Below are 70,116 nucleotides of genomic sequence, written 5' to 3' on the forward strand. Positions count from 1 at the left end.
CACGCTATGACCCCATTGGTCCATTACCTGGTCACGACCCTGGGTTTGGAGTGCCACTTGGACGGCGGTCAGTGAGACCGACTGGGAACAGACCTGCAGATATCCGGCGAGGATTCATTTGACATTTGGCACATCTGTGCACGTAACATTACTTTTACAAAAAGGCACATAAACATCTTCAAGCACTCAATAAACACTGTAAAACAGCTCCAGTGTTTTCTTCTATGGTGACTTGTGTCATCTTCATTTTTTTATTTTGTTTACAGTGTATTATTGTTTTGTTTGTTTATTAGATATAGGGCTGAGAACTGCATGGAAGTAGAAAGTAATTTTCTTCATGTATTGCCCTAATACTCATGCCATATTTAGGCCCAGGCTACTAGACATACTAAATGGTTGGTCACAGGTAGAACAAGGGAAAATGCCTAAATATTAGATTCAATAAGATTAGGTGGCAATGTTGTATTACATTTCTCATATCTAAATACGGTGAAATCATTAGAATTATGGTATAGAAATGTGAGCTTCATACAAGCATTAATGCAAGTAAGGTGCATTATTATGTCATTAATAATCACACACATACAGACAGCTTAATACATAAATATTACATTAGATTAGGTTCAACTTTATTGTCATTGTGCAGAGTACAAATACAAAGACAACGAAATGCAGTTTGCGCCTAACCAGAAGTGCAAAAAAGCAGAAAAGTGCAATGTGATATACAAAGTAGCCTATAGACAGGTTTATAGTGCAGTGTAGACAGTAATATACAATTGATTTACAGAAGGTGGTTTAGAGTAATATAAATTAAATATAAATATGTGCAGTGTATTAGCATTTACCTTATAAGAGCAGAATAAATATGGCTATGTAATATGAACAATGTATTAACATGTACAGATATATGCGATGTAGATTGCATACTACTTACTACTATTATAATAGTAGTAAGAATAATAGATATTCAGTATGAACCAGACAATTAATCAAAATGTATTCAATATTTTGGATAATGATCTAACCTTTTGACATTTTGTCTTAGGACAAAACCTAGGCTTAGCAGCCCTATAAATTGCACATCAGGCTAAACATTTTTGGGCATTGATTATTTGAGATGTAGTCTAATGGGTGGGATTAATTGTTGTTAGGCTAGAGTGTAATAGTTTAACCAACCTAGTCTTAGGTTTTTAAGTAAATTCTTTGAGGGAATATGAGCAAAATCCAGTGTCTACGTCAACAGAAAAACAAAATGCTATCTCTAAAATATTGCAACAGAAAGTCGCGTGCGATTGTGAAGTGTCTTGGCGCGTGATCTAAACAACATCACCTCGTGCTTCGGTGTCATCCTGAAGTGACACATTAACCGCGTAGGTGATCGTGGGCAAAGGAACACGCGCGCTGGCGTAGGCCTACTAGGTAGTGAATTACCTTTATTATGTATCGATAATTTGATATTAGGTGCAGGACCATATAAGTTAATTTCGCCGGGCGTCTCCATATGGCCAAATCGGTAGAATTGAAACGTGTAAATTGATATGTTGCCTCTTGCCCTTTAAGTGGTTCTGTTGTCCTCCGTTACAGGAAGTGCGAGGGGTGTTCCCGTCGCAATTCCAGCTGATCTTATACGGCAGACGGAAGTGAGTCCTCCTAGTCTATGTTTTGATACTGCTTCCTCCGAAAACTATTGTCATTTCTGTAGTGTTGCAGTGACAGAGAGAGGAACACGTCTATATGAAATATCCTGAGGAATAAATATCGAGGGATTTCTCGCTATTATAAAGGGGATCTCCTGTCCCCATCCACCACATCTCGTCGTGGAGTGTTTCTCCCTCCCGGGTGATTGCTCTGTAGCTGAACTGTCATGCGATCAGAGAGGGGATGGCATCCGTTCCGAGTTATTGTAAGACAGTCGGGACAGTGGAGGAGGAAAACGGTGACCTGGACCAGTCTCTGCAGCAAATGTTGAAAGCTATTGCCGACGAAAGAAATCGCCTCAACATTCGGCAAGAAATAAGTGGCCTCGGTGAGTTTTTAGCCTTAATATGCTAATGCGCTTTTCATCATCGTCCTGTCTCTAATTTATTTTGTTCCACCTGAAGTTGTAGCAACAGATGGAGTGTTACGTTGTGAGCATGCTCAAGTAAAAGCCGAACATTAGGAATTATTCAGTTCATAAGTAGCCTAGTCTATTATCAGCGTTAGCAGACTGCTGTAGACAAAGCTGACAGGGAACAACACTGACGTCATTTTCCCCAGCACGACTCCCTAGATGTGCATTCTATGGTATCTAGTTGGTTGACACCTGTTTTGTAATGTTCGATTTGTCTTTGAGGAATAGATGCAGGTCTTTGATTTAATTTAGTTAATAATCTACAAGTAAAGATAGGAAGGAACATGGTGTGAATTGTATTCGCCACGATGAGGATCTGGAAGCCACCCTCGGGTCAAGATGGCCTAATCTCACAAGCTAGGCTGTTTCATTGCAACGCTGAGATGCTCCACTTACAAGCACCAGGTAGCCTATTATCTACTTAGAGCTTCTGCAAACATCAGGTACAAGTTTATATCCGCCAAGTACAGTTTATATCCGCCTGAAAACTAGATTACAATTGTAGGTAGCCTTGTTGAAGGTTGGGCTCTGACTGTGAGGAGACATTTGAATTTTGCATTTAAAACCAGTATGAATACATCTTGAATGTAGCTTATATTTGTAGTCTACTTGTAGACTAAATAACCATGTATTATAACTGATCAGAATAGGTGCCAAAAACTGCAGTCCCAATCGAAGTGAACCTTTGTCATTGTAATCGCATTTTGCTTTGTTGACCAGGTGTGCCTGTTCATTTGATGAAAAGTATTATCACATGAAGGGCATTCCACATGAAACACCACATAGGTCATCCAAGCCACTAAGCTCATGAATAAAAATTAATTGAATCACAGGAATCGAAAGCTGCTCATGGACATCTGTTCTGCAAAACAACAGGTACACGCACAGTGACCTGTCAATGGGACATTCAGTGTCAGCACGATGCACTGTCTAGTCTACATCTGGTGTTTCTTCCGTTACCAAAACCAAGGAAGCATGTGATATGAACACTAAAGTCCTGGCAGACACACACAGGCATACATTTCTTTGGTTACTTGGCTTGCCAGATTTTTTAAAAGCCCAGATTTGATTTGCTCCATGCTGTGCATGGAACAAGGGAAGCATACAGATGCGAAATGTCACATGTAGCCCCATTCCGTGGTGATCAGGGGTGTGCTTGTTGGTCAGTGATTTGAATGCAAATAGCTGGAGGCTGGTTGGTGAACTTGGTCTTGTTTCCCTGTGGGAAAACGCTCAAGCAGGCAAATGGATAGATTAAGTCTTGGGTTTTCATACAAACTGCAGAGAACGTGAGGCATCTCTGGAGTACACTGATCCCCATGTAGACATTACGCTGCATGATTGTTATATTTAGGATTATAAACAATATATGTTTACGTTCCATGTTGAGTGCAACGCTTGGATATTGCACATACCTCTAAACTATACCACCAATCCACCAACGATCTGCACAGTCGTTATGTTTTGAAAATGGCAAACTGAGGCACCTCACTGTAAGCAGAGCCTAAGTGGAGCTTCGACTTCACGCGAGAATCTTCATCTCTGCGACCATCTCATCTGACCCTGCCTTTCTGACCCCACATCTGTGGCCGCGTTGGGTCTGAGTTCTGGGTCATGCAATGGGCCACTGTCTGCCTTTGCGGAAGGCTATCTGCCGGTGCCCTTGACATCCCCCTGTGGACAGCACTGCAGTGTCTGTAGAGGAGCCCACGTTGAGTCGGGAGCTCTGTCTGTGCATACCAATTACCCAGTCCAGTGACTCAGGGAGAAAGTCATTTAGGAACCCTTTCGCTTGCGGGGCCCTCTGTCTGGGTAATCGCCATGTCTTGGCTAAAACACAACATGCTGTCCTATGCGTAGCATGGAGAAGGAAATGCCTTTGAGGCTTTTTCCTTTTAAAGCAACACCAAAGCACTTTTCCTCTGTCGCATCATGCATGCTATTTGTTTATCCAGCACTGGCTTTGGAAATAATGATGTCCACAGACAAGATAGAGTATGTTGCATGATTTTATGAAAGTATGATGTGAGAAGCAAGTCAAATTTGTAGTTTCTTATGTCTCACTTTATCGAACTACAGGTCCGCTACCCGATCTGGCAAACTTGCATAGTGCGGTTATAGCCGATAGAGGGTCGCGAATGCAGAAGTGCCGATCACCCTGTTACGAGTTGATGAACCACTGAAACGATTTTGGAAACATTATTTTAGGGTACAAAAAACTCTTTGGTGTTGCTTTAAGTACAATGTTGGTTAGAATACACAATCTTACAGACCACTCCCCTTGTGAACCATTACACATGCTATTCAGTGTTTCCCAAAGAATTGAATTCCATTTGTGGTGGTTGGTTTGCAGAATTAACTTTGCAACAGTTTTTAACAAATTAGCACAGCGTGGTTATGATGCTAACCAAATTAGTTAACCAGCACAATTTAGTACAACCTGGAAAATCATTGTGTGGTGGTCAATGTTGATATTGTGGTGGGCCGCCACAAATAAGTCAATGTATGGGAAACAATGCTATTACTGACTAGTGTGTGTGTGTGTTGTTGTTGTTGTCAGCCTTGGGCATAGGGTTGTGGGGGGAGATCAGGCTTTCTTTTTCGGGTGGACAGATGGATGGGTGGGCCATCCCTCCCACTGTGGTGTCCTCCTGGTGGTGCTGTGGCAAGCAGCGCTCCCCTGCCATCCAGACCTGACAGCGCCCTGTGGCGGGCAGTGTTCACATTATCCCTCCAGAATTAAGTTTTTCCCAAAACTGGGAAATGGGACTCTGAAGTGAACAGAAGTTGAGCTCATATCTACTCCAACTTCTTTCTCTCTCACTCACCCACCCGCTCACTCAATCACTCACACACACACACACTCCTTGACTGCCTGAGTGATTAGCCTGGATGGTTTAACAATGGATTATTGTTAAACCATCCCTGTACCCCAGTAGAATCGGGTCTGCTAGCTAGATCACAAGCATGCTGTCCTTAAATCTTTAATCATACACTCACTGCATGGTACCTTAATTATACCCTGCTAGTGATCACAATAAAGCACATTGTCACTGAGGGGGTGCATCCTTGTTCTTTGTTAGAGTGCCACTATACCCAGTGGTGGTACCCAGTGGCCCATGCTTGTTCTTTGTTGGATCACTTGGGTTGCTGTGCTCACTGGTGATTTCATGATCACATGAGGCTTGGCTGTGGGACTGTTGTGAAATGTATCACCAGAGGTCCTCTGAAGCAGTCATAAAAACTAGACATTTGGGTGTCAAAGAAACATCATTTTGAATCCATGTTGCCATCAAAAAAGTATGTTGACGTTTCACTTCGAATTCAATGTTGCCGTCCAGGGCCAATTGATATGCCATCATTGAGCAACACAGAATGGTGTCCAGACTGACCACTTCTCTCACTCTTGACATTTTCCTCTTGGTCTTTGACTCCCTTTCTGCCCTAGCTCTGAGCAATCTCAGCCAGAGGGCACTTTAAAGGGGTAATTAAGGCTTACTGGACCGGACACTCACTTGGTATACGGCTGACCGAGTCTGGCTTCTGACCAGTGCCACCTACGCCCCCGCACTGTGTGCCCATGTTGTGGGCCAGACCAGTAGTAGAATAGCTCAACTGTTGACACTTGTCTATGAAGTCCACTAATGGATGTAAAGATGGAGGATGTGCATTCAGCCTTCAGAGTCTCTACACTCTTCCCTACTTCTTGCTTTAGTTCAGGTCATTGACTCACAGTGCTGTGACTTTGTGCACTGCTGTAGGTGACTTATAAGAAAGACTGAGTACAAAGCTGCACGTCCTGTAAAATTGTCAGGTGTCTTTTATGAGTCACTGGCTTTTGGCTGAGCTTCAAGATGCTGGTTTGATAAATTTTAACATCTCCTCTCCCCAGCCCCGGTGCCAGTGCATTACGTAAGAGCAACTGCTAAAATATGTAGAAATAGCACAAAGGTACCTTTAAAAAAAACACTCAACTCGAGGAGATAAAAATAGAAAAAGTCTTTTTTTGGGACTTGGCATTGAGCAGAATTACATTTTAACTGATGTGAGGGGGGTCTATATATAGGCTGCATTCATCAGAGTCCTGGCTGGGGCTGCAGCCAATCAGCCAGCACCTCCTGACTGCCCTTAAGGTGGGGAACTAGAACCCAAGAAAGAGCTATCTGAGCCTGATGTCTTCATCAGTAATGTCTTCATCAGTATAGGACAATCATTCATTCCCCGATCATGGTCTTTGGTTTTGAAATCTCTGACTGATGCAAAGTTAATTATTGCATATATGTAGTTGACTTTTAGCAGTTGTCCCTGAACTTGAATCTAACCAATATGACCAACAACTATGGTGGACAGTTTTTAAGTCATGGCTCTGTGTTTTTCAACACGTATTCAGGTCCTACCCGCCACAGCACGACTTCTCACACTTGACATTTCTGCTGGCGTGGTGTCACACGTCGCGTTTCCCCTTTTCCATCGCTGACTGTTGAGACGAACTGTTCATTTTCCCACATGTTGCGCTGACACACTCTACTACACCGATTGCGCCGTCAATTTCTTTCGCTTTTTCTGCAGAGTGAAAGAATTGGGATCGGACGGATGGAAGTCTGAAATGACTCCTTGGAGATGAGATGGAATCTAATCTGCCCCCTGATTGTTCAATGGCTCCTAGCTGCAGAGTGGGCTGCACTTTGTCATGTCTTGTGCAGCCTCTTGGTGGTGATGACATGTCATACTGCTTAAATCAAAGTCCAGTTAAGCATATAAATGATATATGATGATGATGATCTATTGGCTATATATAATGGTGTATAGAGCAGACCTTGCAGACCACACCTCATCTCACCATTTAGTGTAGCCTCACCTGATTTTATACAACCTAAAACAAGAGCATTGATAAGTTTCATTTTTATTCACAAACTAATTTAATATTCGTGTCCATTAATTGATGAAAAAATGTCCCACTTGTTGCACTTATTAGCAGGTAAATGGAAGTCTTTTTTTTTCGTCACAGGCTAGACTGTATAATAGAACACTTTGTTCCCATTTTTGGCCAAGGGAAGAGTTCTCTGCCATCGTGCTAGACTGACCTCAGAATCAGAAGCATATATAGTATTAATTATCCACTCTGATGTCTCACTGGTAATGAGTTGGGAGTGGGGGGGGGGGGGGGGGTGGGGGGGGCAGGCATTCGATCAAATTAATGAAGCTCTACTATCACACCGTGTCTGTCTTTTGGGTCTTTTTACACAAAAAGTTGCTGTATCGTTTCTATTCTCTTTGTTCTCTGTTTGTGTCCCTCCAGATATTTCAAAGTCTCCCATCTCTTTTCATTTCCTCTCTACTATAATATGCTAACACACACACACACACACACAGGCACTAATGATCATTTTAGTTTTAGTGAAGAAAAGAGCCATGCCTCAACAGGCAACAAATGTTGAAGCTTAAACAAGGAGGCCCTAACTCTACTTGAAGTGCTCAGTTCACAATATCCCTGTCTAGTTGTAGTGTGTGTGTGTGTGTGTGTGTGTGTGTGTGTGTGTGTGTGTGTGTGCACGTACGCATGCATGCAGCATCAAGTAGATTGCCCAATGGCCTTTCAGCCCCTTTTCGCTTCAATCCACTACAGTTGCTTTCCCTGCACATTGATGTCTGGAAACCTACAGCAGCCCCCCTCTTTCCACCCCTCCCCTGTGCCCCTGTGTGCTCTCCTTCTATCCATCCATCCATCCCACCACCCACCTCGGCCCCCTGCACACCCTGTGCGCGCGCACGTGTGTGTGTGTGTGTGTGTGTGTCTGCATCGTTAAACTGTTTACCCATCTGCTAGAACAATGCTCAGTGTCCTGCTTTGCTTGCTGTCATCGTGTGCTGATGACCCAATGAAAGGGTAGGAGGGCGTGTCTATTGCCCAGACAGCTTTTCTTTGTTCTCCCCTCCATCACAACCTTTTCCCTGTGACGTATGTTATATCGTGTGTGTGTGTGTGTGTGTGTGTGTGTGTGTGTGTGTGTGTGTGTGCGCACATGGAGGGGTTGAGAGCTTAAATATTTCATATTCACACAGTCAAGCTTTCACGAGCATGGCCTTGATCTTCCTGTTTAATTCATTGGCCTTCCTATAGTTGGCTAGCCCCTCTGGAATGAACTGGAATCAGGAGCCTTGTGTCACTTCCTGTTCTTCTTGTTTTTGTGAAGAGAAGAGCAATTTGTTTTTGCTGATCTTACCCAGTTTTTTTTTTTTTATCCTTCTCCGCCTCCTTTGTGGTGATGCTGCGGAGGCTTCATATTGAGCCAGTTTCTCAGCTCTCCCGTTATCAAAATTATTGTTGATTGATTGATTTGATGTAATGCAAACATAAACACTTGTTTGTTATACATTTTTTATTCTTTTAACACAAACACTTTTAACACACACACACACACAAAAAAGTGTACTAAATAACAAATTGTTTCTATTTACAATCAGTGTACTGTGCTACACTACATATAAGAGATTCCCATTGGCTGAATTGTAAAAAGTACATTTGGTCACGGCACCCCCCAACCCCCCCCATCCCAGTTCAGCCGCTCTGTCCTCTGAGTCTGTAGGTGGGGTGGGAAAGGAGAAAACTCTGCTCCAGCACCTAATTTAAACAGATCGGCCCTCGCCAGATTGCGCTGCTCTCAGCAGCCCGCGGAGCGAAATTGACGCGTGGGAAGGGTCGGATCAAGCGGGGCTTGAGGGAAGGGGAAAAAAACAAACGCTTTCTGCCGCCGCGGCTGCTTTTTCTCCACCCCAGCAGGATGGAGGTTCTCCTCCGTGAATGCGAGGCTATCGATTTAAAAGGGAATGGAAAGAAAGATCTCCTTGAACTTGATAAGGGGCGACAGCGGTCAGAGAGCCCTGATGTGATCTGCTTGATGGTGTATAGTCCTGAGTGAGTCATGGATGATAATAAAAACATTGTTCAAATTGATTGAGCCGTAGAAGTGAGTGAGTAGGCCTATGTCTTTGTCAGGGCCAGTAGACACAGTGGCAGTGCACATACAGATTTGAGGTACTGTGGTGACTACAGTGAACCTTTGTTCTTGATGATCTTTCCCTCTCTCTCTCTCTCTCTCTCTCTCTCTCTCTCTCTCTCTCTCTTTCTCTCTTTTTCTTTCTTGCTTTCTTTCTTGCTTTCTTTCTCTCTCTCTCTCTGCCCCTATTCTAATTCCTTGATATCCGTTGGGGACCCCTTCAACTTGGCATCACTGACTAATCCAATGTTGCAGGAGTGGAGTCCTTCGGTTTTCGCGAAATGTTTGGAATTTTCTTTCTTACCTAGAGAGGCTACCACCATCTCTCTTTCTTTCTTTCCTGTCTTTTCTTTTCTCTCTCTCTCTCTCTCTCTCTCTCTCTCTCTCCCTTTATAACCATCTCTGTCTTCCTTTACTTGGGCTATCTCTCCAGCCCCCCCCCCCCCCCGTCTCATTGTCTGGCCCTGTTTTATTCGCTCTCTGTGACTCAGAGTGACTGCTCCGGGGATCGTCTCCTCCTCTAAGATGGCTCAGCCTCCTGCATGCCTCCATCAGGGACTGTCTGAAAGCCAGCGGATCTGCATTTGTTTGCGCTCGCTGTTGTGCACTCAGTCAGGCAGGATTAAGAGGCTTACGGCGGAGGCCCTTTAGTGTGGAAGGCCCAAGCATCACAGTCTGCTTTGGTGGTCTGCAATTAGACGGATGTGGACTAGAAATAACTTGACTGTGGCAGCCATATACTGTTGTAATAGATGCTGCTGTTACTATTAGTTGCCACTACTAGGTAGATTCATGGAATGTTATTGTGGCACAAACTTGTATAAACAGTTGTGTCTAAACAGTGTTATTATTATTTCAGATGCATAACTCTGTTTTCATTGCCTGTGTTCTTAACCAGGGCATGTCAATTTGGATCTTTTCCCTCTTTCTGCGTCCATGCTTCTCTAGTCACCATCACTAGTGATGTGTTCGTATCTTCCTGAGAACACACACACACACACACACAGGCCAACCTCCTCTCCTCTCCTTTGTAAGTGGTCCAGAAGATGGTCCCCCCAGTCTCCTGGTTGCTGCGTTCACTGCCAACGTGAGAATGAAAAGAAAAAGTCCAATAATCAGTGCGGCAGAACTCATCGATCTCCTCACTCCACTGCCCACATGCGCTCAGCCAATTACACACGGTGTTTGAGTAAAGAAGTGCATGGACTCACAGGGCCTTTCACAGATTACATTAGCAGTATCCCCTTTTAGAGAGCGGTCATAAAACCTAATGATGCGTGGGGTGGCGATTCGTGGTGGTCAGCCACACAAGAGTGGATTGGGGAAATCGATATCAGTGGGCGTTTTGTTTTAAACCGAAATGTGCTATTGTTTGCCTCTGTTAGTTAATTTAATCACTTGAATGGCTTTGATCTATTTGCTATGTCTAGTAACGCATAAACGCTGGTTGCCATCAATAATATATTGTGTAAACACAGTCAGCTATGGTGTTTACTTAAAGCAATACAATATAGTTGTTTTAGCTTAAAATAATGGCTTCAAATTCATTTTGATGCCACACTCGCATATGAGAATGGAGTCTCTGACATTGCCACTGCACGCCTGGAATCTGCATCTGTTGTACTGTACATTTCTTTTTTTTTTTTTTTTTATTAGGAGAAAAAATATCAACACAAAAGACAAACAAGTAAACAAACAAAAACAAATGTGGGAAAGGGCTAATTAAGGGACCAGGCCCGCAACAACTCACGCAAGTCCAACTACACCCACCCCGTTCGAAAAGGGTCCAGGCTGCTGCGTGTTCAGCTCCAATACCCAGACCCCTCTCCACGGAGTGGGCCCTGACGGACCAGCGTAAGGAACCTGTCCCTCCAGAGGGGTATTTCACAAAGGCAGAATTAAGACATCCAAGATAAGTGATAAAGCGAGGTTTGACATGGTGTTGTCTGGTCATCCTAGCTCAACTAGTTTCACTAATGCCAATCCAGGATGAGTAGGAGCGACTATGTCAAGCCAGGTGTAAATAATTCAGGATGTGTGCGTGTTCTCGTTTCTGCTCCAAAGTGCCCACGGTTGGAATAAAAAAGACGCGAAAAATAGCGTCATTCACACAAAGTGAACCAACGCTTTTGATATAGACTAACAATGAAGTAAAGTTGTCCTTTTTGGAATGGGCTATTTCTGTAAAACAGCAGGAGTAGGCGTGGTAGACCAACTGAATGCAAATTTACGTATGCACCCACGTGTGAGTGCTTCCTTGTCTCGGCACGCAACGTCATTAAGAAAGCGCTTGAAGCTCGCAAAGATGCACATAGTATGATATACCTTAATATTATAGTTGAAAATACCTTCGAGAACCTGCCCCTCCACTTCCAATCAACTACAGTAGGCTATTCATCAAACGTCTATCAATAAAATAAGCAAACAATTGAGTACCTAGGCCTATGTTAATAATTATAAGGCTATCAAGTAAAATAATAACGGTAGTAGGCAGACAATCTGTTTTGTTTTGCGAGCAAATACATTTAGCAAATAGTTTATAAATGGAATAAAGCTCCTTAAAAATTAGCACGGAGGTCTGATGTGAATGACAGCTAGCTGAACCAATAAGACGACATAATTACCATTAGAATTAACTTAGCTTGGCTGTTAGCCTGGTTGGGACCAGGCTAGGTGCAGAGAATAAATCCCCATGGTAACTTATGTGCCATCTCTTTTGTGAAACCAAGTCAAGGCTAAATTCATCCAGGATAACCTAAAAATCCCAGCTTAATCCCTTATCTAGGTTTTGTGAAATACCCCTCAGGTCGCCCCCACAATGAAAGAGGACAAACAAACAAAAAAAGCATGCAACAAAGAATGCAACTGTGCATTATGGCTTAGGAGCACACACACACACACACACACACACACACACACACACATACATATTTTAGATATAAAAGTCAGCCATTTGCACTGTACGTTGTTGTCATGAGTAGGTGCATGACTCTTTTTAGGCAAATTGAGTACCCACTTAGCGCTAAATGGGTACTAAATTCGTTGAAAAGTTTTTTTAGTGTAAACTGTGGACAGAAAGACAACTTGTGATTTAAGATGTTGGAGTAGGGGATTTCTGAAAGATGGTGATTTGACAGCATTCAACATTGGTTGGCTGTATGTAATCAGATAGTGCTCTCTTATAGTACTTTGCAGTGTGGGGTGCAAAACAATGAAAGCCTTTTCTGTGTGACCCCTAATCAACTTTCTGTTCAACATTTGTCAGGACATATTCTGTTTCAGAATCTGTTTTACATAGACTTCCCTCTAAGTATAGGCCATGGTGCTTCCATTTTGTGCTGCGTTCAGATGAATTTCAAGTGTGCTGTCTCTTTAAGAGATCAATCACGTAGCTGTGGCTCACCACACATAAATTGCATTAGATAGGAGACCACAGGGAAGATGAGGTTTGGTGAGATATGATTCTTAAGAGTTTTTTTTTTTTTGAGAACGTATTTTGCCTTGATGCGTGTATACAGCATTCGTCTCAGCTAAGAGATCATTTTTGGGGGTATTGATCATTCAAGTGACTGGTTATTTTCATAATGTAGGCTTCAATGAGTTAGGAAGGATCATATTTTTTTTTCACCTGCCCTTGACCACTATGTAGTACTTTAATGGCAGTCAAATAAAAGTGATATTAGAATCACAAATAAAAGTAAATGTCAAAGCTTCACTGGTTGTTTAAGATAAGGTTGTAGATCACTGCCGAGGTTGAGTTACTTCCTTAAACCCAAACACCAGTGCCAGTAACACTAATCTGTGAACTTCACATTTGGCGTTTCAGCCGTTTCTGTTCCACATTTCACATTTATGGAAATTCTAAGGCTCTTTTTATAGATTTCAAGGTTATTGATAATCTCCTTTATGTCTAAGTGCCCCCTTTGACCTCTTGTTTAAACACAGGCCACACACGCTTAGTGAGTCATTTACAAATGCTGCTTGAGAAAAAATTTAATGATTCAGAGATCTATATGAGATATGAGCAGTATCGCTTTTCCGAGAGAAATGGTAAAAACCTAATGATACGCAATGTAACTATGTGATTCTTGTTACCTTTTTAACTACAGATTTTGCCAAGTTTATGTTTCTACACCTTTTCTTTACCTTTGCATATAGCTCCTAATAACAAGGTAACATACTTGACCCTAATGCACACTAGCACGGCTCTGTAATATTTGCGGATGTCTTTTAGTTTTTGTGTAGATGTGAGGCACTATAGTGGGTTCAGACCTCCATAAGTCCTCCGTGGTCACTGGAGCCCTTCCCAGCTTGCAATGCTCATCACACACTTGAGATCTCTTTCATTCGATTCTGATTGTTATGACTGGAATTATGGGCAATTTGATTGCCTCATCAGTTTCTTAGGGGAAAGCAAGGCTTCCTGATTTAAAAGAAGATACTTTGAACTGGATTTTGGGCCAAGTAAAGAAGAAGCCAAATGAGCATTGCTGGTAACAATATGCCCTATAGCTCTGATGGCTATAAAGACAATGAAAGCCAAGGTCATGACTGCAATTATAAACATCACTTTAAATAAACACATCAAGGAATAACTGCTTACAATGGCAATATCTAAATAGATATCTAGTAGATAGTCAGTCTGGAAGTATTTGTGTAGTCAGTGTGGCTTTGACACATGCAAGCCAGAGGAGCAGAGCCAGGTGATCTGCTGTTTACTTGAGTTTGCTCATGCACTGTTCTCTGTTTCCTAAGAAATCAATGCACATCGCAGATACCCCAGGGGCTCAGAATGCAACTGTGCATTATGGCTTAGGAGCACACGCACACGCACACGCACACGCACACGCACACACACACACACACACACGCATGCATGCACAAATAACTGTCACATGCAATCACTCACTCACTCACTCATGGTCACATAGGTTAAAATGATATCTAGATGTTTAGATTCCATTTGTTGTATTAATGATCAAGTCCATCGCCAGAATTACACTGGTTAAATTCACTAGGAATATTCTACTGGGGCTGCTGTGCTTTGAAAGCACTTCTTAGGTCAGCATGAGGTCATTATACGTTCAGAGAAATGTTCATTTAGTTTAGTGGTGCTACAGAGGTTGATAGTTTTGTAGCACAATCCTCAAAATCTTTAGCATTGGTATAGCGTACACTCTAGAAAACATTTTAGATAAGGTGTCATCGGTGCTAAATTACCTATAGCACAGACTGATTTTTTGTAACATGTGCTATATGTACCACTTTACAACCCTGATGTAATGTAATGTAATGTAACCCTACTAATGAATAAATGTGCTTTAAACATATAGCCTAACTGTAAAGGTCTGGTCTTTATGAACTGTGTTGTGAGTCTGTGTGCTCAGCTCAGCACTCTCTTTCATATCCTCTTGGCTCCCTGTGGACCACATCCTGTTCTCTTTCTCTCTCTCTCTGTCTCAGGGCTTTGTGGCCTAACGAATAGCAAGGCATAAAAGGGACAGGCTGCTTCAGTGACATTTACACCAGATAAGAGAAGAGCTCTCCGCTGGAAAATAACTGCTTGTAAATAGTTAATCAGCATATCCTCTCTTTTTGTGCTAATTCATTGAAACTCATCGTCCTCATAGAGTTCTGCACTGTGCATTGGGTTTTATTTTCCATTTGAAATGGCCAATTTTCAGTCAATTAGGAGATGCACTAATCCAAAGTGACTAAGAGCATTGTACAGATATGTTTCTCTGAACTATGAGTGGCGGAACCCATGAAGTTGATGTTGTTGGCATTGTGCTGTGTGCGTGCGTGCATGCGTGTGTGCGTGCGTGCGTGCGTGCGTGCGTGCGTGCGTGCATGCGTGCGTGCGCGCGCGCGTGTGTGTGCGTGCGTGGTTGATGATGTGGCAAAGCTGAAGGTGAGGCAGTGAGAGGGTCACTATCACTTACTGCAGTCAGTTGCACGGCGGGGTATCATAAGCCACAGCAGCCTCTTGCCTCGAATGGAGCCACAACAGAGTCTGACATCCCATAATAGCCCAGCAGCTGTCTTCTGTGTATGTCACCAAAGCAGCCCCAGTTTTTCAAAGTTTGTTTTATGTGTGGTGGTGACAGTTGTTTTTATTATTCAGACTGCCTTGACAGCCCGAAGTTCACAAGGTGAAGATGAGTGCAAGTGTGCTATATGCCACAGGAATAGATAAAAGCTGTAGCAGATTTGATCATCATAGTGTTACTCCAGTGCGTAGTGTGTTTTTGTTTGTTCACCTCCAGGTGGCGCTATAGAGATAATGTCTTAAAAGCTGTATTTTTATACCGGAAAGGAAAATGATTGCTGATGGGACAAGTATGTTTGGGCTTTATGTGTATGATGAATATAAAATGTCTGCAACGTAATTAATACACCCTTGGTTATTTGTCCATTGTTCAGTTATTTTTTCAATACCATTAGTGCCCCCCCCCCCCCCCCGTGGTTATGCGCAGCAGTAAAATGGCCACCTGAGTCAGTTGTGTTGAGAATTTAAATGTTGAATGGCACAGAGCTGTAATTCAGCACGACAGCTTGATTATCTGCTTCCGTTTCTCAAATGACATGGTTAGTGCATCTCTTCCATATATCAATCTAAATGGTAGTGGTCCGGGGTGCCGTGATGGATGACTTGTCAGATGGGAGTCTGCTTTTAGGTTGCTCTTTTGGTTATCATGTATTTGACTTTGGTTAGTGAAGTCTCCCCCGATCTGCTGTAAATTGTGTCATAGAAAACTACTTCAAAATGTATGTTAGCTGATATCATTGAAAGTTCCATCTCTTCAAAGACAAAGGACTTCTTTTGGATTTATTCCACATACTCAGTTTGCTTTTCATAAAGCCTCATGGATATCATTTTCCCCCTGATGTTATGCACAATGTGATTTCCATGGTTACAGCCGTATCGATTGGATTCAACGTTTCAAAAAGTTAATTGAGGAGCAGCGGCTGTCATGTCCAGTGTAACACATTGGAACAGGTTGACCTTTAACTGCTGTTTAAAGAATGACAGAAAGGACAGAACCTTTTGCTGCAAGATATTTTTCTCCCTCTGTAAGCCAATGTACCTGTGCAGAATTGCAAAGTTTTACTTTCATCAGATTATAATTTCTTGTAGATGTGCTCTTGTGATTCAGGTATAAATCCCGTGCCCCTCTCATCTATCTTTCAGCTAATCTAATTGCAGCTAGCATTAAAGCAGGATATTAAAAAACATGTTTGTTTAAGTGTAGGAGGATGTGAGACTCTCAGTTGTCTGTAGATACTATAGACTAAAAGAAATGGACAGAGCCACTACAGAGTGCTTCAAGTGAAGTCGATTTGAACCGGTTTTCAGTTCCCTTGGTAGACAGCTGGGTTGTGGTTGGAGCGCTCCATCAATGCTGCGATGTAGTGCACCACCTCAGGATTTTACCTCATCAGACAGAGACACCTGCCGCTCAGCAACACTGTTGCCCGGCAACCAGACAGAGGATGCCAGTGTGATTTGCTGAGGGACTTCCCTTGTTTACATTGTATTTTTTAAAGTGTAAGCAAAAGTGGGTCTGCTGCAGATGATAGAATATGTCTTTTGTGTCAAATGAATCAATACCTTGCAGAGTATGATGTTCTGTTTTCTATTAAAAAAGCTGTGTATTGTAAAATGACTAATAATTAGCACCTGCAATGTGATAATCTAATTCTACCATTTCCTTGGTTACCTACATGTATTGGTGCAGGCATTAATGATTCTTCCAAAAACTCCTGAATGCCCTATTTTGTCATTTCTTTACTATAAGTCTATTTATGTATCCTGATTTTAATGTTCTCTTTGCTCTCTGTTGATAATGTCACACAAAATGTTAAGGTAGAGCTGTGGCTGTGTAGCTCTGAGAACCCCAGGCTGACCAGTCCAGTCATCCCTCTCTGTTCAGGGTGTTTTAAGGACGACCGCATTGTGTTCTGGACATGGATGTTCTCAACGTACTTCATGGAAAAGTGCGCCCCCAGGCAGGACGACATGCTGTTCTACGTGCGCAGGAAGCTGTCCTACGTCAGTGCAGACAACACCGAAGGCAAGAAGGTAAGTGGGAGACCACTGAAGCTCTTAACTCTCCCTCTTTGCTGTACCCCATAAACAGCAACAGCTACCTTGCCAGGGTTGCCACTTGCTGCTTTTGTCATTGACTGCACCCCACGGGTATATACCAAGTTAGTGGACACGGTTGTATAGCCAGGAGGAGATAACTTTGCCAATTGTGGTTGGTTAAAGAATCATCTAGCAAAAAATGAAGTGTGTGTATGTGTGGGACTGAAAGATACAACAGCACATAACTTTACATCGGCATAGATGATTGCACAAGACACTATAAGAAAATAGCTTTTAATGAACAGTTTGTACAATTTGACATTAGTTAGTTATATACTTAACCAGTAAATAATTAGCCATTTGCATGTATTTCAGTAATACAGCATGGGAACCGATTGAGATGTAGTTACTCTGACACAATTGAGTGTGTTGCAATAGATCGCTACCCCAGGAAAATGAGGCAGGTGAGTTTAAGAAATGTCGACTTTGCACTGAAGTATTTTACAGTATATACTCAAAGGAAGGAACTATTGAATCAGTACCAAAAGAACCTTTAAGATCAAAGGTTGCTTTAGGCTGCAGTCTCTACTACAATAGGGACACGGGTCTCATTTTCATAGAGATTGATTTTAGGGAATATTTGTTACCTTTCCAGTGGTGCCAGCTGACACCTTTGTCATCGACTGCACCCCAGAGGTATATACCATTTGGACTGGCGTAATAACAAGAATTATACCAGAATGCACCCATATGTGTTCGTGCACAGTTTCCTGCCCAGGAATCCTGGTCATTATCAAAGGTGGAGAACTTCTGCCCGCTGTGATAGGTTAAAGAATCACCTTGCAAAAAAAATCAATAATTGAATGAAATTACTTCAATTTATACAACTGTAGTTGCAATCTTGCAGGAATCACATATAAAATCTGGGATTTGTTTTCAACTCATTTTTATATGTAAAATTAATTTATGAAAATATGACTGAAAGAAATACACATTTACAGCTACTGTTATGCGATTTAAAAATAGACATTTCCTGAGTCTAGTTCTGAATAGTTGTGGGTTCAAAATGTAAGGCTGCCAGGGCAACTTTGATGGAAATACGTGATGAAATATCAACAAATACAACTAATGTAAATTGCATTTAATGCTAATTGATTTTACTATTTAATTTAGGAGATTTATGCACATTTCACAAGTATCAATACTAAAGTCCTTATAGCATTCCCTGCTCAAAATTCAAAATTCATATTAAAAGGTTGCATGGAAGCCCAATTATAGATATATTGTGCTGAACTGGATCTGGAAAATAGACTCTCTCATAACATGTAGATAGACATTTATTCAAAAGCTCACCTGCTCCACCGTTCCTGAAGCCACTGACATGCAGTCTGTATCCATCCACTTCAGCATTGATGGCCTGAGGGGAGATGGAGAAGGAGGTGTAGTTGGCATAAACTCTAGCTTCATTGAAGTCCTCCATGTCTACCCTCAGCTCATAGTTCTTCCTCAGAGTCAGCAGGTGGATGGTCTCGAGCCCTAAGTTAAATAAATACATTTATTTTGAAATGACACATTATATATGGGGCAATTCCACGGAAAATTGACTTTTTGTCACATCCATAACGCCAGTGAAATGCCTTGGCATTTGTATGATGTGAATGATAACATTCATTTTTTGTGCATTTCACATTTTATTGGCGTTATGGATGTTACAAAAAATGTAATTTTCCATGGAATTTCCCTATGGTTCAATTAGGATATATTAGTTGATTGTAATCATAGATACGTGGCCTAACTGGTAGGATTGGTGTGCTCATACCCAGCCAGTATTCTCCGGCTGCATCTCCAAAACCATTCTTGTACTGATCCCATCCTCTGTAGAAGTTCACTGTCCCGTCCATCCTTCTCTGAAACACCTGCAATCAGAGATAAAGATTCAGTTTAGAGTTTACAGTTTTTACTGATAAAATGAACACAATGATACACAATAACAGTGTAATTCCAAAGATTTGAACTAAAGACAGAATTGAAATATTCAGTTGTACGCATGTTGTCTCTTACTGCATTGTATTACATTCAAGCTGTGTGGCTCCAACATGGTTTTGATTTCACATAAATCCTAAGACCAAGCCATAGTGAATACATTTTTGAGACTTTTTGTGAAATAGAAGTAGATCAAGAATAGATCAAGAAAAGATAATCATATACTTCTTCCATGGTATGTATAGCCTGGCGGGCCATCCTATATCATTGAAATGTATAGTCTGGAATCGAGCCATTCACCTCGCTTAATCCAAGGGGCGGGCAGAGAATTGTCTTTCAAACTGCCTAGGCATGCAATAGGCCAGCGCTACGACCATATCCGTATCCGGTCAGCAAATACATCCTTCTTCGAAAGGAATGACTTAAGTGCATTGTGTTGCTCAACTTTCAAAGAAAAGCACAAGTCCAACTCCTCCAAAGTTGACGTCAACTCCGATTCAAACAACCGCTCTTCGTTCGCCATAGCCACCTTCCTTGTTGTTCACCGTCGCAGGACTGTCGTTATCCTGTTAAGCCCGCCTTAAGACTCTCTAACAAAATAGAGCGCTGTGATTGAATAACATCCACGGTGTTAGCCAATAGAAATTCCTATGGTTTGCTACTAGACGTACAGGCTGAGCAAATTAATTTGCCGGCGCTAGGGTGCGTCTAGATTTCTAGGCTATGGTATGTATGAAGGAACTGGTAATCTGTCATCTGACTGGAAGAATGCCATCAGATAAAACTTACTCAAATTACACAAATTAAACAGGTTTGTTGTTAAAAAAAATACCCACGGTCCATTTTCCAAATCAAAACATATTCCCTAAACCCAACTTAAATACTCTCATGAGAATGTGGCATCAAACAAGAAGAAGATTAAACACAAAAAATGAGTACCTCCTAGAAACATAGTTTAGCGAAGAGATTAAAAAAAGGCGTACTCACAGTCCATTTTCCTCCCTCCGTGTCCATGTCACAGTAGACATAACGTCCAGAGTTGGGTCCTGCTGGGTAGATCCTGTAGACCCCACTTCTCCCAGAGCCGTCATTGTAGATATCAGCGCAGTCCAGAGGCTGGAACATGAGAGACTGCACCGCTACTGGGAGCAGCACACACAGAGCTAGAAGAAGCTGAGGGAAACGCATGACCTGTTAGTTTTCAATGCATTACAAATAAACAGCATCATGGTTAAACATTTAGAGTTTAGTTTTTCCGGCCTTACTGTCATTCTTGCATGGAGCTGAAGTGCTTGCGTATCTTCGTAAGAATGGTCTTGAGGAGTGCGTTGTGTTTATGAAGCTCGCAAAACATGCCCATAGTCACATGATGACTAGACTACCGTAAATTACCGTTTATCATTCCATGAACGTGAATATCCTCCATTATCAGGTCCAAAGTCCGCTGGGGAATTTATGGAACTAGAATTGACTCCCTCATTACTGCCTGACACTGTTAGTTTAAAACTCGTCAACAAATCAGAACTCTGCACTTGCAGTGCCGTAGCAACTAAAATGTTATCTCCACTATGAACATCTGCTTTGGTACTGAGAATAAAGTGAAGATATTTTTGACTCTGAAGAACGTTAGTCAGTATGCCCGAATAAAAATCACTTTAAGCATTGAGTGCTCCGGTCCTGCTCCTTGGCTCTTGTTAGACCTTGGATATCCCTTTTTAAAGTGAAGATATGTTTGCATAGGGGGAGCTGTGGTTCAAGTGGCAGCACTGTATCACATTTGGGTCTCAGTGCCCATGGGGTCCCCGGTTCGATTCCGGCCTGCGGTCATGTCCCAATCCCACCCCATCTCTCTCTCCCATTCGCTTCCTGTCTCTCCCCACTATCCTGTTGATATAAAGGCAAAAAAAGCCCAAAAATATACTATGCTTGCATAGACAGGAAATTATCCTGGACTAAATGGACATACTTTGTGGGGACGTGATGGTACTGTATCATTTTAGTTTACCTGTGTTCATTTAGCAGGTGTTTTCTATTCAAAGTTGCTTACTTTACAGTTTCACATTTTCAGCATTGGCCTATGTACTCCCTGAGAATCAAAACCATACTGCTATATTTAGCTAATGTTTTTTAGGGCAGTGATTAGGATGGAATTAGATGGCATTTCTCCAGGTCAGTAACGTCTTCTGGGAACACAACCGGATGTTTATGAAGATTGCTTCCTTCTCGCCGACCTTTGCAGCCATTAGTGAATTTATAATTGTTATCACCCCTCGCGTTGATGTTATTGTCTTAACGTGACTGTAACAAAATCATTAAATTTTATTTTTTTACCCATGTTATGTATATGAGGTAATGTAAGTTAATGGGGGTGCAGTATGGGAGGTGCATTGGTGCATTGGGGGTGCATTGTACTGCACAACACTTTCCATTTGTTCAACCTCCCATATTGATATGTCTTCCAGATTCTTTTTAAATAGTCAGAAATAGCACAAATAGAAAAAAGTGTTTGTGTTCTTTTACCTACCTATAGCATGAGTTCCTTATTTCATTGTAGCAGCATAATTTCTACTCTCTTAGCACTATGCTTAAAGCAGCAACCTGGTTCATACAAATGCCACTATTGTAGAACCCTAGCATACAGTATATCCCAAGGCTGATAAAAGAACAAGATAAGTTGTCATAAAGAGGATTTGCCTGCCATCAGTCAAATTGTGTAGACGTAGCCTCTGTTATGTCCCATAAAAACCCTAGCTTCAATATAACTCACCAAATTCCACTTGTGTATGTTGTAGTGGGTTATTCAATTTAATTAGTGCTGGACAAGTTACTTCAATGGTTCATGCCACCATATGAGATTCAGTGATGCTTCTTGTCAGCCACACATTGAATTTATTTTAATAATAAATGAGCTAGGTAAAATGTGTATGTATTTTGACTTGGAGTATGTGTTGCATTACATGGTTCAAACAAGCAGAATGAAGCAGTTTTTTCCATTGTGTTTATTGGATTTTTTCAAGAACACAATAACAACGTTTCTTATAAAATCAGATAATAACAATAGTTCTAGTGAAACACACTAAACTAAAAGGCACAGAAACACTCACAGATACAGAGGCAAGTTATAGGCTATGATTTCAGTTAATTGGTTTCACTATTCCAGAAAGCCTCTAGTGCATCACATTAGTGCCCTAGGAAAGTGTGTACCCTGTACAAACTCAATAAATAAAGTATTAGTTATAATAACTAGTAGTTATAATACTAGATAGTTATCTACTGTAGACAGTAAGTGTTTTCCTTTGACTGAACAAAACAGTTTTTTTTTCCAAAGCCAAGAATTCCATTAGATTGTCCAACCATCATTTTACACTTGGTCTCAACATAGATTTCCATATATTTCTATGTCTGGTTATTCTATATTTTCTCCTCTTAAGATTACTGTCCTTAGGTATGAGTCTCCAAATGCACATTCTCAGGCAAAGAGAATGATTCGCCTCCTTTAGATGGATAGATCATCCTGCCTCTCTCAAAAAGGCATATATCTTTGCACATCCAAAGTCAATGCATAATTGCACATTTATACGCCATTAAAATGGATCTGAAACTGTTATTACTGGATTTGAAAACTGTTATTGATTATATTACTCAGAAGAATCTGTTGAACATAAGAGATCATAACCAGAAGTGTTATTGAAGGTTGTAATAGTCTACTGTACATTTGACAGTCTACAGTTTCATTTGGTAAGGTTTTTCAGGTGTTTATTGTTATCAGATTAACAACTACTCTACACTACGTAGGGATACAGGTCTCATTTTCATAGAGATTGATTTCAAGGAGTAGTAGTTACTTTTCCAGTGGTACCAGTGGAGGCCTATATCAGTGACTTCTCCCCACAGGTACAAACCATTTGGATTAGTATACTGGCAAGACTTAAACCAAAACCCTCCTCTACGTGTTAGCGCACAGTTGTTTCCCCAGGAATCCTGGTCTTTATCAAAGGTGGAGAACTTCTCTCCGTTGGCGTAGGTCAAAGAATCACCTAGCAAAAAGATTAATTTGATAAATGAAATTAATATATTTCATTTATTAATATATAGACACAGAAACATAAGCAGACACATACAACTGTTGCTGGGCTTGAGGCAAATATATAAAAAAATATATACATGTAGATAAATTTAGCTCACCTGCTCCACCGTTCCTGAAGCCACTGACATGCAGTCTGTATCCATCCACTTCAGCATTGATGGCCTGAGGGGAGATGGAGAAGGAGGTGTAGTTGGCATAAACTCTAGCTCCGTTGAAGTCCTCCATGTCCACCCTCAGCTCATAGTTCTTCCTCAGAGTCAGCAGGTGGATGGTCTCGAGCCCTAAAAGATTTAAAAACAAATGCAGAAGACAGACAGAAATAGACATTTTATATTTGGCATATTAAGGACGTACTTGTTTATACACAGGTTGATCTGATAATCCATTATTTGAAGCATGTGACACTTGATACATATGCCATTATACAGTACTTCATGATAGTACTGCTGAAAGTAATTCATGAAAAGTATTTTCATACCCAGCCAGTATTCTCCAGCTGCATGTCCAAAGCCATTCTTGTACTGCTCCCATCCTCTGTAGAAGTTCACTGTGCCGTCCATCCTCCTCTGAAACACCTACAATTAGAATGATTATATGAGAAGTCTGAGGAGTGGAATTGATTTAATGCATGTAAATCAAAACATATTCCCTAAACCAAACTTAAATACTCTCATGAGAATGTGGCATCAAACAAGAAGAAGATTTAACACAAAAAATTAGTACCTCTTAGAAACATAGTTTAGCGAAGAGATTAAAAAAAGGCGTACTTACAGTCCATTTTCCTCCCTCCGTGTCCATGTCACAGTAGACATAACGTCCAGAGTTGGGTCCTGCTGGGTAGATCCTGTAGACCCCACTTCTCCCAGAGCCGTCATTGTAAATATCAGCGCAGTCCAGAGGCTGGAACATGAGAGACTGCACCGCTACTGGGAGCAGCACACACAGAGCTAGAAGAAGCTGAGGGAAACACATGACCTGTTAGTTTTCAATGCATTAGAAAAAAACAGCATCATGATTCATTTTTTTAGATAAATAGAGTTTAGGTGCAATTCCACGCAAAACTGTCATGTCCATAACGCCAACTAAATACCATGGCATTGTGTTGGCGTTATAGATGTGACCGTTTTGCGCGGAATTGCCCTTAGTTTCATCTGCCTTACCTTCATTCTTGCATAGGCGACGTGCTTGTTATATGCTTATCTCAATACAAATGATCTTGAGTACTCTGTGTTGTGTTTATATAGGTCCCAAACGTGACTTCAGTCCTGTGATGTCAGACTAGACTGCCATAAATGACCGATCCCATAATGCATGTAAATTGCTTCTATTCTCAAGTCCAAGGTCTGCTACTATTTGGTTTGTTTGGCCCCTTTTACTGCTCCAAACTCGAAAACAAAGCATTTATTATTCGTTCAGTCAGGGTGTGTTTATAATGGTTGACAGGTAAACTAGTATAGTATAGGGTGCTGTGAGGCCAAGCTTACACTAGTTATGTTACTGTGACCTTTATGATATTTGCTTAACACAGCAAGAGTTTTGGTCTAAACCTAAAAAAATGCATTAAACAACAAGAGCACAGCTGCCACTGATAAAAACTTACTAGAATAGAATATAGTGCACCCCCACGGTGGGTAGTAGGAATCATGAATGTGTGTATTTGTATTTTACAGGATATACCATCATAATGAATTTGGATATGAGGCCAAAACTAGTTACCTAGCTTTTAAGAGTTGGGCAATTGCAATATGGTTTTGCTTTTAAAAATATCTTAGATGCATATTTAATATTCAGGAGAAAAAATGGTAACACTTTACTTGACAGTATCGACATAAGACACTTATGTCGTGACACATGAACCCTAACCTCTAACCCTAACCTCTAACCCTAACCCTAAACCTAACCCTAATCCTAATCCTACAGTAACTTGTTATGACAAAAACTGCATGACACTTAATGACAGAAGTGTTATGTCATAAATGTTTATAACTTGTTTATGACACATTCATGACCGTGTCATGTCACTCTTATGTCGATAATGTCAAGTAAAGTGTAATTGAAAAAATCAACTGATCTGAGTTGTTATTCCTAGTTTTTAGGGGAAAGGCTTTGCTTGTGGTCATGGTTATGTTCCCCTGTAATTTAAGAATCTTACAATATTTTTGCAAGTATGATGAATGAGAATATTCACCACTATTGCTCAATAAGTACTGTCTTCCACAAACTGGATTAAACATTGCACACTTTACAGCCCTGAGATTGCAAACCAGTTAACAATAACACGTTCAATAAATAGTCTTCCAACTGTCCACGTGACCACTGCTCATAAAGTTATTATCACTCACATGCTCATGTTATTGTTTTGATAAAACAAAATCTCTCATTTTGTGTATGACTACAGATACAGTTACAATATAAAATTGGCCAACACCAGACCAGTTATCATTTGAGATATATGTCTGGGTACAGCCAGTTCATTTCGATTTCCAAGGGGCATAACTAGCAGTAAATTACACTTAAAGGAAAATTCCGGTATTTAGCACTTTGAGTCCCTTTTTCTGGTTTGTTTTGGATGAACTAGAGTGGTGGACACCGAAATTTTGACAATTGGTCCTGTCTCGACTCCAAAGTGCTAAATACCAGAATTTTCCTTTAAAAGAACATGCCAACTATTTGGATAATTAGTTTATTTGCCATCTACCCCAGAGTTAGAAAAAAGGATGGATACCCTTCTCTTCCCTGCACATGCAATAACCCAGTCTGATACCGTCAGCCTAGCTTAGCATAGTTCACTAGAAGTGAGTTACACCAGTTAGCCTATAGTTCAAAGGGAGCGATTAGTTATTGTGTCACTCTTTTAGTCGTTGCAGCTGGAGGAAAGCTTGGTGTGGTTTGTGGAGTTTGAAATGAGAAACAAAAAATATTGTTAAGGAATCAAAACCTTTTTATCGTGAACATAGTGTGCCATAATAACGGAGTGGCCACTTTAGAGAATTCACTCAGGCCATCTCTTTGTTCAGTGCTGTTTTGGTTTCACAGTTCCAGCCACTGATCTTCACTACCCTCCACGTGAGTGTCGATACAAGGAAGTGTTTGGAAGAAAAACAACCATGATAAAAAGGGAAAGTTTACAACTATGCCCATCCTATTTTCTGTAATAATTCAACACATTCACAGTCACCTTGATTAAAAGCGTAGTCAGGGGTTTTTAAGTGCAATCAGCTCTTTTGAAATTCATGTGCCAGTCAAACACAGTTCCTGCCATCAGTGTTTTTATTAACTTATTTACCCTTATCCCGATAATGACCACTGTAACATAGATGATTAACAGATAGACATTTTTATCATGATAGACTGGGTGTTAGTATCGTCTGTAGATTACCATGTGAATACCCAATTACAGAGAAAAATACTTTCACTGTTTCTCACCTTGAAAGTTAAATTTGCTCAATGTAAACAGTAGAAAGTTAATCACCAGCTTGTTGACTTCTAGTCAAGAGGAAGTGCACTATTGTTGGAGAAGGGGGTCATTGGCAGTGGTTGATGGGATGAGTGGTGCATTCACTCTGAAAATTAATATGTTCAGTTTTGTGCCTTTGCCATTTTTTTTTTTTTTGTGATGTTTTATGGTCATGATTCACCACAAAGATGGTTTGCCCGAGTCCAGGCATACAAGATTTTATACAGATTTTTCAAAATGTAGAAAATGAGTAGGAAATTTTCTTCTTGGAACTGGAGCCATTGCGGAGGTGGGCAGTCACTGTTGAGCTCTACAGCCTCAATGAGTGACACATTTGGTTCTATAGAGTGGACATTAGAGATGGTAATGCAGCCACACCGTTCTGCACAGCAGTTTCTGTTCTAAAACAGAAAATATACCTTATTATAGAGAATCAAACTGTCACAATTATATAGTTCAGGGAATCTCACACTTTTTGATGGACCTCTTGTGGGGAAGAACAATTTTGTAACCATTAAGCACATGCTTACTAGTATTGGTATACCTATAGTATAGTATAGTATATATATACTTTTTTGATCCCGTGAGGGAAATTTGGTCTCTGCATTTAACCCAATCGGTGAATTAGTGAAACACAAACAGCACACAGTGTGGTGAAGCACACACTAATCCCGGCGCAGTGAGCTGCCTGCAACCACAGCGGCGCTCGGGGAGCAGTGAGGGGTTAGGTGCCTTGCTCAAGGGCACTTCAGCCGCGGCCCACTGGTCGGGGTTCGAACCGGCAACCCTCCGGTTACAAGTCCAGAGTGCTAACCAGTGGGCCACGGCTACCCTCAAAGAGCACACAGACCAAGACCAAGACCAACCTAGATGCCATTTGTATCCTCTGAAGTTGTGGCCAGGTTTACTTTGGTATGTTTTTTGGCAGGTGTGTAACTTGGTATTTTGTCAATTTTGGATTTTGCATGACTTAACTGTGTGGACTGACTTATTTCAAACATTTTTGCACATTCATCAGCTAGCTGGCAGGCAAATAAGCCAAGTTAAGCAGCAGTAGGAACAGTTCATTGTGACCTGAATGAAGTGATTCAAGTGATTCATAACACATTGATGTGATTTGACACAACTTTATAATTTAAAGCAAATTATTTAGTGTACCCCTTGGCATTGGGCCGTGGCCCCCCCAGGGGTCCCCAGACCCCACTTTAAGAACCACTGGTATAGTTCATGTAGACAAAATAGTACAAATCATAATCTTCATTGGTGTCAAATGCTTTAAATGTATCCAAATTATGAACATATTGACCTGAGAGTTACAGTATGCTTGTATTAGAAAGAGGGCAATAGGCTTTAAGGAAAATGGCTAAACTTCCCTGCTTGTCGCAGACAGGCATCACTTCTCATAGCAGTGAATGATTATTGCTTTGAGAGATAAGCTGCCTAACCTTACACTTGAAGGACAATGGTATTAGAGGCGTTTTAGTTTGTATATGGCATTTTAAACAGTCTTTCAAGACAAACAGTTGATTTAAAGATGGATATTGTATTCCATATTATAGCAGAGATGAAGATATTACAGTATGTTCTGGTTATTTCACAGTGGTTGCGTCGTCATAGTGTTACAGTAGATATTTTGCATAGAATTGCACAGACAGGGTACTATTGTAAGAACGTTTTAATGAGCTTACAATGCACATTTCATATAAAAAAAGATATTTCCTTCACTCAATTGACAGTTTCATTTCTTTTATTAATATATACAAAATAGATAAAAGTGTAATTTTGACTTTAGTTCTCACAGGCAGAATGGGGTAGTTAAGTTTACACATTTGCACAAAGTGCTATTACCTAAAGGAAGCAGCTCTTAAACAAATGAATTTGTAATAAACAAATTATTAAAAGTTATAACAGTCTATAGTTTACAGTTACTATTCTCCTCAGCTGTTCTTCCTGATCAGGTTAACAGCTACTCTGCACTACGTCGTCGGGATACAGGTCTCATTTTCATAGAGATTGATTTTAAGGAGTAGTAGTTTCTTTTCCAGTAGTACCAGTGGATACCTCTGTCATTGGCTTCTCCCCACAAGTATATACCATTTGGATTAGCATACTGACAATTATTAAACCAAAATCCTCCCAGGCGTGCTGCTGCACAGTTGCCTCCTGCAGAATCCTGGTCTTTATCAAAGGTGGAGAACTTGTACCCATTGTGATAGGCTAAAGAATCACCTAGCAAAAAAATGAATAATCGGAATTAATGATATGAAGCAATTTTTACAGTTATTGATATAGTCTTGCATGAATCTTATATAAAACAATTTATAAATTCACACAAGTGGATATAGAAATGTTGTGTTGGACTGGATATAGCTCACCTGCTCCACCATCCCTGAAGCCACTGACATGCAGTCTGTATCCATCCGCTTCAGCATCAATGGCTGTTGGAGAGATGGAGAAGGAGGTGTAGTTGGCATAAACTTTAACCCCATCGAAGTCCTCCATGTCCACCCTCAGCTCATAGTTCTTCCTCAGAGTCAGCTTATTGAGGGTCTCGAGCCCTAAAAGATTTTTAAAAATGGACAGAAAGAGAATACTTAATAGACAACAAAACAACAAAAAACGGTCAATTTTCAACTATTACAATGTTCATATTCTAAAGTCACTTTGGACAAAAGTGTCTGCTAAGTAACCATAATAATAACCAGTTATTGATGAATAATTTCATCTGCTCATACCCAGCCAGTATTCTCCAGCTGCATGTCCAAAGCCATTCTTGTACTGCTCCCATCCTCTGTAGAAGTTCACTGTGCCGTCCATCCTCCTCTGAAACACCTGTAATTACATTTGCTGTGAGAATTCATTTGACAGCATGTAAATTCCAAAACTCCAAACCATGTTTGACTCCAAGAGAATATTTCTCATCAGTGTGACATCACAGACCAGTACATGAAGAATGTGTAACACATGAAAAATACGTAATTCACAGAAACATGACTTAGCAATTTAAAAGCAAATATATTATCTAGAAAATACCCACGGTCCATTTTCCTCCCTCCGTGTCCATGTCACAGTAGACATAGCGTCCAGAGTCGTGTCCTGCTGGGTAGATCCTGTAGACCCCACTTCTCCCAGAGCCGTCATTGTAGATATCAGCGCAATCCAGAGGCTGGAACATGAGAGACTGCACCGCTACTGGGAGCAGCACACACAGAGCTAGAAGAAGCTGAGGGAAACACATGACCTGTTAGTTGCCTATACATATAAATAGCAACATGGTACAAAGAACAGTAAATAATGTCAATCGGCCTATAGGTAGAATTTACATTGTACTTTAGGAGAAATGGCATTTTTGATAGTCATTTGAAAAAGTTCTGTAGTTTTCTTGTATTGAATGAATGTCTGTCAGGTCTTACCTTCATTTCTTTCACTCTACTGGTAAACAAGGTACACAGTGAACAGTAGTTAACCGTATGCTCTTCTTGATATGAGTGGTATGAAGATATACCCAGTGCTGTGTTTTATATAGCTTACAAAATATGTTCTCACTCACGTGTTGTTTAGTCTGCCAAGATTTCCATTTACCCTACTGTTTATCTTACTTATTTTGCGTTATCTTATCTTGCTTCTTACAACCTCACACACCTATTATGCACTTACCACACTCTTCCTCCTCTTCCTCCTCTTCCCTCCCTCTCACTCCACTTCACTTTCTTTTCTTCTCCATCTCCTCCTCTACCACTTCTCCTCCTCCATACTTCTACAAGTACTTAACCCTTAAAGGTGTAGGTTTTTGAACGTTCTAAGTTCCGCAACAATTGAAGGTTCTAAAATTCTATGTTGAATTCAATGAACCCAGATATTCTTTAGAACGTTCATTTCTCAACATTCCCGTCACACCAGTGTGACGGTACTCCTTTAAGGGCTAATATGTAGACACTCCTATCCTCTAGTACTAGTATTGACAGATACAATGGTAAACTCTTAGCTATATTCTCTTCTGCACTGTAGTAAAACATTGTTCTAATGCTGTAGCTGTAGCCCTGTAGTTTAAAAGTTTAAAATGTCATAATGTCAAGATGTCTCAATGTGATTGAGGCACAATCATATAATGAGAATACAAAAAGCTGCACGTGTATATTTAATGTTCTCAGGATGCAATAAAACGTATTGTTGTTTTCACTACTTTTGGAGGCAAATTATTTGGTCATACTTGTCACAGTAATTTAACAACTATGTTGTTAAAATGGCGATTAGGATGCAGTCAGCTAATATCGCTTAGGGATACTATCTTCCACTTTGGAATATATCTGAAGCAGGATCGAACGTTGCACACATTACAGCCCCTATAATATAATCCTTTGAACTACATTTCTGACATCTTCCAGAATTGTTGCCTAGCTGTGCACGTGACCACAGCTCATAAAGTTATCATCTCTCATGTGCTCATGTTATTCTTTTGATGTTGTTATGTAATGTTGTGATACAGTTCAATCTAAACCTGTAAAATATGATTTTAGAGCTCATTTTTACACATTTGTTAAAATATTTTTGAGCTGTGATATACATTTGAATATTACTGTAAATGTAGCTGAGTGGTTGTTTTTAAGGATTAGATATACATCCAAGGTTTTACACAGTGTGTTGGGACAGTTCCTGTCATAGGTCCCTTGACCACATTATTCATTTTGGAAGAATAAAAGATTCTGTTTTTGAAAAATGTCAAAATGTTGCTGAATGTAGTCGTAGCTATGAGAGCAATGGTTATTGATTCTCTCTTTTAGTCTGTGTAGCTATAGAGGAGCTTGGTGTGCTCTGTAGAGTTTAAAATGAAAACAAAAATCTTGTTGAAGATTGTGAATCAAAACCTTTTTTATTGTGAACATAGTTTGTCATAACCACTGAGTGGTCAGAGAATTCAATCAGGCTAAAACCGCACTGAACACTCCTCTCTGCTAACTCTCCACGTGACTGTTGATACAAGGAAGACAACTGCAACAAAATGCAAAATCTTTATGACTATGATCATATTGCTGTAATTAATATGTTTGTAATTAATAAAATCAATAAGCCAATTAAGCACACTTCCTCCCATAAATTTGAACTTATTTATCCATACCCCCAGATTCAGATACCAACAAGAGTGAGACAGATGATTAACAAACAGTTAGATAAGTCATTTTTTATTATAATAGATTGGATGTTAGTGTCTTTTGTAGGCTATCATGTACCCAGTTACAGAAAATAAGACCGTCTTAATTACCTCAATGCACGTATAGGTCCTATGGAGAAAGTAGGATGGGTCATAAACGATGAGTAGAACTACTCTCCACATAGTATTTTCACATCTTATTGACCATACCTTTCACCTGACCATATCAGGTCATAGTTCTCTCTTGTTGACACATAAGAGGAGACAAAAATGTATCCAAATTATTATGTTGAATTGTAAGTCATGTTGAGGAGATGGTTTAAGAAAGAGGGCAGTAAGTTAAAGGGACACCAGGCAAGCCTGATGCTTTTTTCTCTACGAAACTCCCCCTCGCTCGGTCTGAAGCTCTTTTCCTTTTCTTTGCGTCTTCTGTCAAGGGTTTTCGCTGCTTCTTCGCCGGCTCTGCCATTATACACACGTTTGCAACAATCTCTAGCGTTTCGTTAGCCTGCCTCTGTGCTGTAAACTGATCCTGCTTCGGTTGGCGGGTAGGATACACCGAACTTGCAAGTGGGATATTCTTCCTACAGGCAGTAGGGGCGGGCGAGAGAGCCTTCATTCGCCCCGTAATAAGTCATTTAACCATATACCGACTTACGAAGATGATTCATTAACACGAAAACGTTGCCTGGTGTCCCTTTAAAGAAAAATGGCTAATCTCTATTGCCTTTCACAGTCATCACCAACAATGAACAAATGATACCTGAGACATAAGTGGCCTAGAATGATGGCAGTAGTTGAAAGAAAATGGCAAAACTTTATCTAGCCAGCTAGTTTTATTATACCAGCTATTCACTGACCGTCATCGCCTACCATAGCAATGAATGACATGTCTTTGACACCCAAGAGATATATGTGGCTTACTTTACCTACAGGCTTACAATAGATGGATGAACATTTGAGGTATTTCAAAGTCAAAGTCAGCTTTATTGTCAATTTCTCCACGTGTACCAGGCATACGGAATAATTGGGAAAAAAAATGTTTCTCTCGATTCCACAATGAAAGAAATTTGAATTTTGGTTTGTATGTTGCATTTTGTTGCCTCTTCATATAAAAACATGGTGATAGTTGGTCTATTGCTTGGCATGATGGCATAGAGGGTCTGAAGTTGTGAAAGGTAAGTAATTTAATTTGAGATAAAAGGCATTTGATTTAAAAATAAATATTTTTATTGCATCATACATGTAACAGAGATGAGGAAATGGTGTACAGGTTAGTTCATTAGTGGTCGTATCTTCATGGAAATAGCCTTTAAAGAATTGAACTCTTTCCAGCCTCGCCAGTTCGCTCCGAGCAGAGAGTTTTGACCCCAGGTGTACAGGCCGTTTGGGTTTGCGTAGTAGCAAGAGTTGTGCCAAAATGGTCCCATTACAGTGAATGCACAGTTGCTACCATGTAAGTCTTGGTCACGGTCAAATGTGGTAAACTTCTGTTCATTGTGGTAAGTCAAAGAATCCCCTGAAATACAGCAAATGAAAAACAGGTTTATAAACATACAATTTCTCCACTGTGGGCCACAGTGTTATAGGTACTCTTTCACACAATTTTTCAGAATTTCATTGTTAAAGCCCTGCAATAGGGGCAGCTGTGGCCTACTGGTTAGCGTTTCGTACTTGTAACCGGAGGGTTGCCGGTTCGAACCCTGACCAGTAGGCACGGCTGAAGTGCCCTTGAGCAAGGCACCTAACCCCTCACTGCTCCCCGAGCGCCGCTGTTGTTGCAGGCAGCTCACTACGCCGGGATTAGTGTGTGCTTCACCTCATTGTGTGTTCACTGTGTGCTGAGTGTGCTAATTCACGGATTGGGATAAATGCAGAGAACAAATTTCCCTCACGGGATCAAAAGAGTATATATACTTATGCTATACTTAATAGCATAATGTGGTGGTGAGAATGTATGAGAGAGAATTCAAATACAGTGATAGATTAGCATTTTGATTACTCCTCACATCACAACATGATTGTCAGTTGGAGTGAGTTTAAACCAGGGTCAGTAACACATGCTTACCAGCGCCTCCATTTTGAAAACCGCTCACTGTGAGCCTGTAGCCGTCCAGTTCGTTGCAAATGGAAAACGAGGAGTATTTGGCAAATGCTTTATTCCCCTTAAAGTCCTCCATGTCTACTCTCAGCTCATAGTTTCCCTTTGCAGTGAGGCGATGGATGGCTTCCAAACCTGGAAGTAGAGATAGTTGTCATTAGTTATGAAATAGCAATACATGTCTGATCTTTTATAACCGTCTGTTTTGATGTGACATCTTACAGGACTGATAGACATACCCAGCCAGTATTCTCCAGCTGCATGTCCAAAGCCATTCTTGTACTGCTCCCATCCTCTGTAGAAGTTCACACTCCCATCCATTCTCCTCTGAAACACCTGCACATGTTTTTATGATAAAATGGTGACTCAAGCTGATGGCCTCCAAAACAGATACAACTTTTTATCCTTTACATTTTGAGTCTCGATTCCGTGATCCTGGATGGCCACATTATTAGAGCCATAGGCCCTATATCGTGCACCCGGTGCAAGGTGACTCAAAGCGAGACGCAAGTCTTATTCATGTCGTACACCCTGTCAGTGGTACATTTTTCGCCATGAGCTATTAACGACATAAGGTGTTGTCTGGCGCATGGTCCAAAAATCGCTATCTTACACCCTCTAAAAATCATTAGCCACTGACCAAGAAAGACCTGGTCTATAGCGAAAAGCGCATATAAAGCACAGCTGAAGACGCACTGTCACGAGATGTAAGCAGCAACTCCTCTGCAGAATATATATCCTTAGGATTTTTATTCATTCAAACATTATTGGGGTAAGTGTTGCTTTTTTCAGGCTATGTTTTTTGATGGTAATCCCTTGTCAGTCAATAGTGAAAGTAATTAACTGTGTAGAACTGTTTTGTTGTTGACTATGAGACCACGGTGAAGTTAGTTTCACTTTGCCTGCAGATGCATGTAGGCTATACTCTGCTAGTAACAAACAGGTTGCACTGCTTGCTGTTAAAAACACACCCATGACTGATTAAGAAACATAAGAACAACCCTTTTGTGCCCAGCGTTTGATCAGAAAATCACGCCATTAAATTGGTGCATGTGGATTTTCACGCCTAAATTAGTGAATGTGGATTGGCCAAGATAGGGCCTTTTTTCAAGTAAATCAAGTAATGCTTCTGGAAATCTAGAATTTATTTACATTTATGTTTGGGATATCATATGGACAACAAATCAGCCACTCATATTGATGAACAGAGGCAGCACCATAGTGTAGAATTAGTGTCCGTACCTTTTTAACTGCAGATTAGCAACAGAAACATTCTTATGCCTCTAATTACCCTCTATCCAAATAAGGTGATGTCTGTGAGAACATGAATTATCGTGTTAGGGGAAGTGATTACTTCTAAATGCAGAGCTGCTCTCTGCTCCTTCCCTCTCCTGCAATTATGTTCTCTCCCCATTTGGTTCTGCTGGCAAAACAGCCCAATCACACTTTGGCCCCACTGGCAGAAGTACTCACGGTCCACTTCCCGCCATCTGTCTCCATATCACAGTATGAGTACTGAGGCGACGTGGGGCCTGCAGGGTATATGGTGTAAACTCCACTTGCTTTGAGGCCTTGGTCGTAGATGTCGGCACAGTCCGTGGGCATTGAGGATTGACCGAAGGCCTCAGAACAGAACAGCAGTATGGGTATGAGCACCTGGTGGAGAGAAAGCACTTAATAATTTACAGCATATAAATAATGTAATGCTCCCCAAGCAATGTGAAAGTCATTAAATGTAAATGTGTTGTGAGCTCTCACCTGTATTGCCATTGTTACTCTATTGGGGCAGTGAGTGGTTGATGTGAAGGGCTCAAGTAGGGCTTTTTAAATGAGAAAGGATGACCCAATGTTTGTTTATTAGGCAATAGGCAGTTATTGCCACACACACATGCACCATAGTATGGATTTTACCCGATATCACCATTTTGGGAATTCACACATGAATTGTGTAATGGCTTTTGCTTGCAATTTCCATAATTTGAAGTATTTTTACACCAGCATTGCTGACTACTTTGAGAAATAAATAGCTTTTCAAGAAAATACATTTAGACAATACATATTTCCAAGGCCATTTCAAGAAAATACATTAAAGGCCCACACACATTCTAAGTGATATTTTGATACAAACAATGCAAATGGCCACTCTGAATGTTTGTTTAGCAAGTCTGGTATCACAAGGGGTTTGTTTCTCAAATGTGTAACCTATAGTGATGTAGCAATTGTGATTTAATAAAGGGTAATGGTAATTTTTTAATAAAAATATATATTTTTCATATCATGCAATAGAAAATTATGTAAGATGAGTCCTAGTTGTACAAATGTAATTGTCTGTTGTCTTGAGATTCTTCAATGTACTTCAGGTACTCTTTCACACAATATTTCAGAATTTCATTGTTAAAGCCCTGCAATATTTTTATTGCATCATACATGTAACAGAGATGAGGAAATGGTGTACAGGTTAGTTCATTAGTGGTCGTATCTTCATGGAAATAGCCTTTAAAGAATTGAACTCTTTCCAGCCTCGCCAGTTCGCTCCGAGCAGAGAGTTTTGACCCCAGGTGTACAGGCCGTTTGGGTTTGTGTAGTAGCAAGAGTTGTGCCAAAATGGTCCCATTACAGTGAATGCACAGTTGCTACCATGTAAGTCTTGGTCACGGTCAAATGTGGTAAACTTCTGTTCATTGTGGTAAGTCAAAGAATCCCCTGAAATACAGCAAATGAAAAACAGGTTTATAAACATACAATTTCTCCACTGTGGGCCACAGTGTTATAGGTACTCTTTCACACAATATTTCAGAATTTCATTGTTAAAGTCCTGCAATAGGGGCAGCTGTGGCCTACTGGTTAGCGTTTCGTACTTGTAACCGGAGGGTTGCCGGTTCGAACCCCGACCAGTAGGCCCGGCTGAAGTGCCCTTGAGCAAGGCACCTAACCCCTCACTGCTCCCCGAGCTCCGCTGTTGTTGCAGGCAGCTCACTGCGCCGGGATTAGTGTGTGCTTCACCTCACTGTGTGTTCACTGTGTGCTGAGTGTGTTTCACTAATTCACGGATTGGGATAAATGCAGAGACCAAATTTCCCTCACGGGATCAAAAGAGTATATATACTTATATTATACTTAATAGCATAATGTGGTGGTGAGAATGTTATGAGAGAGACAAGCACTTTTTTGTGTTTTCCTGTCTGGAGAATAGCCAATAAATGAACAGGGATGATTCGGTACAGAAGTAGATTTATATTATTTTGTTTATTCTTGATTTAAACAGATAAATAGACATGATCTTCAATGTCATTTAAACTGCAATTTGACAGCAGTGATATTTAAGGTTTAACACTTTGGTGAGCAACAGTTCTACGGATATATTGACTCTAGGTAGACTGATTTTAGAGGTAGAGGGATATGAGGTAGATATTTCATGTCTTGAGGGTCACTGTCTGCTTACTATCACAGAAATAGCTTTCTTTTGTCCCCTACTGACACTGTAGGCAAAGGCACTCATAAGAAAATATTGACACAAATTACAGCTCAACATTTCCTTTCATAACCCTTTCATGCAGTATCACAGCTCTGCGTTAAAGCATTAGTTATCCAACAGAGAAATATGAACATATTCAAGAGCTTATAAGTTGGGGTCAGTCGAGGAGCTGGAACTACAGAGGGGATGGGGCAGAGAAGTCAGCCGCTTCTTCACGGACCTCCGTGCTGGTAGAAGGGGCAGGTCTCATCATCATGGTGATGGACTTCAGAGAGTAGTTTTTCTTCTTCCACGTGTACCAGCGGCAGCTGTTGGCGTGGCTCTGTCCCCACATGTAGATGCCGTTCAAGTTGGCGTCCCCAAAGCTGCCATACCAGAAGCCGCCCTCAAACTTCTGGGCACAGTTTCCCCATTTGGGGTCGTTGTCCTTATCGAAGGTGGTGAACTTCTGCTTGTTGTGCGTCTTCATGGCGTCCCCTAAAGATAAAAAGTGATTATAAGAGATTGTGGAGGACATCCACATTGCATTGCATTTAAGGCCTTGTCAATCTACATTTACAAGGATCAGGTCAATCACACAGCATGTTTGCTTGTTAATCCCTTATATATTAATAGTAATGTTGCATATTAATGGTGCTGTCCTCAATCCTTGTGAAACATTTGTTGATTGACTGCAGATAGTTTAACTCAACAACCATTCAAATACATACACCCCTGTGAAAAAAATTACAAAATGTTTGTTGTTGAAAAAAGTAATTTGACCAAAAGGATATTGGATTATAATCAAGGATTGCACCCTCAAAAGCCTCTGATTCTGTAGCTTGTTTTAGATGCAAAATCCTTAGTACTGTATTTCTGGAATCCCCAACTATGTCCTGCCATATTAAGGGGAATCACTCACCAGCTCCTCCGTTAACAAATCCATCAACGAATAGCTTGAACCAATCAGGTTCCGCGTTGACCACTCCAGGGGAGACGGCAAAGGATTTGTAATGAGCGTAGACTTTGTTCCCCTCAAAGTCCTCCAGATCCACCCTCAGCTCATGAGTCTGGTTCACTGTGAGGAGCTGGATAAACTACAGTCCTGGTCAAGAAAGACAAAATGATCGGTTGGTCAACCTCAACCACCAATGAATGACACACGTGGCAAATTCTTTGAATTATCAGCAAGCTCAATTACCCAGCCAGTACTCTCCCATTGCATGGCCAAAACCAGCCCGGTATGCATTCCAGCCCTGGTAGAAGTTCACTGTGCCATCCATCCTCCTCTGGAAGACCTAGGGGGACAGGACTTACCAGTCAGCCAGTGATCGTTTGAAATCGCCACTAGCAAATGATTGTTCAATAGTAGTAATTTGCAGGAATAGACTGGACGTTTGTTGAGAGCATTGAAATGAACGTTGATGAAGATGAAGCTGTTACTGATCGTAGCTTTTACAAGTTACACTGCTAGTGTGTATTGCACACAGTAAAGCAGACAGGTTGAAATGTGTGATGTGAATGCTCACGGTCCACTTTCCGCCATCCGTGTCCATGTCACAGTACGCATAGCAAGGGAGGACGGGGCCTGCAGGGTAGATCCTGTACACCCCAGATTGCTTGGAGCCCATGTCGTACAGTTCAGCACAGTCCCGGGGGAGTTGCTTGCCGTGAAGGGACTGAAGGCCAACACAGAGCAGCACAGCCAAGATCTCTAGAGCCTAGAGCCAGAATGCACAGCAGCACATATAACAGACATGCATTTCTAAAAGAGTATAGGCTTTCGTATATAAACATCTCGGAGTCTTCAATGCACACAGTAAAATGACTGAATCCTAGAATATCTATGACACCCTGTGCAAACATTAAAAAAAAATCACATTATGATGCTGATATATCTATGCATATATATACCGTATGAACATTTTTGGTTGATTTTTCTGATAATATGTACAGTACAGTGAATTTGGCAAAAGATGCAACCCAAATAACAATTGGTTGGTATTATTGGGAAAAACACTTACCCTCATCCTTGCCTACTTTCCTCAATACCCTCCGCTGTAGACGAAGACCCTCTAGACTTTGAGGGCCATATATATATAGCCAGAACCACAACTGATTTGTATACAGTATGGTGAGGTGAAGGGTGGGTATGATGCTGTATTTGTGTGCAGAGGATGTTTTTACTTTTGATACCATATCAGATACTTCAGGTCAGTTTTAGCTTTTTCTAAATGGTCCTTGTTTGCTATATGTCTGCATGGGAAGAAGTGAACACACACCACCTGAATGCACAGCAGGTAGATGTGGAATTTGGATATACTGATTAGTAGTGGTTTAATGATAAATAATTGTTATTTACATTCACCAGATTTATGTGTATTCTTACATTCTCACTAAGAATATAATTTAGGATCCCAGTATTTTGAAATGAAAATTTAGTTGTTGTGCCTCTGAGGTTTCAATTAAATGACAATCAGTTTGTTTCTGTCAGTGTAATACTTAATGTAGAAGTAAGAACTGTAGAAGTTTCCCATGTATGTCATTTTGGTCAATAATTAGACTGTGCATTACACATTATTATTGACCATGATAAAATACAGAACCATTTCGCCTAATTTTTTCATTGTTTTTTTTTAAATTTGGTGTGTTTGGTTTTAATTTGGACTGGGGGGTGGAAGAAGGAGGGTATATGACATAATCATGAGGACTGTAAGAACAGTACTAAAATACCGGTAGTAGTGGCCTTGGGAATTACCTTGACTGAGACAGGAAACGGATCAGAGGTCAAAGCTCCTTACACCTGCGTGCAAATGACTGCATTATGAGAGAAGGAAACAGCATGCATAAACAGACTACAGATGGCATCTTGGTAAACACTATTCAAACACAAATGTTTAGATAAGTCAAAGGCCCTCACTGATTAGCCTACAACAAGCAGTATGCACAAACCGACCGCTGATGGCTTTTTAGCAAGCACAATTCAAGCACAGTAGAAAGTTGAAGACTACAGATAAACATCAGAAGACTACATCCATTATAGGCTCTGAAGGCTTATAGTCTAATGATTAAGACAACATGATCGGTGGAATCAAAGATTCTCAGGTTGAGTGATCACATACTTTATATCTGGTTACAGAGGCTGAGAGGTGTGTTGTCATCACTGTGCTGCTGTGAAGTGCAGTAAACTGTTTTCTTCAGATATGTAGATATAAATTAGGGGTGGTCTAGATAAGTGTTTCTCAAACTTTTTCAGACTAATGACCACCAACAAAATGTATGGACCACCTAACTCCCTAAATATCACAGAAAAAAAAACAAATACAAACAACAGGCCTACTTCAACAGTATATTACGCAATGCTCCCTGAACCTGACCATTTTTGATCAAGTCTGCACCTTAAGGTTTCATTTGACCATTTAATGCTAGCTGTGTTACCAGTAAGCTAATCGTACTCCACATTCTCTTTCAAAGGTCACACAGATAATTTTTGATGTAAATTGAAAGAGTAAACTGGCATTGCTAGATAGGCAGTGTCACAAAACCGCCGGCTAATACTGTTTAAATTTACATACAACTTGGTTTGATATTACGGAAAAAAAAACCTCATCAATGTCAGTGAGTGTGACTCACATCTTTTGCCAGGGACACACACACACACACACACACACACACACACACATACACACACACGCGTGCACACACACACTCTCTCACACACACACACACACACACACACACTCACACTCACACACACACACTCTGGGGTGAGAGGAGTGTGTGTGTGTGAATGAACACAGGTTGGAGCAGCCGTAGCCTACTGGTTAGCACTTCGGACCTGTAACCAGACTACACCTTCATATGACACATTTTATCGGTAGTTTAGGAAACACTGATATAAAACATATTTGACCACATCTGCTCACAGACCACTATAGGGGTAGCTTGCCGATCACACTTTGAGAAACACTGGTCTTTTGATGAAGAAATGTGACTAATATCTGAACTCTTCAATTGTGCATGTAACATGCAAAATCCTACTTCCTGAAGTATAGCATGGCGGATTGCAGCAGACTAAGAGGAAGAGGGGGCTTATGAGTCACTCCAGAGTTAGTGTCTGCAGAGAGAAGACTTCATGTTTTCAGGGCTTGTTGGAATGTTGCATAACGTGTGCCCTTTCCAGCAGTCTGGTCCCTGACTTAAATGTCTCTCCTTGTGGTTCATTGTGAAGGTGTGAATTAAATGTCAGGTCTTAAAGCCAGTTCAGTCAATGATTTTTTTTTATTTCCTGTTAAATGTGACATTTGAGCAGCGCTGTGGAGCATTTATTTTGAAATTGTCATTTCAACACATTATGACTTTAACTAAATGTCAAACTGTTGTGGTGATAGAGTGACATTGTGATGGACAGTTTTTATTTTGAAATCTGATGTGTCATGAGTCAGTATTTCCAGTTGAAGAGTGGCCTAATCTTGTCTAAAACATCACATGGCAGATGCAATATCCTGTCAAAAGTCATCCTGATGTTCAATAAGCAATACCATAACAGTGTCATCTTACCATCAGAACTAATTATGATTTCAGGTCTATGACTTCTGGAAGCTACTGTAGCCAATATCACATACATGAGTTTGCATTGCTTCAACATTTCAAAAGTCTTGACTGATTGTCAGGACAACTTAAGAAGATAACATCTGTTTCACATGTTTATGACATACTTATGTCTTACAAGGCTTCAGATAAAGCTAAACTCCTTTAAGACTGCCAGTTGTCTGGGTTGTTGGTGACTGATGAGGGTCTGATCTTCATTGAGATAGACTTGAGAGACTTTTCCCGTCTAAAGCCATGCCAGTGTACGCTGTGTGGATTGCTCTGCCCCCACATGTAGACGCCGTTGATGTTGACGTTCATGCACGACCGGTGCCAGAAGGCTCCCTCATGCTTCTCAACACAACTGGCAAAGTATGAGGTGTCTTGGTCGCGGTCGAACGTGCTGAACTTGTGTCCATTGCTGTAGGTCAGGGAGTCACCTGTGGATACAAAAGGTGTTTGTCTCACTGGCACTGTTTTTGTCTAGTTATGAATATACTGAATTACAACTTGTTTCTTTACTAACTGTGCATTGCATTTAATATGAGATATCCAGAACTCCAACATATTCTAATTAAAAATACATGATTTTGTTGAAATTAATGTTTGGATGCTGAAAATATAGACCACGTCCTCCACATTTGGATCAAGTCCGTTAACGATTTCTAACCCTAGAAAACAGCTTACTAACAGAAAATTCTTGTAAGTTAACCTTTACCTGCTCCGCCATTTTGGAAGCCGCTGACAAACAGTCTGTATCCATCTTCCTCTTCGTTCTCCACCCCAGGGGAGATGGCAAAGGAGGAGTACTAGGCGTAGGCTGTCTTCCCGTCAAAGTCCTCCATGTCCACCCTCAGTTCGTAGGTCTCATTCTTCGTGAGGAGATGTAGAGTCTCCAAACCTTACATGAAAAAGGTTGAAGTCTGGTCAAAATGAATTGTGTGTGCTTTTATTGTTGTGTCTGGACCGCTACTGTTGATTATTAGGAGATGTTGTTATAAGGAGATGTGAAGGTGTAACCTTCACTACTCACCAATCCAATATAGGAGCAGCATGTCCAAACCCAGTCTTGAACTGGTCCCATCCTCGGTAGAAGTTCACTGATCCGTCCATTCTCCTGTGGATCACCTTTTGATAGTGGAACAAAACTAAATCAGTTTTTCAAATCCGATACTACCACCTGCTGAGTACCCCAAGAACTCTGTAATTTGTGTAATTTGTCTCAAAACTGATTCAGGGTGAGTTTACTGGGAAGGAAAGACAAAAATCACATTCACACCACTTGTTTATGCAGTCTATGAGTAAAACCCGTTTTTTGTCAGGGAGCAACTGCCAAAATGGTGCTTCATTCCAGCAGTATATGGCCAGGCTTCATTAGCTTTTCTCACCATACACTTCCCTCCCTCTGTGTCCATGTCGCAGTACACATACTGCGCAGAGTTGGGTCCCGCTGGGTAGATAGTGTACACCCCGCTGGCCTGGGGTCCGTCGTTGCAGATGTCGGCACAGTCCACCAAGTTGCTGTGGACAGAACGGCTTGCTATGACCACCAGCACTGTGAGGAGACTCAGGGAGACCTGTGGTAAAGATGAGAACATACAGAGATACCTGTCATGCCTGTCTGCTTGAGATTTCAAAGGAAAAGTTACTTTTAAACATTTGCCATGTTCTGGATTTCTAAGATGTTTGCTTCACAACAGAGCGTCTTGGTTTCTTTCTTTCTTTTTTGACCAGGCAGTGCTTCAAATTAGTCTGCGATTTTAAACATGAGCTACAGTATACCCAGAGCGTATGAACTGACTCAGTTTGAGACAGTAGTAGTTAAATTGTAAGTGGGAGATGCAGAGAGCCCATCCACCACCTAAGGAGAACCCTTACCTTCATCATACAGTACTTTTGGCTCAGTACCCAGTGAGGGTCAGAATCTGGCAGAGGACTCCTCTTATACCTTCTAGTCCAGTGGTCTCACACTAGCTCTATCTTGGGTGAGGGATAGTGTGAGATAGCGTGCCATCTGTGTGACTGTCGGGCCAGTAGTGACATTGCAAGATCAGGTGCAGCCCTGGAACTGGTTTGTTTCCTCTTGTTACTTGAGCTGCTGTCAGACACGTCCTCCTCAGTATATGCAGAGTTTTGTCAAATGGAGGTCCGACCCTTCGTGTGATACAGATATGATGCTAACATGCTGACATTATGCTGTCATACAATATGTGTGAACGACACCGACGCACATGAATAGAATCCCTGCGTGGTTGAACAGGTTGAACGTGGTTGAACACGCACATGAACACAATCTCTGCATGTTCTTCGCTTGGTTTAGACACAAGCTCATTTACATAATGTCCACCAGAAATACTAGGAGGGGAGTAGTGTAAGAGTTCGGAATTCCAAATAGCCGGTTATGTTGTTCAGATATACGGCCCAATCGCTTGACATGCGGACTTACACCTAGGTCTGAAAGCAACTTTGGAAAGATTCAAAAGCAGGGTGTTGCATACAAAACAAAAGATAGAGCTTTGGCTTGTCATATGAAATTAACAAGCTAACCTTAAATTAAAAGTTACTAACTCTATTTCTTATTTTGATTTAGTAATTTTATTTTATTTTATTTGATGATTTATTGCCTCATTTGTTGCTTCTTCTGTGGTTTGTGAATAGAGTTCTTAGGGTTCTTCAGAGATATCACTTTTCAAAATACATGCATAAGCTTAACAGGACGATAGATGAGGTGATCTATGTGAAAGGTCACCACGTCTGAAATGGAGCAAAGTGTGAGGAAAATATGCATCCGAGTTTGTTATGCAGCTATTACTGAACGGCAGCAGTTTATATTTAGGCTTTGGTCATGCTTGTAAAGTCGTAAGTAGTTCTGTGGGAGTGACTGAAGAGTTCAGAGAGAGATGCAGAGCTGATTTTGAAAGGTCCAAGAGTAAAAATGCCCTGCATTGTGTCGCCTACTCCAAATATCCCCAAATCCCGCCACAGTCGCACAAGACCCAGTTTAAAAGATATATTATTCTCACACTTGTTGTAACGTACAGCAAAGTGTTTTTCTGTTTTAAAGAGTTGTTTTTGTTTGCCCATTATTTTTATTTTTAGTAGTTTGGTAGCATAGGTATTGGAGGACGCCAAATGAAGTGAAGAAATTAGTGTTTTGCTCAGTTAGGGCATGAACTGTTCTCCATGAACTAGGACGATGAATAATTCTGGGTAAACAGATCTCATCCCTCCGTGCGTGCGTGTGCGTGTGCGTGTGTGTGTGTGTGTGTGTGTGTGTGTGTGAAAAACAGCTCACAGGATGCGTCTCTCCTCTGAACACTGCAGTCACCCCACTGACAGCGTCTCAGACAGCTTACAGTTTCACAGTCTCAGCTGCTTTCAAAAATTCTTTCAGTTTCTCTCGTTCTCATTGGCGTCGCTCTCTCCCTGTCTTCTCCCACTTTCTCACCTCTCACTTTCTTGCATGTTTATTATGCATGCTTATTCTTGCTACTGTGGATTTAGAGGTGAAGGTATTGGTTTTTGTGGTGGGAAAAAATAAAATTTCAAAGTTTACATATATGTAAACAAACAAAACCCAAGTGTAGCTTGGGCCAAGAATAAATATCATAGTGGATCTGAATCACAGAGCAGAATCACAATGTATACCGGTATTGATAAAATATAACTCTCAACCTACAGAAAAGAGAGGCCTGTGTAATGCTGTACAAACGGCCACTCAGCATAGAGCCAGTTATGTGCAGGCGGCTGTATTGATTTGATTCCTCTCATTGCTCTTTGGACAAAGGACAACTAAGAGCAGGGTGATGTCATTCTCTTCATAAGCAAGCCTGCATTCATCAACTGCTGACACACACACACACACACACACACACACACACACAGAAAATACTGTTTCACACTGTCACAATCACATGCACACACACACACACACACACACACACACACACACACACACACACACACACACACAGAAAATACTGTTTCACACTGTCACAATCACATGCACACACACACACACACACACACACACACACACACACACACACACACACACACACACACACAGAGTTTTTTCCTCCTCCTCTTTCTCCACACAAATGCAGCGGGCAGATAGGCTGATTGGTATTGACGGTGTTTGCCATTGAGGCAAGCCCTTGGTTGTTTAGTGTTCTTGCTAGCGGAGCTGTGACTGGCTGCCTCTGATTAAATCACCTGAACAACACACACGCACACACACACAGTGCCAAAATAATGAGAGATGTCCCTCCTCCTCCCCTTCCAACATACAGACTCACCCGTCGCCTTTTTATCTTTGCTTTTTTTTTAGTCTGCATTAGCATTTATATGAAAAGGGAGAACACAAGGGATGTAAATAGAGTGCTTTCTCTCTCCTCATCCTTCTCTCCTGCTGTCTCTCCCTCTCGCTCATCTCTCTCTCCCTCTCTCTTGCTCTCACTCATCTCTCTCTCTCTCTCTTTCCTCATCCTTCTATCCTTTTGCCTCTTCCTCTCGCTCATCCCTCGCTCTCTCTCCCTCTCTCTCCCTCATTTTTTTCTCTCTCTCTCCTCATCATTCTCTCTTTCTCTCTCTCTCTCACTCATTCCCTAAGTGTCCTGTGTATCTGCACACACAGTGTTCAGAATAATTCTGCATCTTGCAGACTGACAGTAATGAAACTGAAACTATTTCTACACTAATTACTTTGTGCTGCTACTGTAGCTCAGTCCAGACTTGTCAATGTAATGAATGGAACAATACACATGGCACTATCTCAGATCAATCATAGATGGGAGCTTCACTAGGGCCAGCTTTTACATTCTGAAGTTAGCCACCCTCTGGTTGATGGAGATGGAGTTCTTAGTCTAATCCAGGGGTCTCCAACCTTTTTGGGAATGAGGGCTACCTGAAGATCCAAAATCATATGGAGGGCTACTCATTTGAAACAAACAGGCCCTCACCCCTTTTTTGCGAGGGTAGTCCTCCTAAATAATAGGCCTATGTGATTTTTACTTTTAAATTATCAATATTGTATAGGCCTATACGTTTTTATACAGTATATTAAGCTGTATTTTCATCTGATTCTTCAATACTTTAATACCAATATGTAACACTACCAACATTTTGGTAGAGGATGCAGGTGAACATCCACACGGTCTCAGTGATCCTGATGCAAGTGAATGGGCCACTTGTGCATGTGCATATGAGTGCCCATGAGTGCATCTATACTCTGGGTCTGTTGTGTCCTGGCATTGCTATCCCATAATAATTGACACAATTTCCAGTGTCCTGCAGTCCTAGTGACTAAAATGACTTTGAAAGGGAAAGAGATGTGTATGTGAGGAAGATGACAGATGACAGAATGAAGTACCTATGAAGTTGTACCGATGAAGTTGTACCTAGATGTCTCCTTTGTCTCCTCTTGCATTTGTATTCATGTGAGGTGGACATTCAGTGCTCTTGTTCATTGGCCTTTTAAAAGGTCAAGTAAAAGTCTGTGGCCACTTACATGGAACAGTTAGTGTTCAAAGAGGTCTCTTACCTCTCTGGGTCTCATTTGACAGGCAACTACCAACAAAAATGTTTTTTTGCATTTTATGTCACGTTGAATTGGGTGAATATTATAATCCTTGTTTAAAGCACTGTTGGTCTTCTGACATAGTAGATGAGTTGCTAAGTACCCTCTCCGTGTCCCAGCATGCAGTAGCATTTCTATGGCACTCCACTTGAAGCTGTAAGAGGAACCTGCTGGCATTGACATTAAGCCCCTCTCTTCTACCCTCTTCCACCCTTTCAACTCTCTCTCTCTCTCTCTCTCTCTCTCTCTCTCTCTCTCTCTCTCTCTCTCTCTCTCTCTCTCTCTCTCTCTCTGGGTGGTGAAGATGGGCAAGTCGTTTTTGAAATATGAAGTAGTGGGCTGCACTATGATCTATATGTTTTTAAATTAATGCTATAATACTTGTGGATGTTATGGTTTTGCAGTTGTTGAAAACCTACGTACTTGGTTAATAAAAGAGTGTTAAGCCTCTCTCTCTATCTCTCTCCTTTCTGCCAGTCTCCTTCTCCATCTGTCTGTCTGATGATATGTGAGTGAGCTTGTCATGGTGAGGATTTTGGGCTAGACAGACTGACCGCATCAGACCAACCAAGCACATCCTGTGATGGGCCTCAGTTTGATGCCTTTCAGAGAGGATGTCCAGCTTACATGCCCATTACTCCTCCTCTTCCATCTTTTTCTTCTTTGGTATCTTCCTCGTTGGCATCTTCTGTGTCTTTGTTTGCCTCTTCATCTTCTTCGTTGTTTTCTTCTCTCACTCTCTTTTGCCCTTTCCCTCTGTTGATCTCTTGTTCTAATACTCTCTGTTCTTGCTTCGTCCCCTCTCAAACTGATGTCGGACATGATGTGTGTTCGCAGTAAGACCCACACTCTTAAAACGAATGTGTGGTCCCTATCTGAACACAGAGATGTGTTTAAAAAAACAACACAAGTTGTGTTATTTTCAACACATATTGTGAAACAAATAAAAAAAAAAAGTAAACAACACAAACCATGTTGTCCCTATCTGGACACAGAGATGTGTTAAAAGCAATACAAGTTGTGTTGTTTTCAACACATTCATTTTTTTAAGACTGCATGCTCATATTTCTTTACCACCCTAATGCAGTTTGTACATTTTTGAGAAAAAAGGTGTGATGATCTAAAACTTTATGAGAACACCCCCTCAGCAGCTGACCGTGTCTCTACTCTGTTTCTGTCAGTGCTGCCCAGCAAACCACCACCACTCCTGTAAACTCACTTTATGTACATTGTACAGCATCAGCGTAAGGTCCATCTGACTCGCCGCAGGAGGCTTTAACATCTTAAGCCTGTTGTCACAACACACTGTCATTTCACTGCAGAGTGTCATAACATAATGTTACGCGTTAACAAAAATGTATGTCTCGCGGCAGAGCGAAGTGTGACAAGGGCACTGAGGACGGCTTCATTCTGGCACTGGGTTATGGTGCAAAGTGGCACTACATGATGGGAGTCTACAATAATGTAGCTATATTGATGCTCTGTTATGTCTAGACTTAAATCATTAAGTCTAGATATGTCTAACTATACAGGTTATGTTATTGCTTGCATTCAGTGGGCAGCCGTGGCCCACTGGTTAGCACTCTGGACTTGTAACCGGAGGGTTGCCGGTTCGAGCCCCGACCAGTGGGCCGCGGCTGAAGTGCCCTTGAGCATGGCACCTAACCCCTCACTGCTCCCCGAGCGCCACCGTTGTAGCAGGCAGCTCACTGCGCCGGGATTAGTGTGTGCTTCACCTCACTGTGTGCTGTTTGTGTTTCACTAATTCACCGATTGGGTAAAATACAGAGACCAAATTTCCCTCACGGAATCAAAAAAGTATATATACTTATACTTATACTTATTCACACTGGCCCATGTAGTCAACCAAGTTTTACTTACAGGTACTCTCTATAATTGCTTGAAAACCTCAAGGGTTGGGATGTCAGTGCCTTTACTGGCTTTGCAGTTTCACCAGACCGTCTGTACTCACAGTTAATGACCTGAGTTGCACTGGTGGTTGCCTGCTGGGTGTGTTTTTACGGGCTAACTTCTCTACGCTAGCCTGGTTTCCACTGCTGCTGAGCTTCTTCAGGCGTGAGGAGCACGACAGCAGACGAGCTTCTCCACAAAGAGGATTCAATAATGCATGTAGTCAGTCGGTAGCCTCCAACTGCTCGGACTAGCTGCTGTGGAAGCAGGTGGGGGGGGGGGGGGGGTTGGCATCCATGTGTGTGCTGGGAAGAGTTCAGGGTCCACACTTGACTGAAATTTCCCAAATGCTGTTTGTTCTCTTTTTCGTAAGGTCAACAAGGTTTGGATCGGATGTGTGTTGTTGAATGTATGCGGTTGCCCTAAAGTTGTCATTCATGTCTGAATTTGGTCCGCTTGTGTTCAGGCCTCCTATAAACTGGAAGAGTTGGTGACCTAGTTTTATTTCGTTGTTGTGAATCCATGCATGGTTGAGCAGGAAGGGTTTTTTGCCCCGAGGTTTACAGAATAGAATATTCTCAGACACTATCTTAGATGGCAATTGGATTTCCATAATACTTACACGCAGACACACTCACCCACACACACACTGTCACCATAGTAACCCCTGCCTCTCAGAATCGCAGTCAGAGATGGCCTTTGTGTGAACCAGTGAGGACTTCAGACAATAAAGCATTCCTTCACAGGACGTTCAGCACAGTCAATTAGAAACAGGCCTCACACCTATGCTCTCACGCACGTGCACACATGCACACCCCCATGGAGAGTGCACACGCACGTGCACACATGCACACCCCCATGGAGAGTGCACGTTAAGTGTAAGCATCTAGCCTTATGAGAGGCCAAGGAGATGCTGCCCTGAGCAACCCTACGTTTAGTCATCATGGGTGGAGGCCACAAGGGCGAATCTCCCCATGTTTCACCATCAGTTATGCAAACATCAGCCACCCTACTGAGATGTGAAGGAAGAGTGTGGTGTAAAAGAGAAGCTGGTGCTGCATGCAGTCTTGCCCGTGTGGAAAATCCAGAATTTAGTGTAAGTGAAAGGGTGTTAACCAGAAAAACATATGTATGGTTCCCCTCAAATCAAATTAAATAAAAATCAGTCAAGAAATGTATAAATTTTTTGAAGTGGTGGATCATCTAGAGACAGATTGACCAATAAACTCAATGAGCATTGTAGACATTCCTTCTGTCTTAAATCGTCTAGAGACAGATTGACCCGTAAACTCGGTGAGCATGGGAGACATTCCTTCTGTCTTGATCGTCCGCTGTCTCTCTTTCTGTCTCTTCTCCCTCGCTCGTCTCCTTCCCTCGTTTTTGTCTTTATTACCCCTCCTCTCTCATGGGGGTTCAGATGCCTCCCAGACACACACTGAGTGAGTTATAACCCGTCACGCTGCTGGGGCCAGTGCCATGCTCATGAGAGAGAGAGAGAGAGAGAGAGAGAGAGATGGAGAAAAAAAATCTCAAGCTAGGAGCGACATAAAGCAATAATCAAGATGACTTTTGTCCCCTTCAAGGACAAAAGGAAGTATAGCACACTTGAGCAATGGAAGTGAACTTATATTAGTTTGGGAAAGTCACACCAGAGGATATCATAACACCTGTCAGGCACTGTTCTATGTGATGTTTTTTTCCCTATTGATTTGTGAAACAATGACGTCCATATCAGTTTTCTTTGTATGGAGATGTAGCATGTCTCTTAGACATAATGTACTCATGTGTGTCTCTCTGTGCTTTTCTGTTTCTCAGGTAGAGGTGGAGGTGTACAGGAGGGACTCCAAGAAGCTCCCTGGCCTGGGGGATCCTGACATTGACTGGGAGGAGAGTGTCTACCTGAACCTCATTCTGCAGAAGGTTAGAGAGCTCAGCTACAGTAGACTATCTCCTCTTGCAGTGCAGATGAAGCTGTGCAAACTACATTTGACTTGACGACTAAAATTTATCCACAACCTTGTCATATGGGATTGTCACTAAATATACTGGTAATATACATAGAAGTCAAGAATATAAAAGTCATAGAAGTCAAGTCAGTTTATTTATATAGCGCATTATCACAACAGAAGTGGATTATCTAATATACAAGTAGGCCTAATATAAATGTTGTTGCTGTTATTCTCTTCTCCAGCTGGACTATGTGGTCACCTGTGCAGTTTGCACTCGTTCCGATGCAGGTGATATTCACATCCATAAAAAGAAATCTCAGGTAAGATTAGTCTCGGAGAACAAGCTGCTATCTTGATTCATGTACTGCCATCATATAAGGATGTGCATGATTCAGGATATTTAGCTAACAGAGGGGTGTTGGGGTGTGTGTGTGTGTGTGTGTGTGTGTGTGTGTGTGTGTGTGTGTGTGAGAATATTTAAATACATGTGAGGACTCAGCTCATGCATACATTCAATCTGATTGTGTCTGTGGTTCTGTTTCCAGCAAGTCTTTGCCACCCCCAGCAAACACCCCATGGACAGCAAGGGCGAGGAGTCCAAGATGAGCTACCCAAACATCTTTTTCATGATTGACAACTTTGAAGAGGTACCTCCCACTTCCTCCCTTTCCCCTTACTTCCCACACAATCTAATGAGGCGGGTCCAGTTTGATTGACTGTGGGAACTGGCCAGTGGGGCCCCTGGGACATGTTGCTGATGGAGTCTGGAGTGGCTGTCGGTCTAATGAATTGTGATTTGCTGGGGTCACAGACGTCCATGCTGCCAGTGCAGCTTCATTAACCCTGGTAGGGAAACAGGTAGCCCCTGTTTCAAATGGCCTCGACTCTAATGAGAAATCAATGAGGTAGCACTCAACTTAGCTTAGCTTAGCTTAGCTCGTCAAACGAGGAGGCCAAAGATATGCGGATGCCATGAAAGGAAAGATGAAGAAAATGTTCTGGATATGCTGATAACATGCAATGGCAGAATGACATGCAGATGTACTGCTGCTTTGTGCTCGTTTCTAAATCATTAAATGTTTCTAAATCGCAGGTGTTCAGCGACATGACTGTCGGAGAAGGGGAGATGGTGTGTGTGGAACTGGTGGCGAGTGACAAGAGCAACACCTTCCAGGGAGTCATCTTCCAAGGCTCCATCCGCTACGAGGCCCTGAGGAAGGTCTATGACAACCGGGTATGCCACTGCCCTTACCCCAGCTCCATATTTCAGTTTGGCTTACTTCAATTGTGATTGTTTGTGTTTAGTTATTACACGGCTCTTCACAATGCAAGTAGAACGCTCCATTGACTTGAATGGGATTTCCCAAACAGTCATTATTTAAACTTCATTCAAAAGTGAAAAGCAGACGGTTGATCAGCTATGTTCTAAAGAATGTTTGATTCAAGTTCAACGTGTGTTGTTGCAAACTATTTACAATATACTATATACAATAATGACCGGCGTTCTATACATTACCCCTTACTAATTACATGCCGAGTAATCTGTCATGATTATTCAAATTAAAGTCTTAACAATGTGCCATTCAAAGCATTTTCATTCATTTTAATTTTCGAAATACCATTCGAAGCATTTTCACCCACCATCTGTTTAGGGACCTGAGCACGGCACAGTACTTCTACTATATAAAGTTCTCTCTCTCGCGTGTGGTCTCTGTGGAATGTGTGGGAATGCTTGTGTGCGTGTGTATGTAGGTGAGCGTGGCGGCCAAAATGGCTCAGAAGATGTCATTCGGCTTCTACAAGTACAACAACATGGAGTTTGTGCGGATGAAGGGTCCGCAGGGCAAAGGTCACGCCGAGATGGCCGTGAGCCGGGTGCCCACTGGAGACACGTCGCCCTGCGGCACCGAGGAGGATCAGGACTCCCCGATGCACGAGCGGGTCAGTACCACACACACACACACACACACACACACACACACACACACACACACACACACACACACGCGCACACAGAAATTGCTTAGAGTGACAAGCAAAAATTACATTTCCGTAGAACTATGCTTGTGGTTTTGCAACATACACAGGTACACTCAGAGAGTGCTAAGAGTGACATGCTCAAATCACAGTTCCATAGCACTAATGTACTGTATATGTGGGTTTACCCCACACACACACACACAGAGACACACACATACAGACACAGTGATGTGACCTTCCTGATGTCCTGATAGCATCCATCCACCCCCCTCTCCACCGGACAGATGACCTCGTTCAGCACACCCCCGACCCCGGAGCGTAACCGGCCGTCCTTCTTCTCCCCCTCGCTGCGCAGGAAGCTCCCTCGCACGCTGGCTGAGATGAAGAAGTCCCACTCGGCCAACGACAGCGAGGAGTTCTTCAGGGAGGAGGATGACACAGGTGACCACACCTCAGTGACCAGAGACCTACCATACACCCTCCCCCCCCTTTACACACACACACACACACACACACACACACACACCAAAGTGAATCCAACACTTATGAAACTTTAGCACATCGTAGTAGTATAAAACACACATTACCATTCACTGGTAATAGTGTTGATCACATTATCTTTGGTTCATGTTCAGCACAAATGGCCCTTAAATTACTCCAATAAGCTCAATGGTTCCTCGGATAATTACTTGTCTGCTGCTTGGTGTTTTGTATAGTATCCCAAGCAAGTTGTGTCATTAAGTGCACTGGCAAATTAGGTGGCTGTGAGAGGTAAAACCTCTAACTCGTCTGTTCTTTCATTTTTTAAATTTGCGTTCTTCTGAAGTAGTACAATACCCTTGGGCTCACGACATCGCAAGCATTTACTGCCTTATGGTTTTACAGATTTTACAGCATACACCAGTTGCAATTTCATCTGCTGGTGTATTAATAGGTCAATCCTTACCACATCGTTCCATCATACTTGCAGATAAAGCACGACATAAACAAATATTGGTTGGCAAACGTCATGTCGGCTTTTCTTGTCATTTCCATATATGTATGGGCTACAGTGACGCGTAGACCATAAAACCGACAGAAAATATAACAAGTCACCAGTAGTTAAATAGACTCAATTTAGGACGTTACAATATACAAAACACTGTACACATTGAAGACAAACATACATGCCATGCAAACCTCTGTTAACACCTGACACAGCTGGAAGTTGAGCCATGTAACAGTAGTTAGTCAGGTGGGCGACTGGGCGTGTTATGGAATGGTATTCTGTACGTGTACACTGAGGTTTGTTAGCGTCCATTTTAAGAGACAGTTTAAGAGATTAACCTTTACTGTGAGACTGCGGAGTGCTCTGGAAGTGATAAATTACTTCTCACCCTGTGATTTGAGGTTGTCTGAGAAACTAACCTTTGCCCAGTCTTAATTGGGAGCTATTTAAACTGCCATCTGGGGTGTCCTTCAGTGTAGCCATCCTTCAACTAAAACTACTGTTGCTGCTCCATAGAGGAAACCTGTAGCACAGTTCTGTTAATTGCATTTGGGGATAGTTTTGGAATGCTTTTGATATTTGTATGTACTGCCCCCCAGTGGTATTGCAGTGGCACTGCCTCATAGTGCAAAACTAGCCGCCTTTCACATCTTAATGTTTTTTATGGAAGCATTTCAGTATGATGATGGCTCAGTAGTACAATAATATTGGAACCATTCCCCACAATAATACTATACAGTCATACAATAAAATGGATACTAATTGATACTACACGTACAATGAGAATGATGCTGAATGTAAACGTGGATGTGGATGTTTTCCCCAGACTACGGCAACCCCACCAACCTGCGCTCTCGCTCTCTGTCGGGGACCAGTCGCTCCCTGGTGGGCTCTTGGCTGAAGCTCAACCGCACGGAAGAGTACTTCCTCCTCTTCTCCCACCTCACCTATGTCACACTTCCGATCCATCGCATCACCTCAGGTACACACACTGGCACAGGCACAGATACATACACACAAAGCACTTCATTATGAAACACCTCATTCCATTGAATCTGTTCAGATGTGTATACACACACACACACAGTTGTTCAATCATACATACAAGTACACACACACACAATCACAATGCACACACACACACACACAATCACAATGTACACACACACACACGCGCACACACGCGCACATACAATCATAGTGTACACACACACACACACACGTCACAATCATACATGCAGGTGCGCCCACACACCGAACACACACACACACACACACACACACACACACTATTGAGTGAAGTAATGACAGATGTGGACTCTGTGTGGTAAACTCAGTCACACCTATGTCTCCCTTCACATTACAGATATTCTGGAGGTGAGACAAAGACCTATCCTGATGACTTAGCGAAAGCCTGACTGCCTAAGACACTCACTACCAAGTGCCTACCTGCATCAGGCCAACTGACTCAACACTACCATCTAGTGTCTGGATGACGTAACAACACCAAAAACTAAAGAGGAGTGAGTAGATGGACAAAAGAAGATCACAGAACAAACAATGAAAAGGAGAAACCTTTGGAGGAAAGGGAAAAAAATAAATAAAAACCAGCCAATCAAAAAGTGCCTCTTCCAATGGTTCTTACCACAGCCCCGCCTCTCTTGGAGAGCTGTAGGCGGTGGAGGGGAGGAGGACGTGAACCGTCTCCACGGTAACACAACGGTGGACATCAGGCGCTGGGGAAATCCTGGAAACCCTGCAGGCTTACATTTCCTGGAAAACTCCCTGGTACGCCAAGGGAGGGGTTAAAAAGGGATCTAAAAAAGCGTGTGTGTGTGTATGTAAATGTGTGTGATGGGGTGGGAGGGTTGGGGGGTGTGGGTAAAAAAAAAAAAAGAATGTTTTCCTGTTATCTGTAAATACACTGCTGCTTAGCTACTCAGTGAATCAGTCTGCTTTCCACTCCTTGGAGCCTTGTTCGACGTACACACACACACACGTGCGCACACACTCGCGTGCTAGCGCTAAGTACCGCAGTGTATGCTGTTACTAAGTGCTTAAACACAGTATCCAAAGGCAAGGTGTCTCCCTAATCTTTCCCTGAGCCTTAACACTCCTTACCAGCTGATCTGTACTAGGGGAAGAAACTTTTAAACACACCCACACACACACACACACACACACACATACTCTCAAAGGCCTCAGTTATTCACTGATTGATCCTGATGAGAACTAAGTTACCATCTTTGTTCTAACCTGCCAGTTGGGAGCACAACTCACACCTAGAGAGAAGCAGCGTTCAAATGACCGATGTGTGTGATGAGATCTACACCGGTAGCACAGTATGTGAGGGGAGGGAGAGAGGAAGGGGAGGTGGGGGAGTAACATTTTAGCAAAGCAGATGATGCTGTGTGTGTGGGGGGGGGGGGTCGTTTGACAGACGTGCTTCAAAGGTGATTTCCTTGGCATGACACACCTGAAGAAAGAGTGTTCTCTTTTTTTCTTTTTTTCTTGCATTGCAGCCAGCCGTGCCACATTGTTCCAGGTTCCACAGTGGTGAACGACACAACTCGGTCAACACACACACACACACACACACACACACTACAGCAAGAGTGCTCATAGCCAACATGGAGAATGTACACTAGTGGTCAGACCCTTCCGGCCACTGGACACATCGGACTCAAGTGGCCCTGTGAATAGAAGGGTCCACTCCGATACCACTTCGATGATGACTACACAAGCTAGTCAAGTTAAGGCGCTATTCCGAGGTTGAGTTTTCTCTGCGATGTAGATCTGCAACGTTTTGTTCCTCTCCCTTGGTCTTTTACTGTTTCTATGTGACGTGTTTTAAAAAAAAAAGAAAAAGGTTTTGTTAACGCTTCTTGTCTGAACACGCAAATGTTTCTTTCACAGACTGGAACAGACACGTGGCATTCGTACTTATTCTTACTGCATACATGGCTCCCAATAGGCAAGCTTCATAAGAGTACAAGGTGTAACGGAGAAGTGTGCTTTCTCTTCCAGTGTTGTTCATTTAGAGAGCTGAATGTATTCAGTGTTATTAAAAACTGTTAAGACTGCTTTCATAAACATTTGATATTGAACTGAGAGCGGAAAAGCAGAGGTATACACTCTAGCGCCATTTTTAAATGCTTTTTTTCAACACTTTGAGACAGTATTTATTTATATTTATTTCCTGTAAGCTTCTGGGTAAGAAATATCCCTGTCAATCCAATGAAGATAGCTTGTGAGGTCTATGAGTACATACACCTTTGTTTTATGCTTTTAAAAAATTGCTTTTTGTATCCATTTAAACAAAAAATGATTTAGGAAGTCAATGTGCATGTTCCACCCATACTTCTGTTGTATCATTTCCCAAGTGTCTGTATGTTTTTCCTCCTTTATGAAAATACAGATTATCAGAAAAGAATTGTCCCACTTTCAATTCACTCCCCTCCCTTGTTACATTTACTTACACATTGGCTGACCACACTCTTAGAAAAAAGGGTTCTGAAGGGTGCTATATAGAACCACATAGGTTCTTTAGCATAGAACTGGAACTGTTTCACCAACAAAAGGTGATATTTCAATGGTTATGTTGAGTGATGTTGGTGAGTCGCTTCTAAGGATTATGGGTAAATGCTACTTTCTTTTTTTTTTTCTCGTTAGTGTTTATTGTGGCTTATTGGGATGTGTATAAGGTAGAACAACTAATGGGCAAAATGACAACGTTATTTAAAGAGAATTGTCGTCAGGAATACCATTAAGGAGAAGACCATTCTTGAAATATATATAAAGGACAGTTTAGGAGATAATCAGACATCACTTCTGGGTTAAATGCAAATCACAAAGTGGGGCACCGAATGCTTACTTGTATTATGTGTCTGTACTTCTTCCTGGGATGGAGTTGATGTCCGCCGTATAAGGTGAAGATTCTTGGACCTTGTACGTTTACTATAGCTATAAAAGCTGTAGCAACTGGACTAATAGTCATAAAAAGAAAGTTCATATTCACAATACACGTGAACATATTCAACACTGTACAATTAAATTTGTGTATATCTGTTCCTGCCTCCAGCACCTCTACATTAAGCCCTATGCACAGGAAGGTGTTGTGGATGGCCATCTACCTGATGGTTTGTAGCATCAACGCATAATTACAACAGAAATGACAACAGTATTTTGCCTTTAGTGTCAGTGTCACAAACACAGTTATGCGTTTTATTTTAAGATTACATATCAACCCTTTCTGATATGTGATGTCTTTAAAAAAAAAAAAAATATGTGGGCTGGGTCTGTGGCATTCTTATATTCCATATAGAACCATTCCAATGCAGAAAAATAGCACCCTGTATGGTTGATAATCATATGTAGGTTTTTAAAAGGATCCATTTGGAACCATTTTGGGTACCTTATTTGTATCAAAGGATGGAACATTTTTAAGTTCCTTGTAGAACCTTTTTTCTAAGCGTGCATGGTTCTGCAAACATGCACACACGCACTTCTAAAAAGTCTGACTCACCGAGAACACACACAAGTTTGAGGACCAGAAGACATCCAACTTGAAACTGTAGTCCTTCAACCCAACTTCCCAGTCAGGATGTGCAGTAGTCAGGAGTTCTAGTCCAGGCTTTACACCTTAATGACCACTGTCTAAGTCTGATCTAAAAAGCAATATGCAGCGATAAAAAGATGCTGTAGAGATCCTATACTTATTCTTGTAGTCAATAACTTGAACAAAGATAACGGTGCATTTAGTCCCCCAAAGCAGAAGATTACCTAATCTGTGTTCCAAAATACTTCCTGATGGACATTTAAAGCTGTTCCTTCAATCGCCTTGCTACTGAAGTTTCACATCACCCGTGGTGCTCATCAGTCAAGGTAGACACTGGTCAGACACTAGGACAGTTGTAGTAGTGCATTAGTAAAAAGCAACTTTGTTCGGTGTAGTTTATTCTCCAATTGATCAATCTACAGATGTTACCAGGCGCTGTCACTGTTAAAGGCCTTACAAAGGTCACTTGGAAAAAAAGAAAGAAAATAAAAACAGAACAAAACAACCTCCATGAGATCCGTGGTGAGACACTGAATGGAGCAATAGGGAAACTATCGCTTGGTGGCAAACATCCGCAGTGGAACTGGAGGAAGAGGTGCACTTTTGGGCATCATGCCATTCCAAGGAGGATGGGTGGGGTATACAGCGTCCATTTACACCCTCATTGAAGAATAAATAGTCAATTACAGCAAGTGCCAAAACGCACAACCACACACATGCATGCATCCATCCATCCACAATACACTCACACACACACGTTTACACAGGACCAAAAAAAAAACATTACATCAGAAATGATTGTTAGATCATTCAACATTCTGATTATGCCAAATCATCTGCAGAGGAAAAAAAAAAAGAAGAAAAAGTAAACTACCACTTCCATTCAGTCGTCACAAAACTGTTTCATATACACATCATCCGCTTTCCCGTCTTTCGACTCTTAAAAGATGAGATTGCAGATGCTGCCTTCACAGCCACCATTTTGTTGTTGTTTTTTTTTCCTTTTCCTAAAAAGTGCAAGCCTGGCAAATAGAAAAAACACATTCAAGCCACAGACAAACCTCCATTCACACTCCTATAACAATTTCAAACTTTGCCCTACCTGACGCATTTGCAACCTGGCGAAAAGAAACGAACAAAATAACAAACCAACATCACCATAAAAATTGTCCGTTTAAAAACAAAACCTTTTGTGATTCACTTTTGTCTAATCTCTTAAATTAACCGATAGCAGCTGGGGGTGGGGGGGGGGGGGGGGGGGGAGATAAAAAAAAAAGGACTAAAAACCCAAAGGAATGTTCTGGACAACAGGCCTTCCTGGATCCTAATCAACCACTCAGGAGCCTGCCTCTTTAAGCCATCCTGCATGAACACTACCTTGAAAAAAAGAAAGAAGAAAAAAAAAAAAAAAGAAAAAAAAAAAAAAGGAGTCCCTTTCCTCTTTCGTTTGAACACATAGCTGAGCTTGTTGACACAGCGAATGATGGGGGGGTAGCCACATTTGGGGGTAGCCACATTTGGGGGTATGACAGATAATACCGAGGGCTGAGTGTGTCTGGGGAATGGGGTGGGCGGGCCACGTTTGGGTTTGGTTTTTGTGAGCTGCGGGTTTAAGATCTGAGTGGGTGGGGTGGGGTGGGGTGGGGGGGGTTCAGTAGGTGGATGAGTGAGTGGGGTGGGGTAGAGAGTCTGAGACGGCGCTCTTCAGGCCCGCTTCTCCAGCATGAGCTTGTGCAGCTCGTCGGCGTCCTCCGCAGTCTTGACACGGATCAGCATGGGCACGGGCGTGCTGGGGTTCTTGTCGTCCACCGCCGGGTTCGGCACGCACACCACCATCACATTGTTCTTGCCTGTGCGCGAGCAGGGCATGTTGGATGACACCATGATGTTCAGTAGAATGTTTCCTAGAAAACAAAGAGCACAAAGACATCATAAGATTAAGTTAGCCAATTAGTAATATATAATCATGATGAACAATCTATATATGAACAATATATTAAGAGTTTGGTTCCAAAACCCTATATCCTATTTTAATGAATTTTCATAAATATTTTGTTGTTGTTTTCCAGGTAATTTCAGTGGAGTCAACAACATAACAGTAGCCTAGCCCTACAGTATGTGTGGATCCTTTAAGTGAACCTGACGTCAGTGAATTGCGAGTGAGTGGCTAGAGAGTTTGAATCGTTTTCATTTAGGACTAAACGCTCATAAACGGCTCAGCTTGGAATAAGCTACAGTATAGCGACCAAATCAGTGTTTGTGGGGGAAACTTAGGTTTAGTTTCAACTGCGAGTAACTGAATAAAACTCCTCAGACTGTCTGAGACCCGTCTACTCTGTTGCGCACAACCTGCTGCAGCAGAAATAAAAGGAGTTAGCCCCGAAGGTTTTAATAACTTATTATGATGACCTGTCTGGAACTGAAGCACGAATGGTTAGCATATTTCTAGGTAATAATACAAAACCCAAGCTAAAGTAATGCAAATATAATACTAAAACACAACTTAGAACTAGGCCTACTTATGTACGTCCCACTAACGAGTTTGTTTATTTGTTTCCCCGACCAGGTGCGGTAAAGTGCAAACACAACCAGCACAAGACGGCTCTAGATAGGCCTGAGCGCCGCTCTGTTAAGGTTAAATGGCGGATCATTCACGAGAGGATTTTGAGATGCAGATTCCCAAATGAACGCATATCTACAGATTTTGTTAGAGTGGTGAAATACATTCACACCGCTGACATTATATTGAGGAAAAAGTAAAGCCAACCAAGCTCAAGTAGCTCAGTGTAGCCAGACGGACCTTACGTAGGCCTAAATTAGGACTTTAAAAAATATTGGCGCAAATTATCGGCCAGAATTCCGGGCCGATAATAATATTTTCATTTTTTCACTTATCGGCTAATAATATATCGGCCGCCGATATATCGTGCATCCCTAGTTATTGTTATTTGATTTATCTTTACTCAATCAAAACACAACTGCAATTTCATTGATATTGTCTTAAAATATACTATTGAATAGCATGACTTATTAATGTTTTTATAAGATATGCTATATGAGATATAGCGTTTTGAAACCAAACTGGTCATATATGAACAAAATTAATAGATTCCAAAAGAGAATTCACAGACTACTGCTCTAGTAGGAAGAGAACAAATTAATGTCTACCCATCTTTAGAAGACAAAATAGAGAAATTCACAGAAATCCATCTCTTTTTTTAAAGGGTTCATTCAAAGAGCCAAGATCCTGTGATACAACCTTTTGCCACCAGGGGGTGACACTGCACATCTGTGCTGTGATTCATTGCTCTTCTCAAGGTGACTCCTCCCTATGAACAGCCCCCCCCCCCCCCCCCCCCCCCCCCCCCCCATCCCCACCAATAAAGTGCAGCTTCTCATTCCTCTTGAAGAGATGCGAATGCCAGCGTTTTTCTGGAATGGCAAAGCTGTCAGAACAATTCCCTTCAGAGGCCGTAATTATGACCTAGTTTCAAACGCGTTCCACTCAGGCAGTAAACAAAGATGAAAGACGCTTTCTGCTTTTATGCATATGCCAGGTTATTTTCGTGGGGGAAAAGAAATATTGGGAGAGGACAGAAGAAAAGAAAAAAAAATCAATTTTATCCACAAACTTGAAAGCTTTCAATTCTGAAAAAGTATCTGCTTCTGGCAACGTGCACCAAGTTTAATAGCATTAGAGCTCCAGAGCCTACTTCCACTTTTATGGGGGCCTGAAAGGCATTTTGGCAGCAGCCAAGGTTAACACACTCATCAGTTTGTTTTACGTCACTGTAGAAAGACCCTGGCAGAGATTGAAATTATATAGATAGCTTGCTAAGAACCTGCTGAAACTGATTTTGGCCCTGTTAAAAAAAATCTGAGTCACAGGGGGGAAAAAAAAAAAAATTTGAAAACATGCTGTACAATGCACTGACACAAACACATCACAGGCAACATCAATAACAATCAGATCACCTAGGCCGCAGAACCACAAAAGCCTGCTCGCTTATCTCCACAAAGTACATCCAATACACACACACATACACATCACTATAACTGGAATAGTTTGAGCTGCTGCAGCCGTCTCCACTGTGTGCCTATGGAGCATGGCTGTGTCGGCCCTAATGAAAGTGAAACCATTTTGCCACATGGGGCTCCTGGGTTAGTTAATCACATTACACACACATGCATCATTTATGAGCTTTTTACTACCACTTGTTTTTGTGAGCAAGTCTTTTTTCTCCCCTAGTACCAGTCTGGCTGGTACAATTTGTGAAACTGAACTAGATCATTTAATTCAACTCATATGTAATGTATACATCTTCCCATCCTCATGAGTTATAGAACCTTTCAACTGCATAAATAAGCATGCGCGTTCCTATGGCATTTCCGGTGGCAGAGAAAACAACATTGAGGTTAAGGTAACTTGGCTAAACAAAAAAAAAAAAGTGTTGTAAAATAAAAGAGCATAAAGCCAAATTCAGATGAATTTTTATTTCAAAGTATCTGTGTTGATTTTGAGCGTTTAAACCAGAAAACCTTCTAGGAGCAGATTGAAAGGGTCTTTAAACAATGTAGTCGCTGTCCCTGGTGCTGAAGACATTACAACACAAACGTCTCAAGTGATCATGGCCGATTTTTTTTACACTACTGTCAAAAGGAGCAATGAACACTTGGTATTAGGCTTAGCCACTATTTTAATACTATTATTCAATACTATTTCTCCAATTTATCTGAGCATTTTTGAAGTGTGCAGTGCAAAAAATTAACCACTGTCTGTCTAAACCACAACCTCAGTTTAGTTGTCTACGAAAAATTCAATGTACTATGAGTCATGAATCTAGGCATTAAAGAAGCCCTATGCAACAATTTTAGCAAAAATTACCTTAATTATGCAGTTTGAGAGTCGTTCTGATGGTTCTACAACACTTTTTGGGTCGTTTGGGGGGGGCTTCGTCTCCCCTAGTGCTTCTCCGCGGAAAAACCGAATATGCAACTTTCTGGTCCCGGACCGAAGAAATCCGAATGTGACTCGGCGGAAGGCCTCGAAAATGTAGTCAGATTGTAGTTTCTAAGAAGACTGCAAAACGGACTCCGACTTGGCTTTGTTGCTGTTAAAATTGTAAGTAGCTTGGTTTCTTGATGGCTAGCTCGCTAGCCAGTGGGGGTTTAGCATAGCAGTCACTTGCTACCGAAGCTGCAGGGGGAGCTATGTTGTGAAAAATGCGAGCCCAAATCAGGCAAAAACCCAGAAACAGCAAAGGAATAACCAGACTTGCATAGGGCTTCTTTAATAACTGACTGGGTGCTATCATCTTGTTAAAACATATACTATGAGCTAAACTTTCAAAATTAACAAAAACAACTAGATCATGGCTCTTGTGCTACCATGACACCTGAGCCATACCATTTCAGTAAACCTTGAGTTGGTCCCACCAACTGGAAATGTGAGATATATGACTTTGTGTGAGTGTGTCTAAGCCAACAGTCACTCACCATAAATAAAATGCATTGCTAGTGTGTGTGTGTGTGTGTGTGTCTGTACACATGTGTTAGAGTCGTGACACTGTCCTTACCCAAGTTGGTGTCAGCACGGACCAGCAGCTGCAGTTTGCCCTCGGCCACCGTCTTGAGATGCAGCGTGCCCACCCCCTTCTCCTTAAACTCACTCTCCTTCTTATAGAACAGCTTACACCTGAGGGAGAGGGGACCCAGAGTCCAGGTTAGACACCATTACAACACAACACCAACAGACAAACAGGACCTTGTGGAATCATTTGGTCAGGTGAATCTAGCTAATTTATTGTCCCATCAACGTTAAATACATTTAAATTTACCTACAACAGCCAACTAAGGGTCATTTAGCAAAAGCCAACACCAATGACATGGACTACATAGGCAGGTATGATACAAATGTACAAGTGAACGGGTAGGTGTGGACACATGGCTATAGAACACTGACTTTTTAGAGTAGAAGGCATCTTTCTCCTTGATCTCTTTGACCACGGGAACAGGCGGCTCCTCGGAGTCCTCATCTGCCCCGTTAACATCTGCTGGGAGAGAGACAGAGACAGGAGAGCAGGAGAGAGACAGAGGATGACGAGAGAGGAATGCAGAGAGAAAGGGGGGGGGGGGGGGGGGGAGAGAGAAAGAAAGAAAAAGACAGAGGCAGGGACAGACAGGAGACAGAGAGGATGATAGAAGGAGAGAGAGAGAGAGAGAGAGAGAGAGAGAGAGAGAGAGAGAGAAAGAAATGTAGTCAAGCAGTCAGTATTGCACAACCTCCAGCAGTGCTCCTCGCAGTGAACGGTGTCCAGGTTCCTGTCATTATTATTAATGAATGGTTATTAATCCTGCACAGCAAACCCATAACAAGCATACCATGCCATACTTACAGAGGCAATTGACAGGTGTCAATTGCATCATTATATTAGGTTTCTTATAGTCATTACAACTGTACTGTAAATGTGTCATATCAAATATTAAATTGTGGGTCATATGAGTATGGGCTATAATATGTGCATTATAGTGATATTTGAGAACCTTAACAGAGTCCTTTTATACTGTAAGATTCTAATATTTTCTTAGATAATTCCTACTCCAGCCAGAACAGAAAAGTCTGCTGTCCAAAAAATCCCTAGTGAAAATCTTGTGCATTATGATCTTTGCTCCATCATTGCTGATATAAATATTTGACATGATGCAGTGGTCAGGTCATATACATCTCAAGGTGCACTGTATCCAAAGACATAACAATCAATATGGCATTTCTTGTCATAGTCAGAGCTCAATATATTGCAAAATGTTTAAAACTAGAATTACAACACTTTGGGGATTCATTTACCATGTATTAGTCTAGTCATTTATTTTTTGTGTTTTAATACCAACTAGGCTACAATTTAATACAAAACCAAGACACAGAAAATCCCAGTTAAATAAAACTACCATTAGATCCAGCACATCTCCAACACAACAAACAAAATCAACCCCTCACTTTCTAACTCCGAAGCATCCAGTCACTACACTGGCACACCAGCCCTGTATAAATAAGAGTCAGTCCCCCTCTCCGCTTCTAGACTCAACCTGCCTTGTCCATCTGCAGCCCTCTGCCCAGGTGATGGGAGACAGGACTGCTGTCTGTGGAGCGTGCTCCCTGTGGTGAGGGGAGGTGGGGTAAGGTGCGGTGCGGTGGCACGAGGTGGGGTGTGAGGTGAGGGTGCTTACCTGTGCTGGGGGCCGCAGCGGCACTGGGCGCCTCAGTCTTGGCCAGGCTGAAGGAGAAGGGCGCCGAGGGGGCAGCCGCTCCTCCGCTGCCGCCGCTCGAGCTCAGACCACCGAAGAGGGAGGGGGTGGAGGAGGAGGAGGAGGACAATGCAGATGAAGAGGTGGAGAAGGAGAAGCTGGGCGCTCCTCCGCCGGGGGGGAATGAGGACAGGACGGAGGAGTCCACCTTCTGGCCGAAGTTAAAGGTGACCCCAGAGGGCAAGGAGGCAGGGGAGGAGGAGGAGGAGGAGGAGGTGGTGGTGGTGGAGCTGGAGGCGTCCTTGCTGAAGCTGAAGAGAGACGGGGCTGCGGTGCCACTGCTGCTGGAGGTGGAGGCAGCTGTGGAGCTACCGCCGCTGCTGGTCAGCTGCAGTCCCCCAGTCTTCACCCCCTCCGCCGGTGCAGCCTCACTCTTGGCATCGGATGCCGGGGGCCCGGTTGCCGTGGCGCCAGCCCCCCCCACGCCGCCGCCGCCGCCTCCTCCTCCTGCGCCGCCGTACTTCTTCTCGATGCTGGCCAGGTGCCGCTCATAGTCGCGGAAGATGGGGTTGAGGTCGCACAGCGGGTTGTCGTTGACGTGCTTGGTGATCCAGTCGCGCACGGAGCAGTTGAGCGCGGTGAGCTGCCGCCTGTACTCTGCGCTGCTGCTGCTGTTAATGCTGCTGCTGCTGCTGCTGCCCACGCTCACTGCTGCTCCTGTCGGCCCGGAGGCGGAGCCGTTCCACTGTCGCTCACCGCCCACAGCCAATGGGGGGGCCGCGGAGGAGGGGCCGTTGAATGTCAATGAGCCTGGGGAGCCGCGAAGCAGAGGAGGAGGAGGAAGGGAGGAGGGGAGAGAAACAGAGCGTGTAAGAGAGGAGGAGGGAGTGGGGGAGAGAGAGAGAGAGAGAGAGAGAGAGAGAGAGAGAGAGAGAGAGAGAGAGAGAGAGAGGAGGGAGAATGAATCTGACAGCCTTGATATTCCTCAAGCCGAACTGCTCTCTCGCCTCTGATACACCAAGAGAGTACTTGGGGAGGGGAGGGGGGGGGGGGGGGGGGGGGAAATAGCAATACTATGCAGCTCTGCAGACGCCCCCCCTCTGCCCCCTCTCCTCCACACACAGACACACACACCTCCATTCTCCAACCCCCACTATTCATCTGAATTCTGTGACTACACAGAGCACTGCAGCTCTGCTCCCCCTCCTGTCCCTTACATAGAAATAGCACTCTCTGCAGCACACACACACACACACACACACACACACACACACACACACACACACACACTGCTTCAGCTCCATTAGCCATGAATGCCAAGAGTCAGGCTCCAACAATAGAGCATTTTTGGAGTCCATTTCAGAATAACACTGACTAGGTCCAGCTCACACTTAGCTTTCAGGATGCTCTTTCTTTTACATTTTTTTTTTTTTTTTTTTAAATACAGCACAGTCTTGATCAAAACAGATCCACCAACCTTTAACAGTGAAAGTTTATAAAGAATTGAAAGACAGCTATAAGCATCCAATTGCAATAGTTACCTTGCAATTGTTCTGCCACAAGCACAGCCAGAATGGTTGTGGTAACAACTCTTCCTATTTACAAACAATGAAAGCCATACTGTCAAAATAGAATATGTGAACCATATCACTACTATACATTTTCCTCTCATCTCAAGGTACCTTATTCTGCATTTTAATTTAATGAATGTATTTTCTCTTCATCCTCCTGTATCTTCTAATTAAATCTGACGATACATTTTTAAGCTGTGTGAAAGAGATAACCACCTGTCAGATACACACACCAGATGTTCTCACCAGGTTCCTAGACTATTCAGCATGTAGTTTTGTGCTATGCATCCATGTTGATAGATACTGTTCATGACTATATTGCTCATCAGTCTCCACAGTACCATATTGTCCATATCTGTATATTAACACACAGCCTATATTATGTGAAATCTCCATGACGCGCTAAGAGAAGCATAATATTTTATATATATTTTTTATATAGCATCCGAGTGTTCTGCCAGGGGTACAGAGGCGGCACTTACCAAGGGTGGTAGAGGGCTTGGTGGCACCAGGGGAGGAGAAGCTGCCGAAGGCTGGGGCGGCCAGGGCAGAGCCTCCACTGGTGCTGCTGCCGTTGCCATTGGTCAGGCCAGCCAGGGGCTTGAAGCTGGCACCATTACCAAAGCCGGAGAAGGTGGGGGCTGCTGCTGCTGTCGCCGCCGGTCCAGACGCGGAGAGGGCAAAGCCCTTGAATCCCTTAAACGAAGTGCCTCCCTCACTCTGCAGCACAGAGAAACAGCATGTATTATTCACACTAGTGTTGTCATGATACCAAAATTATGACTTCGATACAATACCTGCCATAAATATCACGATGCTCGATACTGAAACAATACTACGGCGAAATTCTAAAATATCTGAAAAAGAAAGGACTCATACCTCCTCCAAGTGTAGAGTCATGTGTGTTGAATTCGGTGCACTTTTGTAGTGTGCAGGTCAATTCTGGGTTCTAAACTTCTAAACTTCCTACATAATTATTATTTTTTATAGTCAGTAAAATAGTAGGCCTACTTTGTGTGAGTAAGTCCTTTATTGATTGTTATAGTTCATTTACATTGTGTTGTGTTTTGGCAATAAAGTAGCTTTAAATAGCCAAACTAGGCTAGATCCAGGTCAAATTACTGCATGCAAATCACTGAATGCTATGCAGAGGGGCCTAATATTTAAGCCATCTGAGGTACAGTATAGGCTACCCTAGGCCTTCCCGTGTTCATGGGATTTCTTTGACGGTTGCAAAGGGTCAAAAAAATGTGAGGAGAGTCTTCTTTGCGCCCAGTGTACAAGTATGACGTTACAACCACTCAGGTCTTCGTCAGATAGGCCTACACCATTTACCTGTTGCAATATATCTGTGCGCATTCCTACATTACGTCTATTTCTTTGATAACATGATTTGCTACCACGTAACAATAAGCCTCTATTATTATTAGGACTCACGCTTTGGTGGTATTATATGCTGTGGGCTTTAATTAGCACATTTCGGGTAGCCTATCCTACATCTGGGCAATAATTATTGAACAAATTGCAGTCTACATGCCATGACATATTACCAGTAGTACTGACCGAACAAGTTATAGTTTACAAGTTTATAGTTTACAAGTTATGGTAATGTTATTCTAGCATGAACATTGTGCTTTCATCACGTTAGCACCCTATGATTACAGCTCGTTATGTCTCGTCAAAATTCATTGATGAAGGAAGGTTCACTTTATTCCAGAGAACCTCGTTTCACTTAGGCTAGACTAAAACAGAAGAGAAGAACTCGGCACTAACCATGTAGGCTAGTCGTGTTTTCTATAGCATATTCGTTAACCTGTCGTTCTTTGAATTCTTTAAAAATGTTGGGATATGTCTGTGAGGTGTTTAGCCAAGTTCCATGCGTAGCCTACTGCTTTTAAATGACTTTGAAACATATTTTACAAACGGGCCTCTGTGTACCTGATGGCTTGCCTTCAATATTCGCGATGTATTTGAAATAGTTCCAGATTTCACCTTTTGTTTTATCCACAAGGCCGAGGACTGTTAACCTGACTCTCGCCAGATGAATTTCAGAGAGTCAGGTTAGAGGACTGTCGGCAAAGAAATATGTTGACATTGCCTGCGCACTCACTCAGAGCTGCCTGCTTGACACGCCCTCTTGCCTAGATGCGTTCAAGGAGCAGTGCGAGCAGCAGTTCATATAGACACAGAACGTTATTATTTTAATAAAGTATCGATTCTAAAAATGTCGGAAATCGTATCGTTTTTTGCGTGAAAGCATCGTGATACCTTTTTAGTATCGATACACCGTGCAACACTAATTCACACACGTCCTACCA

The 70,116-nt window shown here is 42.0% G+C and overlaps 7 protein-coding genes and 2 pseudogenes across 14 annotated transcripts in view; 2 read left to right on the top strand and 7 right to left on the bottom strand.

Moving 5' to 3' along the window:
- fbxo7 (F-box protein 7) overlaps positions 1-207 on the top strand; it is a 15,021-nt gene extending 14,814 nt beyond the window's left edge. For all 3 annotated transcript variants that reach the window (XM_042077886.1, XM_042077885.1, XM_042077884.1), the window contains one exon: positions 1-207. This exon is cut by the window's left edge and continues 196 nt beyond it. In XM_042077886.1, coding sequence (XP_041933820.1) covers positions 1-122 — 122 coding nt within the window. In that variant the 3' untranslated portion in view covers positions 123-207.
- Positions 208-1,390: 1,183 nt separating this feature from the next.
- On the top strand, positions 1,391-56,016 carry kiaa0930 (KIAA0930 ortholog). Of its 2 annotated transcripts, none has more exons than XM_042078330.1 (10): positions 1,391-2,026; positions 17,046-17,194; positions 51,326-51,430; positions 51,702-51,779; positions 52,005-52,106; positions 52,553-52,693; positions 53,212-53,400; positions 53,724-53,880; positions 55,254-55,409; positions 55,794-56,016. In XM_042078330.1, the coding sequence occupies exons 1-10, from the start codon at positions 1,882-1,884 to the stop codon at positions 55,832-55,834; spliced, it is 1,263 nt and encodes a 420-aa protein (XP_041934264.1). In that variant the 5' UTR covers positions 1,391-1,881; the 3' UTR covers positions 55,835-56,016. The 2 variants fall into 2 exon arrangements, with proteins under 2 accessions (XP_041934264.1, XP_041934263.1); XM_042078329.1 differs by having other exon boundaries at positions 1,393-2,026; positions 53,694-53,880.
- On the bottom strand, positions 17,688-20,530 carry LOC121697063 (microfibril-associated glycoprotein 4-like). Of its 2 annotated transcripts, XM_042078337.1 has the most exons (5): positions 20,449-20,530; positions 20,171-20,356; positions 19,020-19,116; positions 18,554-18,736; positions 17,688-18,039 (listed from the first exon to the last, which is right to left on the bottom strand). In XM_042078337.1, exons 1-5 carry the CDS (start codon positions 20,452-20,454, stop codon positions 17,789-17,791), a joined length of 723 nt encoding a protein of 240 aa, XP_041934271.1. In that variant the 5' UTR covers positions 20,455-20,530; the 3' UTR covers positions 17,688-17,788. The 2 variants fall into 2 exon arrangements, with proteins under 2 accessions (XP_041934271.1, XP_041934270.1); XM_042078336.1 differs by lacking the exon at positions 20,449-20,530 and having other exon boundaries at positions 20,171-20,371.
- Positions 22,961-24,575, bottom strand: LOC121697062 (microfibril-associated glycoprotein 4-like). 2 transcript variants are annotated; one of them, XM_042078335.1, is made up of 5 exons: positions 24,431-24,575; positions 24,042-24,227; positions 23,749-23,845; positions 23,369-23,551; positions 22,961-23,220 (listed from the first exon to the last, which is right to left on the bottom strand). In XM_042078335.1, exons 1-5 carry the CDS (start codon positions 24,434-24,436, stop codon positions 22,961-22,963), a joined length of 732 nt encoding a protein of 243 aa, XP_041934269.1. In that variant the 5' UTR covers positions 24,437-24,575. The 2 variants fall into 2 exon arrangements, with proteins under 2 accessions (XP_041934269.1, XP_041934268.1); XM_042078334.1 differs by lacking the exon at positions 24,431-24,575 and having other exon boundaries at positions 24,042-24,245.
- LOC121697061 (microfibril-associated glycoprotein 4-like) lies at positions 28,388-30,462 on the bottom strand. Of its 2 annotated transcripts, XM_042078333.1 has the most exons (5): positions 30,141-30,462; positions 29,765-29,950; positions 29,463-29,559; positions 29,103-29,285; positions 28,388-28,956 (listed from the first exon to the last, which is right to left on the bottom strand). In XM_042078333.1, exons 1-5 carry the CDS (start codon positions 30,144-30,146, stop codon positions 28,694-28,696), a joined length of 735 nt encoding a protein of 244 aa, XP_041934267.1. In that variant the 5' UTR covers positions 30,147-30,462; the 3' UTR covers positions 28,388-28,693. The 2 variants fall into 2 exon arrangements, with proteins under 2 accessions (XP_041934267.1, XP_041934266.1); XM_042078332.1 differs by lacking the exon at positions 30,141-30,462 and having other exon boundaries at positions 29,765-29,965.
- On the bottom strand, positions 33,084-35,763 carry LOC121697064 (microfibril-associated glycoprotein 4-like). Its single transcript, XM_042078338.1, has 5 exons — positions 35,736-35,763; positions 35,451-35,633; positions 34,217-34,313; positions 33,945-34,112; positions 33,084-33,395 (listed from the first exon to the last, which is right to left on the bottom strand). The coding sequence occupies exons 1-5, from the start codon at positions 35,745-35,747 to the stop codon at positions 33,151-33,153; spliced, it is 705 nt and encodes a 234-aa protein (XP_041934272.1). The 5' UTR covers positions 35,748-35,763; the 3' UTR covers positions 33,084-33,150.
- On the bottom strand, positions 37,406-39,461 carry LOC121697862 (annotated as a pseudogene).
- LOC121697060 lies at positions 41,922-44,025 on the bottom strand (annotated as a pseudogene).
- Positions 56,017-59,366: 3,350 nt separating the features above from the next.
- nup50 (nucleoporin 50) overlaps positions 59,367-70,116 on the bottom strand; it is a 20,052-nt gene continuing 9,302 nt past the window's right edge. Inside the window, exons 4-8 of one of the 2 annotated variants that reach the window (XM_042079081.1) lie at positions 68,281-68,518; positions 66,210-67,037; positions 64,948-65,035; positions 64,562-64,680; positions 59,367-60,889 (exon numbers count right to left, since the gene is read on the bottom strand). In XM_042079081.1, coding sequence (XP_041935015.1) covers positions 60,690-60,889; positions 64,562-64,680; positions 64,948-65,035; positions 66,210-67,037; positions 68,281-68,518 — 1,473 coding nt within the window. In that variant the 3' untranslated portion in view covers positions 59,367-60,689. Of the gene's footprint in view, positions 60,890-64,561; positions 64,681-64,947; positions 65,039-66,209; positions 67,038-68,280; positions 68,519-70,116 lie in introns of both variants that reach the window. The other variant, XM_042079080.1, reaches the window with a different exon arrangement.

The sequence above is a fragment of the Alosa sapidissima genome, chromosome 22 (genome assembly GCF_018492685.1).
Source record: "Alosa sapidissima isolate fAloSap1 chromosome 22, fAloSap1.pri, whole genome shotgun sequence".
Taxonomy (NCBI): domain Eukaryota; kingdom Metazoa; phylum Chordata; class Actinopteri; order Clupeiformes; family Clupeidae; genus Alosa; species Alosa sapidissima.

Excerpts from the sequence above, each read along its gene's own strand:
- LOC121697064 (XM_042078338.1), bottom strand. Across the intron at positions 34,314-35,450 it reads CAGATGGCGGGAAGTGGACC|GTGTTTCAGAGGAGAATGGA; the intron begins GTGAGTACTTCT and ends AAACATGTGCAG. Across the intron at positions 33,396-33,944 it reads TTTTCAAAATGGAGGCGCTG|GGGATTCTTTGACTTACCAC; the intron begins GTAAGCATGTGT and ends GCTGTATTTCAG.
- kiaa0930 (XM_042078329.1), top strand. The coding sequence starts at position 1,882 with ATGGCATCCGTTCCGAGTTATTGTAAGACAGTCGGGACAGTGGAGGAG. Across the intron at positions 51,431-51,701 it reads TGAACCTCATTCTGCAGAAG|CTGGACTATGTGGTCACCTG; the intron begins GTTAGAGAGCTC and ends TCTCTTCTCCAG. Across the intron at positions 53,401-53,693 it reads ACTCCCCGATGCACGAGCGG|CATCCATCCACCCCCCTCTC; the intron begins GTCAGTACCACA and ends ATGTCCTGATAG.
- LOC121697061 (XM_042078332.1), bottom strand. The coding sequence starts at position 29,965 with ATGTGTTTCCCTCAGCTTCTTCTAGCTCTGTGTGTGCTGCTCCCAGTA. Across the intron at positions 29,560-29,764 it reads CGGAGGGAGGAAAATGGACC|GTGTTTCAGAGGAGGATGGA; the intron begins GTGGGTATTTTC and ends ATGTAATTACAG. Across the intron at positions 29,286-29,462 it reads AGCTGGAGAATACTGGCTGG|GGCTCGAGACCCTCAATAAG; the intron begins GTATGAGCAGAT and ends AAAATCTTTTAG.
- LOC121697062 (XM_042078334.1), bottom strand. The coding sequence starts at position 24,242 with ATGTGTTTCCCTCAGCTTCTTCTAGCTCTGTGTGTGCTGCTCCCAGTA. Across the intron at positions 23,846-24,041 it reads CGGAGGGAGGAAAATGGACT|GTGTTTCAGAGGAGGATGGA; the intron begins GTAAGTACGCCT and ends TTCTAATTGTAG. Across the intron at positions 23,552-23,748 it reads AGCTGGAGAATACTGGCTGG|GGCTCGAGACCATCCACCTG; the intron begins GTATGAAAATAC and ends TAAATCTTTTAG.
- LOC121697063 (XM_042078336.1), bottom strand. The coding sequence starts at position 20,371 with ATGCGTTTCCCTCAGCTTCTTCTAGCTCTGTGTGTGCTGCTCCCAGTA. Across the intron at positions 18,737-19,019 it reads AGCCGGAGAATACTGGCTGG|GGCTCGAGACCATCCACCTG; the intron begins GTATGAGCACAC and ends TATTTAACTTAG. Across the intron at positions 18,040-18,553 it reads CTTCAGGAACGGTGGAGCAG|GTGATTCTTTAACCTATCAC; the intron begins GTGAGCTTTTGA and ends TTTTTTTGCAAG.